Source organism: Solanum stenotomum, unplaced genomic scaffold (genome assembly GCF_019186545.1).
Source record: "Solanum stenotomum isolate F172 unplaced genomic scaffold, ASM1918654v1 scaffold25311, whole genome shotgun sequence".
Classification (NCBI taxonomy): Eukaryota; Viridiplantae; Streptophyta; class Magnoliopsida; order Solanales; family Solanaceae; genus Solanum; species Solanum stenotomum.
Genome location: NW_026028480.1, coordinates 57,978 through 130,066, shown reverse-complemented (window position 1 = coordinate 130,066; position 72,089 = coordinate 57,978). Strand labels below are relative to the sequence as shown.

Sequence of the window (72,089 nt, the reverse complement as noted above, 5' to 3'; positions counted from 1 at the left end):
CAGCCTTACCTTCTCCCCACACAAAAATAGGGCTGATCTGTCATCCTCCCCACAAATAGACAGGGTTGATGTGTGTTTATCTCAACTATTTGATGAAAATTAAAATAAGGATTTAAACCAAAATCAGTCCCATTTAATTGAAGAGCAGTCCCCTTTAGTTGAAGAAGAAGCCTCTGCCCTTAGAGTTGAAGAACATTCTGATTCTGATTCACTCTATGATATTGATGAAACTATTGATGATTTGAGTGATTTGGATAAGGAGTTGCTTCAAGCTAGACAATATAATATTCAAGAACAAGTTAAAGAGAAGACTGATAGAGTAAATCTAGAGAAGATACCATCTGGTCTGAAGACATTTATAAGGAGAAGATGGGGAGATTTAAAGGCAATTTGGGTGGGGATAACCCTTATTTTGATAGCTCAGATCCTGATAGTGACATTAGTGAAGATGAAGGGGATCCTGTTGAGAATGATGAAGTGGTATATCTAGCACCTAAGAAGGAAAGTACAAAGATCTACTTTGATCCAACTGCTAAAAAGGTTTTACTTCAACTGTAAATGGTATTTTTGAATCACATTGAGTTTAGGGAGGCACTGCAAACTTATTCTATTCAGAAGTGTGTTAATATTAAGTTGAAACTTAATGAGAAGGAAAGGATAAGGGCAAAGTGTAATAAAAAGGGTTGTCCTTGACATATTCTTGAAAGTATTGATGTTAACACTGGAAACTTCAATGTTAAAACATATTTTTTTGTCCATAAGTGTTTTAAAAGAACAAAAAACAAATTGTGTATCCCCATTTGGATTAGTAAACATTACAAGGAGAGGATTATGAGTGCCTACCATCAAACTACATCAGATTCAATCTTTGATACAAAAGCAATATGGTTTGTATGTTAGTAAGACAAGTTATAGAAAAGCAAAACTGAGAGTTATGAATGAACATATGGGAGATTTCATAGAGGAGTTTGCTAGGTTATATGATTATGCTGAGCAATTAAAGACCACAAATCCTGGAACTACTATATCTATTTGGACATCCAAGAACACAATTTCAGAAAAAGAGGTGTTTATGAACATCTATATTTGTGTTGGTTCCTTAAAAAATGGATGGAAAGAAGGGTGTAGAAGGATTATTGGTTTAGATGGTGCATTTCTTAAAAGTATATGTAAAGGTGAACTGTTATCTTGCATTTCAAAAGATGGAAATAATCGGATGTACCCTATAGCATGGGCAGTAGTTGATAAAGAAACCAAGGACACATGATCTTGGTTTCTCAAGTGCATCAAACACGATTTGGAGAGTACAGAAGGTGAAGGACTAACAGTGATGTCTGATATGCAGAAGGTATTACTATATTATTTGTTAAATTTATTTTTTCATTTTTGGAGTAATTGATATTTAATGTTTAAACGCATTAAATTGCTTTAATTGATATTAGTTCATCTTTAAGTTAAGATTATTGTTGTTCTCTCAGTCTGGAAATACTAATAGGGTATTACATAGTGCTACATTGTCAAGTTCAACTCCTACCAATATTGATCTTGGTTACAAACCCAATGAACTAAGGTGGAAGGGAAGAGCTGCAATTACTCAAAGGCAGCTACGGGATGAGAGTTACAGAAGCACTCAAGGCACACCAAGCACTCAAAGCATTCAAGGCACTTAAGGCACACATTAGATTTCACTTGATTTAGCGTAATGACTTGATCCCAACTAACTTTAATTTGATTAATGACTTGATCCCAACTGTTTTGGTTCTGCTATTAGGAAGACTTTATTTTTTTATATGAATGGCGCCTATATGAATTTGTGTTAAGTTGCTATTGGGAAAACTTTGTTTTTCTGTATGAATTTGTGTTTGAATGAAGTTGCTATTCAGATTTCTGAAGCAAATGCAGTCCATTTCATTATCAAATAACACCTAGTACAAATCAATATATCTTAAAAATAACGGCTAGAAACCAAATAACAACAATCACAATAACAATGATATCAATACTAGTGTGTGATCCTTGTCTTCCTTGCCTTTTATGCCTTCCTTGTCTTCTATGTCTTGCTTGTCTTGCTTGCCCTGAACTCGTTGATGGATTCTTAATGTTGTATTGTTCTTGGCATGTTGAATCATTTGCATCAGCCCATCGGAAGAAATCACACCCATTACCGGATGAATATTTTTGGCAACCCCAAAACATTCTTCCAGGATTAGTTGGTGTTCTTGATGTCTTTAGTTCAACATATATTCCACAATAGCAACATCGAACCGTCATCGTGAAGACCAACAAAATCAAACCAACAAAAATACAATAGAATCACACACAAAAAAAAGATGAGTAGATCGAAGGAAAAAATAAAGGCGCCAAAAATAAAAGAGAAAAAATTTGAAGAGACAAAATCGAGAAAAAGAGGAGGAAAAAGGTCAAATTTGTCCAACAATGGTGTTGAGTGAAAATAAAGAAGAAGAGATGGCCTTTAAAGGTCAAAATCTGACCGTTAGTGCCTTTTTAAGGCTTCTCACGCTCTTACTTTGTGTGTATCACACGCTCCATGTGGAGTCTTTCCACATAGGATGTCACATAAAAAAAAGTGTTTAAAATGTTGGGTTTGGATGGGTTCAGGGGTCCAGATGACAAAAGGGTAAGTAGAAGGGTTCATAATACAAACAGATACAAGTACAAGGGTCCACTAGACCATTTGGCCAAAAACTCAACCCTAATTCATTGGTGAGATTATAAATTTTTTATTGAAATCTTTTATTTTATTTTTAAAAAATCTAAAAATTGAAATAAAAACTTGATTATCTGGATTGATGATTTAATGCATTGATATGTTATTATATAAGAAAATTATAACTTTGCATATTAAAAAGATAAAAGACACAAGTATTCCTAGACTATGACCGAAATTTCAGAGACATGCATAAACTAAATTAGAGTCCTACTACCCCTAAACTATATAATATAAATTTTAATTCTATTTAATATATAGTTTTTCAAAGGGAAAAAGAACATTTTAGTCCCGATGTTATTGCTATATTCTGGTCTTGGTCCAAGTGTTATCCGACTGGACACTTTTAATCTTCAATTAAGCAATATGGATTATTTAAGATTTGTTTGCATTACTCTTGATTTTTAGTCAGTTTCAAAAAGAATGTTATTTTTTAAAAAATTTTAATCTAAACTTTTCACATGATATGTTTAATATCTCAAGAGTAAAAAATATTTTGATATATTCTAAATATCTTTAGTTTAAAACCACAAGATTCAAAGTTTTTTTTACTTTGTTAAACTTTGTGTCAATCGTCAAAACTAGACAAATTAATTGAAACAGAGGGAGTATCATTCTCTAGTACCAAGTCAATGTGTATATGACAATGTGTTAGAAGTAGACAGCATTGACCTAAAATTTATCACATATAATCGAAAGAAATCGTCTCGACACACCTACAATTTCTAGAAATTAGATAGATCGGGTAGAAATTGATTAGATTTGGGCAAAATCGTAACATGTTTTGTATAGCTCCACCTTGCGTAGAGATTTAAGTTAGCCTATGCTAATATATTTACTTTAGATTCAATAATAGTCTTATCAGAGATTTTAATACAAATAAACAATACAAAGAATTTTTAGTTTTATTTCACGAGTTTTCACTGCTTGCTATGTAACTTTCATTTCTTTTATCTATCCACGAGGTTGTAAAGTCAATTTTATATAATATTATATTAGACTAATATGATTTGAAGTTTATATAAAGATTATGAATATTGAAAAGCTATATAAAGCTAATTACAAATCAGATGTTATAAAAAGTTGATCCCGATATAGATACGTGTTTGAATCGCATATCCAAACAAAAGATGTAGGCAAATATAGATACTAAACTGAAATAAAGTGCATTATATAGCTGCCTATGATGCAAATAGCGAGCATCTTCAATTGAAATAGCCTCCAATAACATTGTATCACTTCGTCATTCGTGGTGCAATGAGTGACCTATTTATTCTCTATCATGGTAATCAAATATTATATGCTCAAATCTATGTAGAAAAATAAATGTAACTCCAAAAAACTGCACCTCAACTAGTTTTTCAAATATTACATCTAATAATAAAAATATAGTTAAACATAAAATAATAATTGAAGAATACGTCTCCCACAAGTTTTTTTTTATTCCACTCATTTTCATGAGAGCTTAAAAATATTTGAAGATATATTGTAATGGGGAGACAATTTTTTTTATTCCACTCATTTTCATCAGAGCTTAAAAATATTTGAAGATATATTGTAATGGCGAGCAACTAAAATAAAGATCAATAATTACTTATTAACTCAGCCCAATTCGACCCCCCACAAATTCAACACACTCATTCCATTTGATTTGAACTTGGGTATCAATCACCACCACATCCACCACAAGCACAAATATTTTTAAGCTCTGATGAAAATGATTGGAAAAAAAAAACTTGTGGGAGACGTAATGACCAAAATTTTTTAATAGGGAGAATAATTTTAATTCTGATCACCTTGCAAATAATAATATTCCTTATCATTCCGTTAACTCTCGTAATTGATTTCTTATTAATGTCATCACTTTTATATTGTAATGACCGGAAAATTTCTAATCCAATTTTTTTCCATTTTTGTTTGGGTGTTGAAAAAGAATGAAACTTTTTTCTTTTGAAACAAATTTTCAGACTAAAGGAACAATTTTTTAAACAAAAATCCAAAGTTTTTTTTTAATACTAGATTAAAAAGAGCAAAGCAAAAGTAGAAGATTAAATTTAAAATTAAAATATACTCTTAATTTAAAAAATCTCATAATACATTACATTGCATAATGAACACCAAAAAAGGTTGTCTACCATCAGCCTGCAACAACTTCTTTCCAAAAAAAAAAGGGGTTATCTAGGCATCAACCCGCAACAACTTCTTTCCCAAAAAAGTGGGTTATCTACACATCAACCTGCAACAATTTCTTTCTCATCATTAGCAGCAGCAGCTGCTTCTTTCCTAACACTAGCAGCTGCAACTGCTTCTTTTCCAGCACCACCAGCATTTTCTTTTCTAGGACTAGCAGCAGCCTCTGTCCAGCACCAGAAATAGCCTCTTTCCCAACACCACCATCAACAAAAAGACCTCCCTCAGCAATAATAACCTCAACACCATTGTTAACAACAACAACTTCCTTAGCAACCGGTCTCTCAGCAGCCACAATATCTCTATGCTCCAAATAAGCTCTCACATAGGCGAGGAACTATCAAAATCCAAACATAATCCAAGTTTGTTGATTGAGTTTCTGATCTCTAACCGAAACTCCGATAGAGAGGAAACATAATGCATACATTATGCCCATATCGGTAGTAACTGGCCTAATAAGCATCACGATGCAAAAGGCCGTGACTACCGCCGATATGAGTGTTCCAAACATATAGGGACCCGTGGGTACACCATAATGTTAGAGGAGCAACACAATCCAACCGAGTATCACCCCTTGATGTTTGCAAAACTTGACAGTGCCGATGAAATCGGATTTGGCAAATTTGCACCGCGAGAAATTCTTTCACGAGTGTGAATGTGCATACCCAGAGAATACTAGTTGGTGAATATAAGGAATATGATGACATTATGAATTGGTTTAGCATCTTTGGGCCAACAATGCCATCACAAATCAAGAACACCACACAAGAAATTATGTTGCTCCTATACTACAAACGAATCTCCCATGGTTCCATGCTGAATAATTTTTTTCAGAAAGGGAAGATGTAAATGGAGCTCTGTTCTTTTTGTTTTTCTCTTGTGCTGTTAATAAGTTCTTGTTCTTCTTATTATCCTCTTATTTTATTTTATAAGTGGGAGTTAAGAAGCTCCCGCATGTCAGTTTATTGTTACATAATTTCTTTTGAGGATATTTTGGTCTATTTAAGCTTACTATTGTGCAGTACCTTTTTATTCTTTCTGTTGAAATACTTTTTCTTGAATTACAATTTTCAATAAAATCAAGAGATCTCTATGTTAAAGCTTACTATTTGTGTAACTTTTGTATAATGTAATTTTGTATAATATAATTTGAATAACTGTTTAAAGTTCAGATGTTTGTGTTTGTATAAATTTGTTATTTCGTGTTTATACAAAAATAGTTCAATTATACAAATGTACCCGTGAATTATACAAACGAGACATCTTAAATTGTAGCTACAATCTATAAATATGCAAACTATAACAATGGAACATAATTAACTTTATTAGAGTGGTTATTTGCGAAAATTTCTCATTTTTTTGAACTTTAAAAGTTAAATAAGACACATGTCTTCAGAGCTTAAAAATATTTGAAGATATATTGTAATGGCAAGCAACTGAAATGAAGATCAATAATTACGTATTAACTCAGCCCAATTCGACCCCCCACAAATTCAACATACTCATTCCATTTGATTTGAATTTGGGTATCAATCACCACCACATCCACCACAAGCACAAATATTTTTAAGCTCTAATGAAAATGAGTGGAATAAAAAAAACTTGTGGAAGAGTATCATACTCATATTTAGCATCAAACTTATAAAAAAATACGAGAGATTTTACAATCTTCATAAAAAAAAGAAAATAAGTATGTTGACCATTCTTACAAAATATTACAATTTGAAAAGCAGAAAACAGCAGAGATTTTTTTATTAAATAAGTTCAAATATGAGCTATCTTTAATTTGTCTGACTTTTCTTTTATTAGCAACAAAAACAGACTACTAAATGAATATTGCCCCTTCAAAAATGCTAAAAAAAAAAGTTTCACTTCAATTGACTGAGTTTTCACTTAATTTTCTTGCTTGAGAAAGTTACAAAAACTCTTCATGACATTCTAGTTTGGTGTAATTTCCGTCTAAGTAAAAATTGAGTCAAACTAAATTATGGATACCGTAGGAAAAAAATAGCAAAAGAAGAAATCATTGAATAACTGAAAACCAAAAGTAGCAGACAAGATTAATTCCTCTAAAATTTAAAACATACAATTAATTTAAAAACATCCCATTTAAAATTGTAAGATAGACAAAAACCACTATGTTTGCATGATGGGATCACCACAGAAAGAAGGAAACAAAGTGTCACCACAACCACCACCACCACTAACCCTCACCAACATCATCGTCCTCTTCATCATCATCATTGTTTTCTCTCGTGTGTTAAAGAACTAGTTATTAAGTTTTCTCTTCCTCTTATCTTATTTATTTATATATACTCACTTTGTTCCAATTAATGAGAAGATTTTTTTGTCATGTGTCTAACATCTCATCTCAAAAATGTATTTGATATACTAGCTAGTGCTAGTACGATATACTAGAAATGCATGCATGCAAAACGAAAAACTTGCAGCAGCCTGTCTCTCAGCAGCTACAACGACTTCATTAGCAGCCACATTAGCTATATGCTCCAAATAAGTTCTCGCATAGATGAGGAAGCAGCAAAATCCGAATGTAATCCAAGTCGGCTGATTGAGGTGGTGATCTTGAACCGAAACTCCGATAGAGAGGAAACATAATATGTACATTATGCCCATATCGGTTACTACCAGCCTAAGAAGCATCACGACACAAAAGGTAATGATTACTCCCGAAATGAGTGCTCCAAACAAATAGGGACCCGCGGGTACCCTATGGTGTTGGAGGAGCAACACAATCCAGCCGAATATCACCCCTTGAGGTTTGGAAAAGTTGACAAGCGCCGGTGAAATTGGATTTGGCAAATTTGCACTGCCAGGAGTAGTTTTCTGAATGTGAATGTGCAGAGGCAAAAAAGCAAGTTGCTGAAGATAAACAATATGACCACATTATGCACGGGTTCAATATCTTCCGGGCCAAGAATGATATCAGAAACCAAGAACACAAATGCTGCACCGTAAGAGATTAAGGTGCTCCTATACCACAAACGAGCCTCCCATGGTTCCATGTTAGATGCTTTTTTTAAGAAGGGGAGATGCAAATGGAGTTGTGTTCTTTTTGTTTTTCTCTTGTTTGTTAATAACTTCTTCTTCTTCTTCTCTTATTTTATAGGCGTGGGAGTTAAAGAAGCTCCCACATGATAGTAGTAGAGGGTATTTCGGTCTATTTGAGCGCCTTAATCTCTTACGGAAATATGAGCACCTTAGTCTATTTGAGCACCATTTGAGCACCTTAACATTACAATTTTCAATAATGTTAAAGTTGTCTTATCTTCGAAAATATGGGCCCATTCTATCTACAATTTACATGTATATGACCAATTCCACACAAAACCCGAAGCAACTTTTAGTAGAAATTGCATATTTTAATGGTTGTTAAATTTTGTTTAATTGAGCAACAATGCATGCTAATAGGAAATCAATACAAGATGAAGTGTATAGAATGACATTAGCAGCAGCTCTTTATAACATATGGCAAGAGAGAAATCACAGAATTTTTCAGCAAGGGGAGAGGAGCATAGAGGAAATTATAAAGCAAATCATTCAAGAAATTCATTGTAGAAGTAGCATGAATCCTAGACTGACTAGTGCAATGCATAAACTAAATTTTTATCCTTAGTAGAAATTCTAGCATAGAGCCTGGACAAGGCAAAGGTGATGGCTTTGAGACTTGGGATTATGTCCATGTCCTAAGCTTCAAATTTGTACATATTTGAAAAGCTGGTAATACAATTACAGTTACCAAAAAAAAAACATTACAAGTTGAAATAAATCAAGGTTGTATATTGTTTTTTGTTAAAATTAAGGTTAAAAGAAGAAAACATTAGCAAAAACAAAGAAGCATGTTTAAATTTTTTTGTTGAAAATAACTTAAATCTTTTTAAACCCCAAGAAAAAAATAGAATTAGAATCAATAGATTCTTTTTCTGTACCCAGAACACGAAGATATGTAAAGATCGATGTTATTAACCTATTTCTATTTAGCTTTAATTCGGATCTTTTAAAATTAAGTTTATATTTTGATTTTTAAATATAATACTACTAACATTCTTTTTAATCATAATTAAAGAAAAAAGAAATCTCTTTCTCTAATCTCTTCATTACTTAATAATTGATTTGATTTTTGTTTAAAAATTTAATAAAGTAGATAAAAGATATGTTTTTGGCCCAGTGCTTTTGAGATTGCGGCTATCTGATATGCAGTGCGGAAAGGACTTTGAATATTCTATAAGTAGTTATTAAAGGAAAACAAAATACTTGCTATGTCTGTTTTCTTTGGTAGTTGGAATATTTGTTACAAAAAGTATTACTACAATATATGGCAATGCCTGCTTCCAACCAGGGTTATTTATGGTATTTCATGTTTCCTACGCTTTAAAATGATTTTTTGTTGGACAAAAACACGTGTTTCCTTTTTACCTCTTTAATTGCTTAATTTTGCTTTAACCGATACTTTTATATATATTAGAAGAATGGGTTGGCAAATATTTTGTCTTTAAAATTTAAGTCTAGGATAGTTTAGTCATTTCATATTTAATTTGTTCAACGTGGCCTATATTTCTACAAGACACATCATCACATTAGAGTTGTTTGCTTTAGATTACATCTTCTTTTTCTTCTTTACAAATTGGTCTTTAGGTGAAAATTATATACGTATTTTTTAAAAAAATATGCACCTATTAATAGTCTTTCCATAAAAGTGGAGTACGCCAATTACTGTTAGCCTTTATCTGAATCAATTACGGGTCCACAAAGCTTAGTCCTCGCAAAATGGCAATCCACTTCAATGTGCTTCGTACGTTCATGGAATACAGGGTTCCTTGCAATGTGAATGGCTGCTTGGCGAAGTCGCAGAGAAACTTTGAAATTTTTTTTTGAAGCTTTCTTTTACAGTTTTTCTTTTGTCCTTTACTCCATTTTTTCTGGTTATTTATGGTATTTCATGTTTCCTAAGCTTTAAAATGATTGTATATTTTTGTTTGTTGGACAAAAACACGTGTTTCCTTTGCACAGTTGCTTAACTTTGCTTTAAATGCTTTTGTCTTTAAAATTTGAGTCTAGGATACTTTAGTCATTTCATATTTAATTTGTTCAACGTGACCTATATTTCTACAAGACACATCATCACGTTAGAGTTTTCGATTTTGTTTGCTTTTTTGATCTCTCGGCCAACTTAGCCCTTTGCTTAAATCATCAAAAATCATCAATGTTCTTTACAACCAGTTTCATGATTACACGGGACTAGAGTTGTCAAAAAGGACAACCCCACCAGGTCCAAGCCTTGCGGGCCAAGGAGTTTGACGGGTTAGACTGGCCGGCCCATCATTGGAAGGGCCTGGAAATGCTCAACCCAACCCAACCTAACCCTATAAGGGCCGGGGGTCGATGCGGGCTAGTCTTTTCAAACTTATAATTTTATAACATCAAGAAAATGAGAAGATTTCAAATCAAATATGGTAAATAATGATGTTGTTTCAATAACACTAGTATAAAATCTAGTGTAATTAGCATGTATCTCGCATATCAAATACACGAGTGAGAAAAAAGACTGTCAAGCAAGATGAGAGGGAGGTGAGGGCACACGATTTGTCTATGTATCCTAGATACATGCGAATCTACTTGGATAGAGTGTATCTAGAACAAATTAACCTTATTTTAAGTCCATATATTCCGTGATACATGTATCCAGACGTACACGTACCAAAATCTAGTAAGATTATAATATTACAACCTAGCGTGTATTTAAGTAATTAGATTATATACTAGTGAGATTATTGTAAGTTACCCTTAAATAAAAAGTTTTGACCTAGCCCAGATCAAGCATCAAGGGCCAAAGGCTTATATGGGTCGGGCTCTAGTTTTAAATGGGCTTGAAAAATTCTATCACAACCCTATCCTAAAAAGGGGCAGGGTTGAGCCGACCCATGGGCTAAGCCCGTTTTGACGGATCTACATGGGACCCACTAAATTTTTTCATTTCACTCATCGATGTTTTATCAATCCAAAGACTAGACTCTTATATTGACATGGAAATTACAAATAAAATAAGATAAATTATTTTGGGATTTTATTTTTAATTTAATAAGTATTTTAATTTATTTAGCGTATTATTTTTTTTCAAAATTGTCACGCCCCGAGCCTACACCGTGGAGGTGGCCGGCACTCAGAAACCATTGCTAACCCTAAGCGAACCCTTGGCCTAGCTTACTTACTCAACAGAAGACTTAAATACAAGAGATATAACTCATGCAATAACTTAAAATATAATAACTTAGCCAAAAATGACATCTCAAGTCTTAAACGTATACAACTGAAATGAATAAGACTAAATAACTAATAATATCTGTCTATGAAGCCTCTAAAACAAAAGGGATGTCGGGACAGGACCTGATCATCCTAACAACTGAAAACTAGAAAGAAAATGATAAAAGAGTCCTCTAAAATGCAAGGAGGCTCACCAACTGACTCGGAGTGCTGAACCTAATCAACAAGGCACTGGATGCTGATCCTGGTTACCTGTGTCTGCATCATAATACGATGCAGGCCAACTGACATTAGTACATTGAATGCACGAGTATGCGAATTGGAATGTTAAACATAATATAGGCTTGAAAAGATTCTGAAAGAAACACTTACCTTGGCTCTTCTCAATTCATGAATAAACTTAACTGAACTCATTTCATTATAAAGCAGTTTAAAACAAGTTCAATATAAAGAAAACGGAAAACTGTTTAAAACATGATGTTAACTCAAAATCATAATATCATAAAAGGCATGCCATGCTCCCTCTCAAAGTCTACTTGTGCAATGCATGAATGAAGTCCCATACCCCCATTCATACTAAGCAGAACCCCTTGAGGAACCATGCAATTACTATTGTGGGAGTTTCTCTAACCGACCACCATCACTATGAGCCTAAGTGGTGATACATTATTTTTACCATCACGCTGCCAGACTGTCCTATAATTTGCTGTCATATAGAACTACTTAACTTAGTGGATCCACTAGTCTATGCTAAAAGCATCTTAAGGAGTCATCTAAAAAGTATGATCCTTTACTACCCATGATGGCTACATGGTTTATGGAGACTTGAGTTAATATGAACTCGCATCCCCATATCGGTGCTCAATACTACTCCTAAAAATATACTTAGCTCATATGTTTTAAAAATAATCTTCTTTCTTTGGGTTGAGATAATTACTCAAAACTTAGTATAAAAGCTCTCTTGGAAATGATGTTCCCTTTTCTTGCTCAAATGTGAAAACATTTATAAACTCTTTGGGAATACTTAGTTCCCTTATAGCTTTTTAAGAAATGAACTCAACTCTTTACTCTTTTCTTAACTTGAAACTTGAGCCTTAAAAAGAAGTTAAAACGTTTGTTAAAGACTCTTGAAAACTTTAAGAAACTTTGCTTCGACTTGCTTCTTAACTTCTAGACTTGACTCTTAACTTATTTGACTTTGATCCTAACTTTTCTTGAATTGAATTATGGATTCAAGGTTCATGATCTCATGTTTATGGATGGTTTCATGATGTTTGAATGTACCTTAGAGTGTTGGAATCAACTAGAAAACATAGGTACATCGCTTAGGAACAAGTACGAAAAGGTGGGGAACGAATGGGGAGAACTGGCGTCCCTGGCGCTCTGAGAGGCGCGGGGCGCCAGCCCTCAAACTTCAGAGAAGTCTGGTTGGCGTGACACCCTAGAGGCCAAACTTCAGAGAAGTTTTTGTGGCGCTCTGGCAGGCGCGGCGCCCCAGCCCTTTTGCCCAGCGACTTCCGACTTTTCTCTTTCGTTCTTCCTCTCTAAACCTCCCTAACTTCCATAGTTCCTTCCCCAAACACTTAGGATCAATTGTACCCTCAGTATACAACCAATCTAACTCGAAAAACAACTCGAAAACATGAATCAACTCACCCCCAAGCATCAACAACTCAACCAACAAGAATTCTACAATTTGTTCTTCAAGAACCTTACTTCTTCAACATGTAAACAACTCAAAACAATTGGACTGAAACAAGTTGATGTGTGGGTGAACTAACCCAACACAAAAAGATCTCACATACCTTAATAGGGATCACCCCCGACGAATTCCACGCGCAAGCTTGGATGATCTTGATGAATTCTTGCCTTTTTCTCCCTTTATTTCTTCTTTTCTCTCTTCTCCAAGCCCTAAGCGTATTTCTCAATTCTCCAAACTGACTAAGTCATGTTTTTACCCCAATAAGTCCCTAAAATCAAATTAGGAAATTAATTAGAGAAAAGACTACTTTGCCCTTCCCTAAATCCGGATTGGGACTTTCTTCAATCCAACAGCCCAACTTCTAAAAGGCATATCTCAGTCATACGATGTCGAAATCGTGCAATCTCGTTGGTGTTGGAAAGATCTCTCCAAGGGATTTCCAACCATATCAAGATCTGCTCCTAAATCCTCCCGAGCTAGGAGTTATGACCGTTTGAAAATGGCCAAAACTCACTTTTAACTTGAACAAATTTCCAGATTTCAATTCTTTCCAAAAATCACTATTTCAAATTCATAGCTTCTTCCTAGCTATTTCGAATTGCGAGATGTTACAGAAATTATGAGACCCGCCTTAGCTTTGATTTAGTTGTAACTATATTTTTTTGAATGTCGATAATATTTATGTACATTTTATAACTACTTTTAGTAAAAAAAAAAATCAATTGTTAATGAAGATACACTTTTAAAATCATTTAATGTACTACTATATTAATAATATTTATCAGGTATTTATTTTACGGGATTATTTAAAATGTAGTTTGTGAGCCATTGCACTGACCGAGATTTAAGTTTGAGTTTCCTTGTCATAATAAATAAATAAATTAATCCAAAGTTCCATGGTGTACATATATATATATTTTTCGTTTTTTTCCTAATTAAATTAAGTTATTTCTTTGAAATTAGACAGTTTGGAAGTGTGTGTATAAAAACCATATAAATATCTTAAACTTTCAAATTAACTAATAAACTAATATATTTAAATTGCAATGCTTACCTAATATATGTTGAGAGAGTGCAAGAAAATAAAATTCATTTGTGCATGTACATTTAAAATTGCTGGTGCCTTTGATTGTGCAGTAGTGCAAATAAAGGGAGCATAAAGTGGAGTTAGTGGTAAAATGGGATAGTTTAGTTTGTTTAACTTGAATTTCAAACGTAGGCATTTTAAATTTTAAATTTTTTTCTTTCAATCTTATAAAAGTTATATATCAATTATATGATATTTAGAAAATTTATATATTAAAAACTTTATTTACTAAAGTTCTTTTTAAAATATAAAAAAAAGGGGATTAAAGGCCAACACAACTACTGAGAATTGAACCCGCACTCCTACACCTTGGCTTTTCAAGGTCTCGAATCATTGGGCTACTTCCACTTGTTATTTTTAAGGGTGTTTAAAATATGAAACTTAATATACTTATAAAAATATGATATGAGTCGCTTGACCATCCTTAGTATACCATAGTTCATAGCTTCCCCCTTAAATGTAGAATTGTTAGTTAGAGCTTTAGCTTCGATTTTAGTTTATATAGATACGTAACATATTATGGTCCTGAAGTACTAGCTCATCGTAAAAAGGAGGTGGAGCGATATATTACCTTGCTAATTAGAAGGTTCTCTTTAGAGGTGTATGTATATATATACATATTGTAAATGAGTTGATCAAATGGTGCATATATAGATAAATATCCCTTGAAAATATTATCTCTATTAAAATTGAAAGCTTTGGATGCATTACCAAAGCAAAGTGATACATCTCAAGCCCATGGTTCGTCATATGGGTGTACATGACCGGATTGGTTCGGATTTTTCAAATATCAAACTAAACCATTTGTGTTGGATTTTTAAATTTATAAACCAAACCAAACCAATAAAACTCGGGTTTTTTTGGATTTTTCAATTCTTCGGGTTGTTTCGGGTTTTTCCGGTAAAGTATTCATGCAAACATATAATTTACTAGTACTTCAAATATTTCTTTAGTCCTACCAAAATACAACTATCTAAGATGTTCCTTAAAAATATAACACAATATGACATGATTAATGACACTAAAATATCCAACAATAATAATAATAATGAAATCGCACAAAACAAATATTGCAAATTAACAAGTCATAATGAAAATGATCATAATTTAAAAGTACTAAATCATGCTAAAATTATATTTAATTAGTATTAGTTACATGACTAAATATTAAAGGAAATTAAAATTAGATTATGTATTTTAATTGTCTAAACCAATGTAAAACTTAAGAACAAATATTCAATATTATTGTCATTCTTAGTGTTGAATTGATTTTCTTTTTGCATTAATATTAATTTGATTTTGATTTAAGCTTTATTATAATTACCAACATCTATGGACTATAATCTTTATTGGACCATTCATAATTCTAAGTTTCAAACTTGAAATAATATATTAAAAGATAAAAACTATGAAAAAGTATAAGAAATATTTAAAATTATATCAAAGCAAATATTTTTATGTATAAATAAAATTTTAAAATTATATATATAATGTCGGGTTGGCTTTTTTTAGTTAAAACCAAACCAACCCAAATATAGTCAGGTTTTTTTTTTTTCAAAACCAAACCACTAGTCGGTTTTTTTTCCGGGTTATCTCGATTTGCAATTTGATTCGGTTTTCAGTTCGATTTTATACATCCCTAGACTTTGTCATATCTCAATGTAGTTAACTTTATGAAAAGACAAAAATGGTGATTGATTGCAATAGAAAATAATTAGGGATGGGGCTAGAATAGTTATGTGATGTACTTCCGGAGCAGAATACATCACATATCTATAGAAACACAACACAACACCCAAGCTCAAAGCCAAAGCTATAACTAACAATTCTCCGTTTAGAAGGTAAGCAAGAACCTGCATTACTAATCCCAACAATACGTCTTTTCCTTCAATATCATACGTTGATGCATGAAGTGTGCCAGGGCCGTTCAAAATCGAACCGAAAAAAAGTTATTGGTTTAGCAGTTCAAATAACGATTTTGATTTTTTTTTTGTTATCGGGTGATCGGTTCTTAACGATTTGTGATTTTTTTTAATGGGTTAATCGATAACCCAATAGTAAATTAAATAATTATATTTATACGGCCATTTTGTATATAAAGTCCTTGACTTAGAGTTTAGTTTCCTACTTTTATTTTTGGCTATCTCATAATCTTTATTATTCTACAATGTAAAAGTGTTTGTTTTTTAGCAAGATACAACTTGTGAACTCATGTACATGATTCATTCAATTTGTCACCTTGTTTCTAAGTAATTTTTTATTAATTTATTTTTGTGTCAAATCTTAACGGTTAAATCGATAACCGAACCGATAACGATCAAGAACCGATAAGCCAATATCTTAATGGTTCTATAACGATTTTGCATCTCTACAAACTGATAATCAATAAGTCAAATCGATATACTTAAAAACCGAATCGAACCGACCGATACGGATCCCAATGGCATAGAAATATGTGGTGAAGCCTACCACTACATGGAGATACCCATAATTGAACTCCCAAAGGTGATGCAAGGCTGCCAAGTTTTTTTGCACCAAGTTTCGTTTTTTTGTTGAAAATTTGTTTCAAGAGAAAAAAAACTCATCATTCTCAAACCAATCATAATCAGCCTTCTGTTGCCAATAAATTTCCTCAAAATACAAGTACTCTTTTTTTGGCATTTTTTCCACAATCGATTTTGAAGTTGAAGATTCATTCATTCTTCGATTAAATTTATATATGAAAAAACTAAAAATAAAATAAAAAATCGATACCTCATGAAGTAAAATTATAATGTATAATATTTTTTGTATAGCTTTCAAATATATAAGTTTTAATTTTAAAATATATATCTTCATCATTTTGATACGAGGAAAATTACAACTTATAATACTTTATATGTATAACTTTCGAATATATAAATTTTAATTTAAAAATCTAAGTCAACATTTTCCAATCTTTTTAGAATATTCTCATGATTTTCTTGTTTAATTGTTCGAGTAACGTCTCCAATTTATAAACTTCCACCTCCAATTTCCGAACTCGTTAAGATTATATATTCTATCCATCCCAAAGTATTTGTCACATTTTTTTTAAAGTCAAATTATATGAACTTTTATTAATATTTTAAAATGTATTATAATATTTTTTTTTATATATCTTTTAAATATATAAATTTTAGTTTTGAAATCTAATTCAGTACTTTACAATTTTTTATCCGGAAAGAAATCCCCACGATAAGGAAAGAAAGAAATACAAAATACTTAGTTTAACCATGATTTATGAGGTGTATTTCTTAAGCAGATTTTGGCCCTTAGATTTGATTATTTACAAGTGTAATAAGATTAACACTACAGTGGACAAACTGGACACAATCAGTCTTAATTACATATTTAAATGACAGGCTTTATATTTAAAATGTAAAGGATAAGATTTTATTTTATTTAATTTAACAAAAAATTTAATCATAATTAAAAAAACCAGTTAGGAAAAAAACCCACTAACTTTTTGAGAGATATCTTGTTTCACTAATCTCCTCATTAATAAAAAGGACAGTTTTTTTACGCTTCTCATATGCTTTCAAGTTTTTGAATATAATATCGGAGCTAAAATTTTGTCGTGAGGATTCAAAATATGAAGAAAATCAAAGGGTTCATGTAATTTTTTGTCCTCAGCCCTACATAGCTATGGAGTTATTAAATGGATATATGTATTTGAGTAGATATTTTGTTCACTGGATTAAAAATGGGATATATAGGGTATACTATAAAACAATTTAAAGAGTAAACAACTCATAATTTATGAGATGCTATAAAATTAGTCCTCTACAAACACTTTCACTTCAGCAAGGCAGCCACTACTCCTTTTTACTATGCTTAGGTAGTTCAGGAGCGGAATACATCACCTATCTATAGAAACACAACACAATGCAGAAGCTCAAAGCCAAAGTTCTAACTAATAATCCCCCATTCTAAATGTAAGTAAGAACCTGCATTAATGCTAAACCCTGGGCGTGGCTAGCACTCGAAGACCATTGCTGGCCCCAAGCGAACCCTTGGCCTGGCTTACTTAACTCAGCGGAAGACAATATTCATATCTATAATGATCAATGATCTTTACTGAACTAAAAATAACATAACTGAGAATGTTTTAAAGATTAAACATTCAACTTGGCCAAAAGTGGTAACCCAAGTCTTAACAATAAGAAATGATAATGAAAAGACTCAAAGGACTAACATTTGACTGTCTATGAAGCCTCTAAAAAAACTGAGATGGATGTTGGGACAAACCCCACAACATCTTAATGAACTAAGTAGAAAGCAATGAAAATAGATCCTCCGAAATGCAAGGAGGCTCACCGACTGACTCTGAACTGCTTACTAGATCAACGATGCGCTGGAATGCCGATCCTAGTTACCTGTGTCTGCATCATAAGACGATGCAGGCCAACTGGCATCAGTACATTGAATGTACGAGTATGCGAGTTGGAATGCTAAAACAACATAGGCTTGAAAGGGAATCTGAAAGAAACACTTACATTGGCTCTTATCAACTCATGAATACTTAATTGAACTCATTTCAATATAAAACAGTTTAAATCAAGTGCAATATAAAGAAAAGTTGTTTAAAAACATGATGTCAACTCTGTGTATAAACAAGGATATAACATAACTCTGAAATGTATGTAAAAATACAATAAACTGATGTATATAAAAGTGCAATAAACTGATGTATATAAAAATACAATAACTCCTGTAAGAGTTTCTATAACTGACTACCATCACATAAGAGCTATAGTGATGATACAACAATCTACCTAACACTACCAGCGCATCCTATACCCAGCCAAAGGTATAGGACCTGAACTACTAAGTGGATCTACTAGTCTATTGTGAAAAGGGTTCATCTAAAAAGTATGACCCTTTTCTACCCATGATGGCTACATGGTTTATGGGGGCTGTGAGTTGTCTGAACTCTCCTTCATATTGGTGCTCAATAATACTCCTAAAATATATTAGATCTTTATGTTTTAAAAACATACTTCTTCTGTGATTTGAGATTAGTGCTCAAAAACTTAGCTCAAAGGCTATCTTGGAAATCTCAGTTTCCCTGCTTGCTTCATTTAGAAAGCTATTACTCTTTTCTGAAAACTAGCCCGAAGTCCCCTTTGGAAATCTCAGTTTCCGCTCTTATTTAAATGTGAAAACATTTTAAATCTCTTTGGGAATACTTAGTCCCCATATAATTTTGAAGAAATGAACTTCAACTTTACTCTTTACTGAACTCGAAACTTAAGTCTTAAAACAAAGTTAAAACGTTTGCAAAAGACTTTTGGAAATCTCTAAGAACTTCTCTTAATTTGACTCTTACTTTTCTTGACTTGACTCTTAACTTTCCTCGAATTGGATTATGGATTCAAGGTTCATGATCTCATGTTTATGGATGATTTCATGATGTTTAGATGTACCTTAGAGTGTTGGAATCAACTAGAAAACATAGGTACATTTCTAAAGAACAAGTACGAAATGGTGGGGAACGAGTGGAGAGAACTGGCGTCCCTGGCGCTCTGAGAGGCGCGGGGCGCCAGCCCTTAAAGTTCAGAGAACTTCCTGAGGCGCTTTGGCTGGTGCGACGCGCCAAAGGCCAAAGTTTAGAGGAACTTTTGTGGCTCTCTGGCAGGCGCGACGCCCCTAGCCTTTGCTCAGAAATCCCCGATTTTTCTCCTTCGTTTTTCATCTCTAAACCCTCTAAACTTCCATAGTTCTTTCCCCCAAACACTTAGGATCATTAGTACCCTAGGTACCCAATAGATTAAACTCGAAAAGCAACTTGGAAACACAAATCAAATCAACACTAGGCATTCACAATTAACCAACAAGAATTCAACAATGTTCTTTAAGAACTTCACTTTCTTAACATTCAAACAACTCCAATTTTGCTGAATTGAAACAAGTTTGGCATGTGGGTGAACTAACCCAACACTATGTGATCTCACATACCTTGTAGGGATCACCCCCGACGAATTCCACTCGTAAAGCTTGAACGTTATTGGCGATTCTTGATTTCTCTCCTCTTTTCTCTTCTTTCTTCTCCTCTCCAAGCCCTAGCCTAAATTCTAATTTTTCTAAACTGAATAAAGTCTTGTTTTACCCCAATTAATTCCTAAAAACGAAATAGGCAAATTAAGTAAGGAAAAGACTAATTTACCCTTCACAAATCCGGATTTGGACTTTTCTTAATCCAACAGCCCAACTTCCAAAGGGAATAACTTACTCATACGAACTCAGAATCGCGTAAACTCAGCAGCGTTGGAAAGATCAATCCAAGAGATTTCCAACCATATCTGGAACTACACCTAACTCATCCTGAGCTAGGAGTTATGGTCGTTTGAAGTTGACCAAAAACCCACTTTAACTTGCTTAAAATTTTCCAGATTTCCTTATACATTCCAAAAATGACTATTTCCAGATTTTAAACTTCCTTGTAGTTCTTTCTAGTTGCGAGATGTTACAAAAGCCCATGCAAAACAAGGGAATGGAACTAAAGATAATCCACCATGTAAGGTTACCCTCAATGATAGGATCTGAAGGAAACACAAGAAACAAAGAATTCAGCATCTCAAATGAAGTTACAAAAAAACATCCAATATTGAGCACACTAAGACAATGAACAAGCACAACTGGAGAGCACCACTACAAAGACTTAAAAAAAAAAAAATCATGGGCATGATCTTACTCAATTCAATAGAAACTTAACTTCTACCCATTTATTTTCTTTTCCGGCTAAATGGTTGGGACGAACTTTTTTTAGGGATTCAAACTTGCGAAATGCTTTATAATGAGTAAAATTCAATTGGCTTTTGACACAGCTGCGAAGCAAGTCTATGCAGAAAAAAGGATAGGAAAAAGCTCTATGACTTATTGGTGGAATACAAGTAAGGACTTTGTTTGCCCAAAACTAAATAATCATCGCAAAAGATATTTTGTTCTTCTTATTTTACAATTAATGAAGCTCGGAAGACTTTTCTTGATCGTCAATACAACCCAAAATCTTGAGATAAAAAAACTTACTAAAATTATTGGCAAATATAACCATGGCCTTCAAAACTGCCTAAATGTGGAGGAGCAGCCTACACGTAGAGGCACAGACAGAGAAAACTTCTTTACCCATCTGGGCTTACCTGCAGAAACAGATGTCGCTACAAAAGGATACTTCACTTCTTCAACAATATGTATTCGATGAATTTCTTAAGACAAATATAATGAACTTGTACAAAATTTACTAATTCAGATAGCCTCAATTAATAGCGGTAACATCTCCCTACACTTTATCACCCCTTTGCTTAATTTGTACTCATAAGTTCATCAAAAGGGCTAAAGTACATGTCGAAGAAGCCAATGTCCCTACACTTCTTCAACAACCTGTATTCTAGCCCTTAATTTTAAGGTACATATTTGAGAATTTCTTAAGCCAAATATTGCAGACTTGTACAAAAGTTACTAATTCAGATAGCCTTAATTAATAATAATAACATCACGATACACTTTACCCTCCTCAAACCCTATGGTAAATCTTCAAATTGAAACCAAAAAACTTCATCTTTTTAAACCCAAAAGCAATAAGAAAGAAATAAAAAGGAGTAGGATGTGCATACCTTGTACCCAAACACAAAGATTAGCTCAAATTTTATCCCAAAACTCAAATAAGTTTTATATAAAGAGGTTATTGGGTAAATACAATGTCCCCTGTTACTATTTTAATTCCGATCTTTTTAATTATAGTACTATATAGTTTATTGTCTATTAAAATTAAATACTGAGTAATTATTTAAGAAAATGTTATAAAGTAGGGAGACTCATTTACCAAATTTTAGGGATTTGATTCATCTTTATTACATATCCTCTCTATTTGCTCAATTGCATATATTTAAATGAATGATACATGTTATTTAAAATTTAAAGAATTAGATTTAATTTTATTTATTAAGCTTTTTAATCATAATTAAAGGATAAATTAGGAAAAAACTCACCAGCTAAAGAGAAATCTCTTTCACTAATCTCCTCATTAATATCATTATTTTAATTATGCTTTCTTATTTCCTTTTGATATACAAATTGATTTGATTTTAATTAAAAATTTAACCAAATAAAATCATAAATATCTTTACATAAAAAATTAAAAAATACACATTAATAACTCCAGATAATCTCTAAAACTTTCCATTATTAAGGACCCTTTGGCGCACAGGTCAGGTGTTAAACTTCAAAATTGAGAAATTTTCAGCAAAAATGGCTCCAAAAGTTCTCATGGTAAGAGTAATTATCACCTCTTTGCTTAATTTGTACTCATAAATTCATCAAAAGCTCAAAAAAATAATAATATTTGGTTCGTTAATGGTTATTGATTAAGTATTTGGGGAATTTGCAGGTTGCAGAGAAGCCTAGCATTGCTTTATCGATTGCCTCAGTACTATCTGGTGCTCAAGTATGATTCTTTCTTTCTGGGTCTTCAAAATCTTGCTTTTTTTCTTCTTCTGGTTCAGTCTGTTTCTGATGTGAATTTTTATGTGTAAAGAACTGTTTTTTAACACTTCTCATATGCTTGTAAGTTTTTGGATATAGTGTCTGTGCTAGGATTTTCACTAAGGGGTTCAAAATATAAAGAAAATGAAAGGGGGTTCAGTGTAATTTTTTGTCCTCAGCCCTACTTGGCTCCGCCCTTAGTTTGATAAGTCATAGTTGTTGATATGCTGAATGTGGGATAGTTAGTTTGAAAGAAAGGAAATACATGACTAGCTATGCAAGGAAGAAATTTTAGGGGTAGTTTAGTTTGCAAACTAGTTATACCAGGATTATAATGCGGGTTATATAGTATGGGGATTGTTAATGATGGAATTATTTAATGGATATATGTTTTTGAGTAGATATTTTGTTCATTGGATTAAAAATAGGATCTACAGAGTATAATATAAAACAATTTAAAGTTGGTCTTTTAAAGAACTATGGAGAAAGGTGTTTATGTCATTTGTTTGTTTTATCCGAGATTGGTATCCCATATTGAATGCGGTGTAAGAATAATACCGAACTTGAGGTGTAGTTGTTTCCCGGATGCTTATAAAGGAAAAAGCCATTCCAACCAATCGACCCTCATTGTTTAGTTTTTAGTTTTAAATTTAATTCAATTTAAGACCGACTGGAAGACTATACATTTTGATTGATTATTTCTTTGAAGTGAAAGATAACATTTTAAGAGGAAGCTACTGCTAGATTTTTGCCAGTCTTTTCCTCTGGGTTTTTGAATATATGCTATAAGAGAGGCTTTAGTATATCAATGGTAAGGTGTATATTTTCTGAAATTTCAGATTCGATAAATTATTGAGAATTTCGGTTTGGGGTTGGGGGGGGGGGGGGGNGGGGGGGGGGGGGGGGGGATTGGTTGTAAGTGGAATAGTCATTATTCTTGCTATCCAAAGGTTTAAGAAGAGTTAGGGGAAACACTTGTGAGGAGAAGAAGAAAGAGAGAACAGGGAAAGAGGGTGTTTGCAGCATTGGGTTAAAAGTTTCAAAATGAAATGATTTGAAAATTGAATTTAATGGTTTCCTCAGGTATCAAATACAATGTTTATTAGAGAAAGACTAATCATGATTAGAGAAAGAATTGGTAATGGTGCACGGCTCACAGTCTACTTTGACAACCAAAACTAATGCAGTTGCTGGAGTTGTGGCAGGAGTCATGCTGAGTAACTAATAGATTATAGTTTCTTAAAATGCTTTTTGGAGTATCAACAACTTTGAATTGTCTAGTGTGATTGAGTTCTATTTTAATGCACGAAGCAGGTTTATTTTCTGCGCTCTCTTGTACTGGTTACAGCTTTCAGTTCACTAGATTCCTCCCTTATTTTCATGTCGTTATTCTCTTTTGGGAAGCACCGATTTGGGGGATATGCTTCTTGAGATTTTTGTACTTCATCTAAATGTGTTGAACAGTACCTTTTAGGTAATTGTTTGATCTACTAGTTGGTTATCCTCAGTGCCTTTGATGGGCTCTTAACACTCTCAAAATAGAAGCATCTTTAAAATCTTCTAGCTTTACACCAGCAGCTTTATTATCTTGCTACTTTATTTCATAGACTTTGAGTGTTCATGCAATTTTGTTATATATTTGCCCCAGATGTCAACACGAAGAGGTAGTACAGAAGTCCATGAGTTCGATGCGATGTTTCTTGGATCACGTGCACATTATAAAGTGACTTCAGTGATTGGTCATGTTTTCAGGTTTCCTGTTATCCCAGATTATAACAAGCATTAATTTTGACGTGTTCTTTGGTTCAGTTAGTTCCTGTGGTTAAATATGTTTGTTCAATCAACATCTATAGTATTATGTTCTCCATCAATGTTTTGGTGACTTCGTTTCTATTTCTCTAGTTTGATCTGTGTTTTCTTCATTCCCTTTGAGCTCCTGCTCCAACTCAAAATATGTATGAGGCTGCTTTTTGATGGGGCAAAAATTAAATTGGCAATTGACTTTGTGGTCAATTTAGTCGGAATGAAAGCCTGAACCCTCTTTTGAGATAGGTGGAATGTAAAACTGATGAATCCTTTTGAAAATTGAATCCGTTAGGATGTGCTATCCTATGCATGAGCTGATGTCTAAGGATAGCAAATGCTTAGTTATATCTTTTCTTGATGCCACTCCCAATTGCCTCCTCAGTAGGAGTTAAATAGAAATATAGACCCATGAAGAACAGAGTGCTAGCAATTCGTCCGTTTGACTATATATTGCGCAGCCTGGTCGATATTATGTTGCCTGTGGCTTACATTCTTACTTACAGTTGTGTGAGCTGTAATAATCCATATGTAACATGTTGATTTTTCTAAATGTCAATAAGAAATCTATTTAGCATTTGGAATTACACCAAAAGACGAAGTACACATGACTTACTAAAGAAAAGGAACCATGTGGAGCCTTATCCTAGGCTTCATCCAAGTGAGATTCTTTCATGTTCTGGCTTTATCTGAGGTGGGAGTGAGATTACTTCCATCTTTTTCTTTTGAAAAGTTAAATTACTTTGTTATCTTTGAATACTGCAAACCTTTCCTTTAGTTTGTTTCCCCATAAATCAGTAAGATCTTTATTGAGGTCTATGTTTGAAAACCTTTTTTGGTCCTTGATGTTGTGATATAGTAAGAATATTGCTTGAGCTTCCAGCGATTGCTTCTTTATATTTAATCCCATAACTTATTGGTTTGTTCTGGTATACAATCTGAATTTTCCATGTCTGATAATCTAGCGTAGACTTTCCAGCAGCTTTTCAAGATTGGACAACTACAAATCCTTCAGATCTTTTCCAGGCACCGATACTTAAGAAGGAAACAAACCCCAAGGTAATATTTCTCCTTGTACCTGTTTACTAAAGTTACCAGAGATTTTTCCATTTGAATAGCTTTTATCGTACTTTTGGCTAGGGCCATCTTTATGCAGCTGGGTTGCATTTGTTTCAAGCATATAAGCTGCATCTTATACTTTTGAGCTATCTACTTTTGTTTAGATCACAGATATTACAATGATCTATATATTTATTTGTTCTGTTATTTCAATAGCAAATTCTGACTGACCTTCGTATACAAGGCTCATATTTGTAGGCATCTAAGCCAGGAAGCTCGTGGTTGTACACATTTGGTGCTATGGCTGGACTGTGATCGTGAAGGAGAAAATATATGCTTTGAAGGTACTTTTTGATTGTGACATTATTATTTCATGCAGGCAAAGACTTGTTACAATGGTCTTAGATGAATAGGCTTGGATAAATGTGTCAAGCTCCATGCCACATGGAGAGCATTTAATGGTTTGGTGTTGGTTTCAAGTACTTAAGATTTTTTGTTGATATGGTAAGAATAAGAGAAGTTAAAAACCATGATAATAAAATTCTGTTTTTTGGTGGTGGTTTTTAAATAGTACCTTAGAATCAGAGTTCTTGTAACTTCTTTACTATCGAAGGTTAAAGGGGTGGGAGAACAATGGATGATCAATCTAAAGAAATTTTGGAATTCTAGATTTTCTGTTTGGATTGAAGAAATCATAAGACAGTAGGAAAAAGTACAGAAGCTCAAGGGATCATGCGTGATCCCGTTGACGTCACTCTTGTGAAATGACATGTCATTTTTAGTGGTTGATTTCACTGTTTTGGAAGCATCAACATGTGATTTATAAAGCTCACACCTATTTCAGAATATGTCTTTTCTACAAATCAATGAATCTATTGATTTGAGATCTGAACCTAGGCTTTTGAATCAAACTATCCCAAAGTGAAAAAAAATAAAAGATCTATACCCTGAATTGACAGATAAAAGGAGCTAACATGAGGTCCTGAAAGGGTCAAAACAAATTCAGGATTCAATCAGCACATAAAACCACCAAATATTCTACAATGTGTATATATGTCTATTTATAGACAAATTGATGAACTGCACCAACATCACTTGATAGAACTTCATATCGCCCACTTTTTGAACCTTTATTTGGTTGCTTTTGTTCTGCTTTTTGGAATATTTCTTGGTCATAATTCTTTATTCTTGTTTTATCTTATTGGTTCAGTTATAGAGTGCACTGGATTTCACACAAGCGATGGTAGAAGAATTTACCGTGCTCGATTCTCTTCTGTTACTGAAAAAGATATTCTGAAGGCAATGAATAACCTAGTTGAACCCAACAGAGATGAAGCACTGTCTGTAGATGCACGCCAAGAGATTGATTTGAAAGTTGGAGTTGCATTTACACGTTTCCAGACTAGTTATTTCAATGGGAAATATGGCAATCTTGATGCAAGGGTTATCTCGTTGGTTCTCTCCACTCTTTTCCGTTTGCCCATCACACAATACCTTCTTCTTCTTTTTTCTGAACTTCTTATGTGCCATTTGGAAGAATTGCCTAACAATAATGACATTCATAAATTCTCTTCCTATCGTCATAGCTGCTGCTGCTTCTACTCTGTGCTGATTGTGCTGTCTTGAACGTGTTATGTCCTTACAGACCTTGTTCTGGCGGAGTTTAATTTCAAATGACATGCTTTCTGCCATGTGTCACAGAAGAGCTCCCACATCATATTTTTTTGGTTTATTTGTTGATTGTTTGGTAAAGCATGTTTGTCTGGCTTTTGTATTTTTTCTCTTTGTTTCCTGCTGTTGCTTGCACTCTCTGTGTAGTCTTCAATTGTACTTGAATCATGTCTAATGGTAGATACATTCTATTTAAAAGAAACCTTTGTTTGTATGAGTTATGACTTGCTATTATATAGCCACAAGTCTCTGTGAGTTTCACCTTTCGTAATAATATCAACCATCAAGAAATAATCGCTTTTACATGTCAATTACTTCGTGTTACTCCTTTCTTCTACAAATTACTCGTCACCATTATATTATCAAAATTATCACAAGTCTAAATGGAACACACTACTACTTGTAATTTCAGCTATGGGCCATGTCAAACTCCTACGCTTGGGTTCTGTGTGGATCGTTACCTGCAAATCACTATGTTCAAGCCAGAAAAGTTTTGGATGCTGCATCCATACATTATGTACAAGGGGTATGAACTCAAGTTAGAATGGGAACGTAGCAGGTTGTTTGATGCTGATGTGAGTTCCTCCTAGTTTGACCTTTCAAGAGGTTTTGTCCCAAAATATCGAGTTCATGCCTCTGTTGCTAATAGCTTTTTAATTGATAGGTTTCTGCAATGTTTCGGAACAGAATAATAGAGGATGGGATTATGAAAGTTGTTCGTGTATCTGAAAAACTGGAATCCAAAGCTCGTCCTTCTGGTCTAAACACAGTAAATCTTCTGAAGGTTGGTAATATAGGCTTGCTACCTATTTTTATTATTGATGTATTTTATTCTATGCTGCTCGGATCTTTCCAAAAGTAATGCATATTTGAAGGATCCGACATGGGTGCGGAGGCATCATTAATACACACTATTAACAAGGTAGGAGGCGTTTACATGATTCCACACTGGTTATAGCTGTTTTAACTTTTCTGAAAGTGAAGTGCGTGTGGTAACTTTTATTTGTTGTTCCTTCCACATTTGGCACCTGCCACGTGTTATCTCACCCGCTATCATTAGCTACATTGTGGCTTACTGTGACCAAAGAGATTCTTTTATAGATTTTGTGATTCCATATTTGTTAAAATACTAGAAATAAAATTGCACAAAGAAGCCAATGTGGCAAGGGTGTGGATTGTAAGTGCCCACTGCTCATATTTAATGTTTTTATGAGTGTTGACCTGTCAAAACTCATATCTTAAGTAGCATCTCGATCACTTCCTGCTAATTAATCATCTATGCATTACTAACAAGGAAATATTAATTGTCTATACATTTGAAGTTTGTCTACATCTGTAACTTAAAAGGCTTGTCTGATTAACATGTAACTCCCAGGTGAAAGTAGAAATTTTTTCTTTTAACACAATTCTAGAGCATGTGTCATCTTAAACTGTTTCTGCCTGGATTCATTGTTCGTGATGTTGCCTTCTTCTCTGCTTTAGACTTTCAAGTAACTAGATGCCCTTTATGTGTTGAAGAAATGAAGTTCCATCTTTTGTATTTTCATGTATATGGGTCAATATTTTGTAATCTTTCTAAGACCTCGTACTCAGAAGTCCATAGATCTGAACCCTTGAGACTTTACATGTTTCTTTAATGATTTAAATGTATTTTCCTTCCACTTACTTTGGATCAAATCTTCTGGTTCTGATTTTCAAAATTTTCAGGTAGCATCAAGTGCACTGGGCTTTGGTCCCCAGTTAACTATGCAGTTGGCTGAGCGTCTGTATACTCAAGGTTTTATCAGGTTTTCCTCTGTTCTTTGACTATAGTGTTCTTCTCTCACATATCCGCACTTCTGTCTTTAATATTTTCACTCAATTTTCTTGCTTGAGAAAGTTTTAAAAACTTGTACTATTTTTTTTCTTCTGAATACTAGAAAATATACATATGAGATTGCTTGCTCAGTAAACTTCGCTTATGTTGTATTAGTACTGTGTGATTGAGTTCCGTAATGCACTAATGTCAGTTTAAAGTTCTACACTGCACTAAAAGTATATAGTATCTTTGCTGCATCATAAGTGTACCTATGGAACTGATGAAAATAGCTATGTTCTCATCTTAGTTCTCATCTTAGTATTATTCTTATTGTTTCCCTTACTTTTAGATTTCTATCGCTACCTGTTGTTTCTTTAGCCTCGGTATCTTATTATCTTGTTTTTGTTTCTGCTTGTTGCTCCTACCTTTTTTTCACACTGTTCATTCAGTTGAGGGTCTATTGGATACAACCTCTCTACCTTCTCAAAGGTTAGGCTAAGGTTAGAATGATGTTTGATTGGTAAGATAAAATTCATTAGAACTCACCAAGGGATGCAATCCTTTGTAGAGAGAATTAAAAATTAGCAATCAGACAGATACACTGATTTTATACAATCAAAAGCTTTATCTATAAAAAAATTAACTTGCATTTTTATGAATTGTATGCTAAAAAAAGGATCACATTGAACAAGTATGACAAGCACGTTTGGATGAAAGGACACCTTATTTTGTTTTAGGTCATAGTGAAGGTAATGGATAGACTTCTTAAAAGAGAGCCAAGGATTTTGAGATTCCAAGTTGGGGAGTGCTCATTTATGTTTAATTTTTACAACAAAATTGTTCAAATTCTTAATTGGAAATTCAAATTTTCAATTTCCTTTCAGTGAATTCTTGTAGGACTTTGCATGTAGTTCATGTATGAGTTTGCCATTATGAAAAATTGTACTTCCTGAAACTTCCAATGCATTTTACAGGTCATCCCTTTTCTTTTTGGCTTATTTTTTCTTTTCCGTTCCTTCAGCTATCCACGTACAGAAAGCACAGCATATCCTTCTTCTTTTGACTTCAAAGGAACACTAGGGGCGTTGGTGCATAATCCTGTATTTGGTGCTTATGCGCAAAAGCTTTTTACTGAAAGTTATAATAAGCCACGGGCAGGAACTGATGCAGGCGATCATCCTCCAATAACTCCGATGCGTTCTGCTAGTGAGGATAGTTTGGGGAATGATGCATGGAAACTGTACCAGTACATCTGCCAGCATTTTTTGGGAACTCTCTCTCCAGATTGCAAATATAGAAGGTTGAGCTTTATTTCTTGATTAACGTCTTAGTAACTCCTCTTGCTTTGAGCTTATTTACATATCTTTTAAACTAACCAACAACTTGGATAACTCTAATACTGATTTCTTCCTAGAACATGTCAAACAGCTCTTTTATGTATTCATATTATAGATCCAATTCAGATCCTGCTTTTAGTGCTTTTTCTTTTCTTGTAACTAGCACAGTACGTGCCAAGTATAGAGGACTGTAACAAGTTCAAATCTTGGCACTATTAATCTACTTGTCTTTCAAGATTCTTAGTTTCTGGCAGAGAAGTTTAAGTCATGTAAATTGGGTATTTTCTCAGGATAAAAGTTGAATTTGAAAGTGGTGGAGAGCAATTTCAGTGCGTTGGGCAGCTTGCCACAGTCAAAGGATTCACCTCTATTATGCCATGGCTGGCTATTAGTGAGAAGAATCTTCCTGAGTTTGCTGTAGGAGAGAAAATCGAGATTTCTAAGGCTGAACTAGATGAGGTATCACATGATCTGTTCAATTGAACTTCTCATTTGTTGTTCAGCTCTGGAGTAAAGTGATAGTCTTTGCACTTCAGTAGTATTTATTGGTCCATTAATTAATTCTTTTGATTTAGGGTAGCCACTATGCCTCAATCTCAAGTTAGTTGGGGTCGGCTACATGAATCCTCAGTATCCATCATTTTACCTGACACTTTGTTCTTTCTTTTGCTATGAAATGACTTGAAACACCTGCAGCTTACCGAGTAGATGACCCTATATAGAAACATATGGAGGTCAAGGATTAGGGTAGAAGATTAGTAGGTAGTCATATGCAGCCTAGTTTCCTTTATCAGTGGTATCTGTACTTTTTTTTCTCGTACTTTCTTATACTTCAATTTCATTATTGCCTGATGTCTCCTTTGCTTCGTTTATCGTAGTATTTGTTGGTGCTACTGGTATTCTATATTCATTACTATTCGCAGAAATCTTTTTACTTAGTTTTTCTTTGAAACTTGTAGGGGAACACTTCGCCTCCGGATTATCTCACCGAAAGTGAGCTGATCTCTTTGATGGAGAAACATGGTATTGGAACAGATGCGTCAATCTCTGTGCATATTAACAACATATGCGAACGCAATTATGTCCAGGTTTTGCTATATTCATTGATTTCCAATTCTAGCTGCTGTAGACTGTCCTCTCTATTGCTTTCTGTTATGGTTATTTTGACGTGAAACAATCTTCTACTAGAAATTAGACTTCTGAGTTTGGCTGAGTCAAATTGCAGGTACAAGCTGGGCGGCGATTGGCTCCAACTCCCCTGGGTATCAGCTTGATAAGAGGGTATCAATGCATAGATTCTGATCTCTGTTTGCCTGACATACGAAGTTTCATTGAGCATCAGATCACTTTGGTAGCTAAAGGTCAAGCAGATCATTCAATGGTTGTGCAGCATGTACTAGAACAATTCAGAAGGAAGTTCAGTTATTTTGTTAAGCAGGTATAAGATATTAAGCTCTTATGTGATGGTTGATGGCGCTTTGCTGCTTTCTTTTTTTCCAAATTAGAAACAAGCCGATGTTCACAAATAGACGACTGATGATGCTTTTTTTCTTAACTGAATCTGTAACATGCTGATGCTCACTGATAAAAACTTTAATGAGCTTCCAAATACATCTCTTAAGAACTAGTCATGCAAACATCACCTTGCAGTTGTGGATCTGCCCTGCTGGTTTCCGTTACTGTTTTTCCTGAAAAGTTACTGGACATAAAATAATATCAGACTGATCCTTAGAGATGAGTATTTTTGGTATAAGAAACAACTACAACAACATACCTAGTGTACTCCCTCAAAGTAGGATCTGGGGAGGGTAGAGTGTACGGAGACCTTACCCTACATCAGATAGATCCTCGGCTCAAGGGAAAAGTCCAAAGCTGCCTGAAAAAGTAAAACTTTATAGTCTAAACAAAAATTCGGGATAAATTACTGCTATTGACACTAGAACCTAGCTTAGAATTGAGGGTAAAAAAGTTCTGAAGCATGTTCTGCACTTTATCCCACTTTTCTCTCATTTTTGGCCCATAAATTCTTTAACTTGTATTATCTAATGCTAATTATTCACTGAATCTCGTGTCTGGCATGTAGATTGATAACATGGACGCATTATTTGAAGCCCAATTTTCTCCACTCTCCGACTCTGGACGTCTCCTCAGTAAATGTGGCAAATGCTTGCGATATATGAAATACATATCTACTCAACCAGCTCGACTGTACTGTGGTACCTGTGAGGAAGTCTATTACGTACCTCAGAAGGGTACAGTCAAGGTAAGTGTTTTATTGTTATAAAGTTACTTCCGACCCTTATGAATTAGAACGGAGAGAACTACTATATATGCCCTTTTATGTTGCAGGTTGAGAAGTTGGTAGTTTCTCTTTCAATTAGCACCTTATTGTATGATCTCACCCAAATTTACCGACTACATGTTGAACTTCTTTTACTTTTTTTCAGCTATACAAGGAGCTTACTTGCCCCCTTGATAATTTCGAGCTGTTACTATGTAGCATGCCCGGTCCAGAAGGCAAGTCGTTCCCTCTCTGTCCTTATTGCTTCAACTGTCCCCCGTTTGAAGGCATTGATACATTTTTTGGTGCTCCTAAAACTGGTGATTCAACCAAGTTGGGAAAGGGAGTCGGAATGCCTTGCTTCCTCTGTCCTCACACCACATGTCCACATTCTGTGATCGCACAAGGCGTTTGTGCCTGCCCAGAATGCAGTGGTACACTTGTTCTTGATCCAGTCAGCGCTCCAAAATGGAGGCTCTACTGCAACATGTGCAATTGTCTTGTTTCCTTGCCCGAAGGAGCTCATCGGATTTCTACAACTCAAGATAAGTGTCCTGAATGTGATTCAACTATCATAGAAGTCGATTTCAACAAGAAAACAACGCCCTTAAAAGATGGAGCTACACTCCATAAGGGATGTATTCTTTGCGACGAGCTGCTGCATTCACTTGTGGAAATGAAACATGGAAGATCGTTTTCTAGACATGGCAGGAGAGGACGAGGTAGAGGAAGAGGAAGAGGAAGAGGAGGATATCGCGGAAGAGGACGGGGCAGCAACAAACAAGAAGACCCAAAAATGAGTTTCCGAGATTTCTGAAGTTCGATAATCTTACTTGAAATTTGCATTATGATTTAGTTTTTCTCATTAAATTTGTTAATTAGAGATCATTATGTCGAGCCAACACGTTACTTTTTTGGGACTGAGATGCAGTTGTTGGAGGTCATTTTGTAGAACTAGGAACATATGTATGCTGGTTTATTTAGAGAAAAGAAAAAAGATAAGACAGTTGCACTTTTAAATCTATTTTAATGAATATTCTATCAACAATGGGATATTAATACCCTAAAATTTCCATAAATCTTTCTGCATGTGATCTTATTTCAAGCTTTATATATTCTATACAACAAACAACTTATCATCAAGATTTGTATTAGCATGGATATGAGTCCTCTATTCTAATCAGATATTCTAGGTTTTGAGCGTAGGAGTTGAGTATGGAAAAAAACATGCGATTAAGAAAGCGCTTTTCTTATTAATGGTCTTACACAACACAATCCGGATTAATTGGGGTCTTAATGTGGATATCGATCATATAGTGATTTTTATATATATAAAAAAAAAGAAGATACAAAAAACAAGTTGACTAATTTCTTTCTTTCTCAATTCCATTTTCTTTGGAAAGATATTGAAGTGGGGGTGGGTAGATGGGGGACCTGTTATTGTGGTCCAATTTTGAGACAAGAAATTATGTTACGTTACATAGCATGGGAATCTTATTATTATGTCAACAATTGGAAAAAAGAAAAAAAGTTGTTGGGTGAAGAGAAATGATAATATTAAATACATAAAAAGAATAATAAAAAGGGATAGTAATATAAAATAGTATATAAAAATGTAACTCATAACTTAAAAATCCAATTTTAATACCATAACACTTCCTTTCAATTCTTAAAGCAAGAAAAAAAGACAAAAAGGAAAAAAGAATCTAATCATGTCACCTCATACAAAGGACCCTACTCTACCTTATGAATATACCAGTTTCGTTGTTTATATCAAATTAATAAATGTGTATCACGTATTTGTATATACACTTTTGACACTTAACAATGATTAATTACTATGCATTCACATCTCGTTAAATCACTCAACTATTGTAAATTTTATAAAATTTGATATAAACATCAGATACGTATACGTATTTATAAGTGTCACACTCCAAAAGCCCATTTGCTAATACATATAAGGCTACAAAATGCCTTTATGTCTAGTTGCTATAATCCTTAACTTATTCCATCCCAACATTATATCTCTCACTAGTTGTAGTTGGTGACCACAAGTTCTCATTTTCCCAAATAAGATTGAAATTTTAACAATTTCAAGATTCCAAATATTTCAAGAACATTAGACATGGGATTGTATGAATCATGTTGTGTTATAGTCCTATGTTTTATGTTCTTACTTTTGAATCCTCAATTTTCATATTCCATGTCATGTACATCACAAAAGTTCACCAACAACAAATTGTATGAACATTGCAATGACTTGCCACATTTGAATTGTTACATTCATTGGACTTACAATCCAAAAATTTCTTCTTTAAATTTAGCCTTTGTAGCTACTCCTACCAAGCCTGATGGATGGATTTCTTGGGGAATCAATCCAATTGGGACAGGAATGGTTGGTACACAATCGTTGATCGCGTTTAAAAATCTCAACGATACTATAGTTGTGAAAACCTTCAAGTTGAACTCGTATAAATCTATCGTACCAGGGGAACTTGAGTATCGCGTTTCGAATATGGAAGCAATGTATAGTAATGAGATGATGGTAATTTTTGCTAGTGTAGAATTACCTAAAGGAATGAGAGAGTTGAATCAAGTATGGCAAGTTGGAAATTTAGTGTTAAATGGGAAATTTCCAGGAATTCATGATTTTCAACTTGAGAATTTGAATTCCAAAGGAAAACTTGATTTGATGAAAGGAAAAAATGTTAATAATGGTCTTGAGGATACTATGGTCAAGAATAGAAATGTAAGTTTTTCAATTAACACCCCTATTTTAGTCTTCATTTTTTTAAAAAAATAATAATAATGGTGTTCGGATCAGTTTACGTCGCACCTTGACTATTTTGTCAGATATACATGTTACTTCTCATCAGCAAGGTATCGAGAGTCCTAAAAAATGTTTTGACAAATGAGAAGAAATCATCTTGTCAGTTTTGACAAATGAGAACAATTTGAGCTATACGGTCTCTAATGATTTTCATCTCACTTCAACGACCTATTTCATTTCTTTTATAACGATGATGTACATATTAATTTATGTGTTATATCACTTATTTCATTATCCATGAGCACTTATATTAAGTAACTTTGAAAAAGCATAATTTTATTTCTGTTAGAATTTGAACTCTGATCTTTGATGACAATTATCCCACTTCAACAATCACTACTTCATTTGATGCAAAGAGAAATACCTATTTCATTTTTTAGTTTTTTTTTTTTTTTTCTAATATTTGATTTTTGGTGGAACAGATTCATGGAATTTTGAATATTGTGAGTTGGGGAATTTTATTTCCAATTGGAATTATGATTGCAAGGTATCTAAGAACATTTGTGGATCCAATATGGTTTTATGTTCATGTGACTTGTCAAATATCATCTTATATTATTGGAGTTTCTGGTTGGGCAACTGGTCTAAAACTTGGAAGCCAATCCAAAGGAATTATGTACAATTCCCATAGAGATTTTGGTATTGCCTTGTTTTGTCTTGCAACTCTACAGGTATATTCCTAAATCCCAATTATTATTTTTCAGAGTTTAAGTTATATGCATCGTCAATAAAGATTATTTTTTTTTACATCAGGTCACTCAAAAGATATATCTACAGGTAATTAAGACTACATAAAAAGTGAACAAATATATCATAATCTTAAAAGTAAGTTGCTAAGGTGGTAAATACCATCTATCATTATTGGAAGGGAGCAAAAAAAAAGGTCGGAGTTGCTATGTAGTTAAAGAAAGAAAGAGGCAAATCACTATGATATATACAACAGGTAAAGATGACCTGATAGTGTAAGAAAATTATAAATTAACGGTGTATATAACCAACTATTACACTAACACCAAGACAAGGTAATTATGCTCGTCAACGTCTAAATAAATGAGAAAAAATCATCTAGCTCTGTTGTCTTTATTGGATTCATATATAATCATGATCTTACATACTTTTCGTTCACTTTATTGATTGTTAGGTCATATATCGTCATGTGCTTGATGTTTGTATTCTACAAATTTGATGCCAATTTTTTTTCCAAAATTATGAAAATGTAGGTATTTGCACTATTTCTGAGGCCAAAGAAGGAACACAAATACAGATTTTATTGGAATATGTATCATCATGGAATTGGATATGGTGTACTTGTTCTAGGCATCATTAATGTATTTAAAGGTCTTGAAATTTTGCAACCAGGAAGCAAATGGAAATTGGCTTATATTATTTTCCTTTCAATTATTGGAGGAATTGCTCTTATTTTAGAAGCAATTACTTGGACAATTGTTCTTAAAAAGAAGCCTGGAAAATCAAATATTAACAAACTTTATGATGGACAAAATGGAAGTCAACAACCTCTCACTTGATTTTTATTTATTTTTCATATATATATTTGTTTTTTCTATGGTTGGGTTAGGTACTATTTTATTTTATTTTATTTTTTTGGTTGGGACTGAATTTATTTTAATATTTTCTTCTTGTGCAGAACTCATACTGTATGAGAGTATTGTTGTTGTATTGGTTAATTTTAATATTTATATAGTAAGAAATATAAATATTGTTGCTTTTCAAACAACAAATTATTTTTTGTCCTTTCAAGATAATTACGTATTTATTGAAGTGTTGTCCAACATTCTTGGCTATCAAATGCATTACATGCAGGTTCTTATTATTCTACGCCTAAAAAATACTAACCAACTTCGAATCACGAAAATTTAAAATGGTGACCGATAAATAAACCTGAAAACAAATATTCCACCACAACCCCATGATAATTGCCTAAACCTTTTAGCATTTTAGTTTAGTCTTCTATTCTTGATGTACAACTTTAACGTATGACAAAATGAATAAATTATGGACAATAATCATAACTTCAATTTTTTTTAAAAGTAAAGTAAGTGTTAGGTTAAAATAAAGTCTATTTTAACCTAACAAGAAAGCTATGTGTACTCATGAGAATTATGGTTTTAATTACTTTTCACTTCCTTGATAGTAGGAGACAATGCTTACTTGTCAAGTTATTACTCTAAGAACCTTAATTAAATAGAAATTATTAGGTATAATTAAAGTAAAAGAAATAATTATTGTCCCTTGCATTGCATAACAAGCAATGATTTCAGAAGCATTAGTAATAGTAATAGGCAAACCATGCATATTCAGTTATAGGCGGAGCCAAAAATTAAAATTTATAAATTTGAAATTCTAATTCTCTAAATACAAAAATTCAAACTAAAGTTACGTATTAAATTCAATTGAACATACAACTTAACTTAGACTTTGAAGAAGTGTAATTTTTGGATCAAATTTCCGAAACGAAAAAATATTTTATAGCCAAATAACAAAAAGGCCAATTTTATTTATTGACGAATTAACAATAGGTTATCATATGCTACAAAAGGAGTGTTACGCTAAAATAATTTTTCATTTAGAAAAAGTGTAATGCAGAAAGATTTGGTCACGACAAAATATTTGTGGACCCATCCATTATTATCAACATAAATATATACTACAAGATATCACAAGGTTAATAAGTGAAATTAATTAACTTAATTATTCGAATCATTTCAAATTAAAGTGGAATTAGTGACCACATGTGAATGTTAAAAGTACTTTTCCTAACTATAGATATACTAGTCACGGGAAAATATTTGATTAAAACAAGTAATTACAAATTAAGATATGAATTTAATCAGCACAAACACTAAATGTTAGTTGTAACGGCTCAGATCTAACTATTAATGTATTGTTCGCTTTGATATAGCTTTTTGTAATTTCAAGATTATGTCCTTTTGGGCTTTAACTCAAAAGACACATTCATTTGATTTCTTGAATCCGTCTTATGGTCCTTAATTTCCCTCTTTGTGTTAGGCAAGTTGAAAAAACTAATAAAAATTTTCATCAATCAATTTGGTTTATATACTTCATTCAAATTATCGTTAATTTTAGATGAATTGAATTTGACGAATTCAAATAAACTAAATTAATAAATAAATAAATTATAAATCTCTCGTGACTATAGTTAAACTTGACACCTATCTACATACAACAAATTATAAATGGGACCCAATTTGCTTAATGATTTAATGGAACTCATAATTATGTGTAGGTAAAGGACCCAATAGCTTAATGATTAATCTTTTTTTTTTCTCTTTGGTCTTTTGTTAGTAAAAGCATTAATTTGAAAAAGGATGGCTTTGGTTTTGTAATTTATATTATGTTTTCTTGTGTGCATGAGTCATTTGCATTTTTGCCCCTCATCTGTGTTGGTTTTTAATTTTTATCTTTCATAATAAATATTTTTTTTGTGAAATGTAAGTTTATATTTTGTATAATAATATCCCATAAGTTATATATAGGCATAGCTCCAGTTTAAAAAAAAATGTCCCACTAGATATAAGTTCGATTGTTAAATAATAAAAATTAAAGATCAAATCATTTAAAGGAAAAAGTACAATTTCATGTTGTAGCTTTATGAAGTCAAATATTGGTTGATAAAATGAACTTAACTGCACAATTCAGACATGTAAACAGCTTTCAAATAAAATACTTGAGATACATGTAGTCTGCTAGCATTAAATATGTGTCCCCATAAAAAATATTTCCTCGTACCTGATGTTTACATCGAATCAAACAATTTATCCTTTAAGAGTAATAAAATTTAAAAGTGAGAATACATATGCTCAAACAGAATTAAGAGAGATTTATACAATTCACTGTGTTAGTGAATTGAATAAATACTGAAAAATCTCTTAATCTTGAGCCAACAATAACAAAATGTATAACCAGTTAAGACATGGTTTATCTTGAGCAACAATTGCTCCAAGATCGTTTTGATCCTTCTCCGTCGTCTTTTACAAGGTTTACCCTGTTAATAGATAACTCTGCCTTGTAGGAATCCGAATTCAAGACCTTTCGGCTGACATTGCTATAGATTTCACGGATAACAATCTCAAAAGCCTTATTAACGTTTGTAGAATCCAACGCGGATGTCTCCATGAAGAACAATCCTTCTGCTTCTGCAAGCTTCGCCCCTTCTTCAATACTAACGTCTCTAATGTTGTCCAAATCACATTTGTTTCCTACCAGCATCTTTGCGACTGTTGTATCACAATGAGCTGCAAGGTTCATCAGATTCAAAAAGTTTAGTAATTCTGCTGCCTCAGACACATACATTATTATGTGAAATAGAAAAACGAAAATCACGAGACAGAAAGTTTCAACCGAAGTAGAGAATAGAAAATTCACTTGTCAGTTAGTAATGACTACATTCCCTTGTATATACAGTTCGTGACATCTTCAATCGCGCATCAAATTAATCACAAATTAAAAGTAGAGGAGTAAGCATATGGACAATCATAGTTTCTAATTGTACCAGCTGAGTATGTCTGCCCGAACCGATAGCAAATTAACTTCTCTTTCTAAATGTCTCTTTATGGATTAGATTAAATTCATAATGAAACTTCAATCTCCCTAATATCTTCTTTTTACTTACACAGCAGCACACTACAAATAAGTTGCTAGCACTTTCCTACTAGAATCAAAGGAACGGTTAATTTGGACAGTCTGAAGTACATGTTTCAACACATTCGAGAAAGACTGTCCATCTTTAGCTACGTGCATTCAGGCTCAATACTGATATCCATATCCCTTTTACTTCTTATTCTACCAAAAGGTCCCAAGAATTTTGCCACATGTCCATATCTAAGACAATTAACTAGCAAAACCATCAGTTCAAATGTTCAATGCATAATCACCAAATATGCAAGCGATTAGACATTTTCCATCAGGCGAAATAAAGAACAGTCTATTTTTACCCCAAAATTCGAAAAAAATGAACATCTACATGTATCCAGGGAACAAAAATTGGAGAGTAACAGGCAAATAAAACACACTCCTACTAAAGCACCAAATGTTATGCCCATATTAGAAGAACTTATGGATCAACGATAGTTGTGACAGAATAATTTGCAGTGGAGTTCTTAAATTAGGTGAGCAACAATTCTAGCCTCATCTAACATGACACAAAATATGCTTGAAAACTAGATCCTAGTTGCTCGGAGATGAAGACCCTCATGAAATTTTAGGTATTTACCAAGTGAACATTGACTAATTACAGAACAATAAACAATCTTTCACATGAAAACCCAATATTAAGAAAATTCATAATAAGTAGAATAGACACACATTTGCATTCTCACCCGTCTCATTTCCAAAAGGTACAATTGAATACCACATGCTCAATCGAAGTCAAATTTCTCTATAACGACGTCGTTTGGTCGGACATATTTTGGCTGCTATAGTGAGATGTTGTTATAGTCTTCTAGTTATAGAGAACATATAATATAACATACTATGAAATCAGATCTATAGAAAGCTTGGCCATTTCGGCAAAGTATTATTACAGAGGTTGACAATTATAGAGAATTAGAGATGTCAATATGAATGATCAAAACTAGAAGCAAATTCATTTATCGTAATCTCTTAACAAAAATATTATATATTTTCACCAATCTGTTACATTTCCAAGTCTCTTATTTCCCATGTATAGCAGCAATGTAAAACTTTAGAACGAAAAATGAAAGCAACTTTTTTACCATGTGATACTGCTAAATTCTGTTATTAAAAAAATATGACACAAAAAAATCCCTTCTGTTTTCACCCACTGATTCTTCTATATACACAAAAAATTCCTTGTTTAAGCCCACTGGTTCTTCTATATACACACAAATTCTTCCTGTTTTTGCCCACTGGTTCTTCTCTATACACAAAAAAAACAAATATTCCTCCCGTTTTCCAGATGACGCAGAAGAAAGACAGCGGTTCTCTCAGATGAGGTGCGATATAGGGGTGTGAGGAAGATGTCATGGGAAAAGTGCACGGCTGAGGTCAGAGATCCAGTCAGAGGAGAAGCCACTAGCTTGGAACCTTTGATACACTAGAGAAAGCAGCAAGGGCTTACGATGCGGTGGCAAGGTTGTTTTGAGGCTAGAAGGCCGTCCCTAATTTTCATGAGGATAACCACCATAACACCAAAGATTTTCTCAGATTTGAGAGGATATGATTGGAATAACTATTATTATCACTGACATTCTTAAGATTAAGCTTCTTGAGAAACTCGTTGGTATTTTGGAGGTTATCCTCAGGAAATTAGTTGATGACCTTGTAGCCATGAAACAGCCTCACCTCCGCATCGTAAGCCTTAGCAGTTTTCTCTGGCATATCGAAAGTCTCAAGCCAGCGGATACACCTCTGGCTGGGATCTCTGATCTCAGCCGTGTACTTTCACCATAACATCTTCCTCACCCCCTATAACGCACCTCATTTCGAAAGGACCACCGCTTTTCTTCCACATCAACTGCAATGGAAGGATTTTTTTGTATTTTTGTGTGTATAGAAGAATCAGTGAGCAAAAACAGAAGGAGGGTGGTTTATATAGCTGCCTCTCAAGGGGAATTTGTGTGGTCCACTTAATTACATGAAAATATAGTAGATTCTTTTAAATCCTGAAAATGACTAACATTCCAACTTCAATATTTATTAGATTAGATATACATATTAAAGTAAGATTTTTTTTATTTATGTTACAGAATCTGAATAATAATGTAAATAGATAACATAAGATTTATTTATTTATGTTACAAAATTTGAACAATAATGTATATCGATAATATAAGATTTTTAATTTATGTAACAGAATCTGATAAATAGTAATGTATATAGATAATATAGCTGATTTTTAGGAATTTGAATATTTAGTTACCATAATCTTATTCTCTTCATGTATTTATATCATTATACTCTTTAAGTAATATACAAGTTATTCTTCATACCTTATGAATTGCATGGTATAAGAGCCAGGTCAATCCCCGATTGGGCTCCTAGTCCACAATCTAGTTTGGTCTGGGCATGAATGGGTGTTAAGAGTGGATAAAGTCCGACATTGGTTGGGGAATGGATTGGCAGACAATTTATATGGACTTGGCAATCTTTACAATTTACTTACCAAACATTAGAGTAATAAATGAAGTTATTTTCTAAAAAAAAATGTTTTCTTTACTATATCAATGACACTCTTAGTTAGTTAGCGGCATATTCAACGTTTTACTTTGAGACGTGGGGAATGGTACATACACATTTGTACCTTCCATTACCTGACTGTTGTTATCTAACTGCATGCCCTATTGTCTTCTTCTATTTTACAACTATACGGTGGTACATTACTAATGTTCTCCTCCCAGAGTTGAGATACAATTAATTTGACATGTCATCTATGCATCCATGTTAGCAATTGACAAATATACAACACTGCTGAAACAATTTTAACCTTAATGATAGCAGTTCAGGTGAACCAATCTGAAATATAAGGATTATTCCTATCTTTTTGTAACTTGTGCGTTTTTCAATACATTTTGAAAAGAAAAAAAAGATCTTGCAATCTAAAATTTGGTGAATTCGGGATCACCATTGATATCATATCAGTTTTACTTCTTCCATAAAGTTCAAAGGGCTTTGACACACGTGTGCAGATGAAATGCAGATCTAGTACATTGAACTACCAATGCTACAGAATGTATAGTTAGCATGAGTAGCTAAGCACTCTATAATTTCAGCCAGACGAACGAAGAACATGTTCCATTGAATACAAAAATAATGAACAAGACATACTAGTAAAACGCCATTTTCACCAGAACTTATGGATCCACAACAATTGTGGAACGATTTCTCATAGAGTTCATAAATTAGGTGAGCAACAATTCTAGCCCTCATCTAACAAAATGGACATGACACCAACATATGCTCGAAACCCAGATCCTAGCTGCACAGAAATGAAGACCTTGCTAAAAAAATGATATTTTGAAAGACACCATAGCAAATGATATAATTAAACACAGCCTTTCTCATGGAATCCCTTTACTAAGAACATCCAAAAATAGCAGAATCAGACCTACATTTTACTATCACCCCAGTCTCATTTCCAGTCTAAAAGGTACACCTAAGTCCCCCATTTCCAAATAGATGCCAATATCAATCAAAACAACAAGCAATAAGCAAATCCATTTATCATAATCATTTGAAAAAAGAACTAAGTATGTTTTATTTTACCATGGGATACTTCTAAATTCTGTTATTTTATTATATTTTTTATCTAAGGACTCTGAGATGTATGTCAGTATCTTGTCATATAAAGAAAATTTCACACAGGCACATGCCCAACTTTCCCTTCATAAACACAAAGACAAAGATCACAACCAAAAAGAAAAATCAAATTTTAATAAAGTACAGCTGATTTACTTGGGTCTGAGACTTATCAGCTAAGAACAGACCAAAAGAACACACACCCAAGATACTCTTTTACAGGGAGAACATAGGTAGTTACTTCAATTCTATTTTACAGGACACTTTTTTCAATCCAAAGATTGAAACTTTTCTATAATTAGAAGCTACCTAAATTTAATTAACAACATATTCTTTAAGTAACATGACAAAGACCACAAGATTATAAGAATCCTTTTTATGTATCAAAAAGTTGCTATCTTTCCTAGCATCCAAGGGTATGACCTAGTACTAAATGAACTAGATTGAGAATCATGAGGTCTCATGTTCAAATTCCAGCAAAAGAAAAAATACTACGCGATTTCTTTTCATTTGTTCAAGCCTCTGTGTATAGTACAGAGAACCCGGTACTTGAGTTAGTTAGAGGTAGCGAGTACCTAGAAGAGTCAATGAGGTGCATAGCAAGCCTAGTGCTCGATGAACTTGTACATACAACATACCCGGTGCAATCCCACAAGTGATGTCAGGAAGTGTTCAATGAACTAGATTGAGAAATAATAGGTGATTTCTTCTTATGCCTCGGCGGACAAAGTCACCCGATAACTATGCTATGTTGTTGGGAGATAGCAGATACCTAGAAGAGTTAATCGAGGTGCATAACAGGCTAGCGTTAACATCAAGGTTATAAAAAAAGTTTCTGTGATTTCCTCTCATGTCTAGGCGGACATAGTTACCCTATAGCTATGCTAGGTTGTCGGGAGATAGCAGATACCTAGAAAGAGTTAATCGAGGTGCATAACAAGCTAGCATGAACATCACCGTTATAAGAAAAAAAAAGCTGCTATCTTTCCTAACACTTAACGATAAGACCTAGTGCTCAAAGAACTAGTAGATAGAATACACACCATATCCAGTGTCATCCCACACATGAGGTCTACAAGTGCTCAATGAACTAGATTGATAAGTAATAGGTGATTTCTTCTCATGCCTCGGCAGACAAAGTTACCCTGTAGCTACACTATACTGGTGGGAGGTACCATATATCTCGTGAAATTAATCAAGAAGCACAAGCAAACTAACTCAAACACCACGGTTATAAAAAGAGTGAAGGGTCAAAAACACACCTAAAGTATCCCGATTGTTTGAGTTTCATACCTGAACTAAGCACACCTCAACTATCCGCTATCCCCATTTACTACCTAAACCATAGTGATGTTTGTGTTTTGATAAACAGTCAATGATAGTACAGCTAAAAAACTAGCAAAAAGTAAAAAAGTTTCAATCTTTCTTATGAAAATGAAAAGAGGGGGTGGGGTGTATGAGAAATAACTTACTATTGAGCTCATCAAGCCACCTAGTAACACTTTCAAAAGTACTCCTCCGACTTATATCATACACAAGGAGTGCACCAAAAGCACCACGATAATAAGCAGAAGTAACAGCTCTAAACCTTTCTTGTCCAGCAGTATCCCAAATCTGAGCTTTAACTTCTTTCCCATTAATTTCAAGAACTTGGGTCTGAAATTCAACTCCAATAGTAGCTTTAGAATGCAAATTAAACTCATCCCTTGCATATCTTGACAACAAATTTGATTTCCCAACTGCTGAATCCCCTATTATTACAATCTTGAAAAGATACTCTTCAACATCATCATCTGATGAATCCATTTCAGGTCAAACTTTTTTTTAGTAGATTTTTTTTTTTTGTTTTTTTGGGGATGTTGGGAGAAAATGGAAGATGGGTTGTGGGAGAAAATTGAAAAAAGGAGAATGATAATGAGTGGACCTTGGGCTATGGCATGTGTTGTTGTTGTAGTAATAAATTTTATGACATTGTGCCGGGAAATGCGCCACTTTCTCCTCTTTTCTATGTTTTCCTTTTACATTGAAATGGGTTTGATTTCACCGACAAAATTATTATTCTTCCTTTGATTTTATATTCATACCTCAACAACAATATACCTTTGATTGTTTCGATAAATGTGATCAAAAGAGGATAGAGCGTATGTTAATTTATTTTTATGCAAGGAGGTGAATAGAAAAGATGTTGATAGACTTTTGACTCAAGAAAAACTAATCTAAAGAATGCATGATAAACAAATTTAGGAGGGAAAAGAGTAACTATAGAAAATAGTATAATAGTCGAAGTTCATGAGATATAGTAATGAAAATCGAAGGACAAGATATTACAGGAAAAATACTATAATTGGTAGTAAAGAATGATAACCAAGACAACATTTTACTTCCTACAATCCTTCTATAGTTGGTGTCCTTCACAACCTTTTATTTAAGGTTAGGTTCTCAATATATTTTATAATTGTGTCATGCGCTAACTAATCATCATTTTGTATCCAAGGCTTCTTCACTCTACTTTTATTTCTCCTGAAATCTTTCATAGTCAACCTCTCATATTTTCACATTGAGTGTTAGTGGCATCTCATCTTGAAATGCATAAACCATCATAATTTTACTTTCCACATCGTGTACTTCATTGATATGAATGATATATTTTTATTTCTAATTTTAACTTTCTTTGTGTACCATGCACATTCATCTAATATCTTTATTTCTTCCACTTTCACATTCTAAACATGCAAGTTTTAAATTGTTATTTATTTATTTAAAAAATAAAGTTTTTCTTCAAGATTGTGCCATAAATAAGCCATATGAATTTATGGGAGGTTTATCAGGATATAGAGTTTTAAGAAATGAAATTATTTAAACTTTCCACACAATCAAGGCTCACGATTGTCAATAATTTTCGTTGTTTTGTTGGTGTGATAATAATAATAATTTCAAAATATAACGTGAGAATATATTTTTTATGATTTTTCGTGTAAATTAATTAGGTAAATCTTGAATGCTAGTAAATAAAATAATTATAGAAAATATAACAACATAATTATGTTGCTACATTTATACCGGAGTATATAAACAATCAACTACTCCCTTGGTTCAATTTGTGTGTCATGCGAATTCTTTCTTAAAAAAAACATCATACTTCAATATATAGAGCCAATTAATTTATATTTTCTTATGGTTAATAATGACCATATAGATATATGGTTATTTTAGTCTTTTCTCAATTTTTGTGTTCAGTTAAAATCTTATCACATCATTTGAGATGAAGAAAACAATACAACATAAAAATAAAATAGCCTTACAAAATACACTCGATTTATACAAAAGACAAGATTGTATTTGTGCCTTACTTTCTAATTCTTAAAGAACTACCGCATGAATGTCGTAAAGGTAAAAAAAAAAAGTAATTTTTCAAGCAGTTTCAGTTTGTAAACAAAATTCTTAATAAGAAAAAGTGAAGGTCGAAAATTAAGCTAGATAATTAATAAGTAGTCGTATGTTACCATATTTTCTGTGAGCGAGAGATAGCCTTATCTACCTTTCTCCTTGTATTATTTAGTAATCGCATTATTCCTTTTTTCATGTGTACCATTACATATTATTCACTTACTTTATATCTTATTATTTGACATTTGTCATATTTCTTTGATATCATGCTTCGAGTTCCTTCTGTATATTATCCTCTTTCGATCTTACTTATACATGATTTTTAAAAAAAAAATCCTTTAATATCTCACTCACTTAATAGTTAATATTTAATGTTTGTATTGAAGCTCCGACTTATACATGAAATTACACTAATATGTTTGTATAGAGTATATAGTTGGACATTTTTCAACAAGTGATTGATAATAAATTATCCAAAAGATAGATTATGGGCCCACAAATGGGACCTACAGGATGACACATGGATGATCCAAAACATCTCATAGCAAATGTGTTCTTCTTCTTCACACGTCAGTTCATACCCAAATCCACACAACCCAAATTCCAAAAACCATGAAAAAAGCTTCCAATTTGCAAAACTAACTCCACCCCATTTCTCAAAATTCAATCTTTTTTCACTATCTGCCCAATTCTTGATTCTTAGATCAGTACTGATAATGTCTGTTGCAGCAATGGGCATAGTTTCAGGAGGCAATGGGTTTCTTTCACAGTTTTTTACAAGTGATTCAGCTGCTTCTACTCATCAGTTTTGTTGTTTTTCAGTGAATTCAAGCCCATTGCATATGAATTTTTCAAGGAGTGGTTGTTTGGTGAAAAGGGGTTCTTTGTTAAGCCCTAGAGTTTCAGTTTCTACTACTGGTAATGCTAAGATTGATGGAGTTGATGATCAGTTATCTTTGTCACCTGATGAGATCAAACCAGCTCGGGTGAGACCCTTTATTCGTATTTGCATTGTGAAAAATAGATAGATTTTTGACGTTGAAACTTGAAACTTGGAAATTTGAGTTTTTGAAGTTACGATTTTTGGAATTTGAAGTTGTGTTTTAACATGCATTTTACTTGAAATAAGTTTGAAACTTGAAGTTTCGTCCGAAAAATAGTGAAAATATTTGAAGCTCAGATATTCAAAATCGATCAAATTTCATTGCCAAATAGATATTTGAAGATAAATTTTTGAAAGCTACTCCCAAAATATGTGGCCAAATGCTAGTTAACTTAAGTCTTTGTTGAGTTCCCACATTGCTTGTGGCATGGGTATTTGGTTTCGTTATATGATCTTGGGCAACTCTCAAGCTAGTCTATAGTAGAGTATTAAGTTAAACACAAGGTGCATTCTCTTATCATGGTATTTGAGTCAGGCGCGTCCCGGTTCTCTTGGTTTCCTGCATCGGTTTTGGGGGATGGATAATATATGATCTTGGGCAATCCTCAACTCATGGGTTAACAATCTCATTTTAGTGATTAATTTGTTAAAAGGACAGTCCATTGATAAATGCAATTGTTTTCTCCACAATGATGATATCATGAGAAACATCATTTTCATCTTCCTGAAGGAGTGGTTAATCATGGTTTGAGGAGTTAACAGTTTACTTTGTTGATAAATGTATCTAATGAATCAAGAGGTAGAAGAATCACAGACATCTCTGAATGGAGAAAATAGATTGACTTGGACCGATAAGTTGAGTTAGAGTTGAGAGGACTTCGAGTTAACTAGTTAAAAGTCTCAGCATTTTGAATCCAAGGAATTTTTTAAAAAATAATCATGGTTCAGAACTAAAGATAAATTTGAAAAAAGGATTTTTTTTTTGTTGTTGGTTATGTGGTAGATGTATTGAAAGTGTTATTTTAGACGTGATTATGGCCGCACTACCGTATTACTTTTGCGAATATGTCCTTGGAAAATTCAGCTAGATCACATGACATCCCAATACATGTCATGTATCTTTGGAGTTCTGAGCTGAAAGATCATTGGTCTCCGCTTTAGTGATGAGTATAAACTATTTGAATTGTATTTCTTTTCATTTTGCTGATTCAGTACTATAGATTACCTTGTTCTATACTTCCCTTAGATTATTGTGGTTTGAAGCGTATGTAATATAGTACTCCTTTACTACAAAGAATTAGAAGTCTGCTGATTGGAAAGCAGCAAGGACATACAGTGAGAGGGGACTGATATTTGAGGGCAAGGTTGAAGGCTTCAATGGTGGTGGTTTGCTGATTCGATTTTATTCTCTCGTGGGTTTTCTGCCCTTCCCACAGATGAGCCCTTATCACTCTTGTAAAGGTACTAAGTTCACCTTTACAGCTTATTTTTCATTTCGAATCACTATTTTGTGCTGATCCTTGATATTTCTAAGCTTCATAGGTTGATTAATGTATCACATGTTTCCACATAGAAGTTATGGTGATATCTGCATACTTACCGAGGTTTTGTCTGTCATTCTTATTACCCTTATTTTCTTTTAGAACCACAAAAGACAATTCAAGAGATTGCGAGAGACTTGACCGGTTCTGTCCTCTCTGTGAAGGTACTGATCCTCGCTTCTACTTTTCTTGAACTTTTTCTCATCTAAAGTACGAACATTCCCCTATCATTGTAGAATAAGATGCCACATTATAATATCTAGTGCTTATGGGTTGCAAAATGTTGTAAAGTTTCAAGAAAGTACAATTACATTGTTGTAAATCTCAAATGATATAGCTACTTCTAACTTGCAGAGCAATCACAGGTTCTCTCATTATTTAAAAAAAAAAACGTATCTCGTCTTTACAGTAATTTTTTTTTGCCCACTAACCAACTTCGATTTCAATTACCAATTTCTTCCCCCCAATAGATCGTAGATATATAAGAAATGTTTAGTGTTACTGGAGTTAATTGTGTTCTTCCTCTACTTTCCTTTATGATTCCAACATCAGTTAACCTTCGAGGCTACTGTCAGGTAATCCAAGCTGATGAGGACAGACGACGATTGATATTCTCTGAAAAGGAAGCTAGCTGGTTGAAGTTTTCTAATAAAATAAATGTAGGTGATATTTATCAAGCAAAGGTCGGTTCAGTTGAGGATTATGGTGCTTTTGTTCATCTGCGTTTCCCAGATGGTACTTTCTTAAGAGACAGACTTGCCTGTTGGGTCGTGTTTTAAGCCTGACTACTCGGGTTACTCATTTCAATCTTCGTGTCAACTAATTTCTATTTTACCATGTGATACAGGATCTTATCACCTCACTGGGCTTGTCCATGTCTCAGAAGTGTCTTGGGATTTAGTTCATGATGTCAGAGACATCCTCACAGAAGGAGACGATGTGAGGGTTAAAATCATAAATATTGACAGGTAATTTTCAAATAATCGTGCTTATATGGACGTGTCTACTAATACCGTTAGCAGACATTTTCTTTAAAGTTCAAACAGATCACCTGTTGGCATAGAAAGATGGTTGGCCATTTTTTATCATGTATATGGAGAACTTCTTAGCCATAAGATGATCTGCAATACTCACTCTCTACCTTTGTGATTCGTCGAAATAACTTTTTCTATTACTATGGTGAATCGAACCACAATATATTTGAAGAAAATTCTGCAATGTAATGAACAATAAGGCAGTGATTGTTTTGTTTATTTATTTTTGTACTTTCACCAGTCACTTCCCGTAATAAGTGAGAACACATTACAGGGAAAAATCTAGGATTACCTTGTCAATTAAACAATTGGAGGAAGATCCTCTGCTGGAAACTCTGGATAAAGTAATTCATAAGGTAAGCTATGCAAATGATCCAATTTCGCGTTTGCCTCCTTCATGAAACCTAAATTTTGCTTAAGCTGCATAATACTGCTACTGACGAATGCCACACTGTGCAGGATGCATCCGTCCATACTGATTCCTTGGATTCGAATGGCAGCTCGATTATTGAGCCTCTTCCTGGGCTTGAAACAATAATCGAGGAACTACTGCAAGAAGACGGGTATGATTGAAGTTTAATTTTTGACATAACGTAAGATTTTATTAGACCTAATGATTGCAGTCTTTCATTATGCTATTATGTTTACGGGACAATTGTATGTACTATTATCTACACAAATACATGGAAATGTTTTGGTTAATTCACATGATTATTGAAGCATACCTAATAAGTTATGTTCTTTTGTTCAATAGCATATATGATATAATAATCAGTCGACAAGGATTTGAAAAACGAGTCGTTTCACAGGACTTACAGCTTTGGTTGTCAAATGTAAGTTGTGTCAAACATAAACCATATATGATTCATCAGTATTCATGCACAATAGATTTCCAATCTTTTCTGTTATGTCATCTAATAGGCACCAGCTACTGGGGATCAGTTTACTCTACTTGCTCGGGCTGGAAGACAGGTATCATCTTTTACCTCGTACGTTCCCCTTTCTACAATCCCCCACTCTTGTGAATCTGAAACGATTGTTAATGATCAGGTGCAAGAAATACAACTGACAACATCGCTTGATCAAGAAGGAATAAAAAGGGCTCTACAACGAGTCCTAGAACGTGTACCATGAGTAAAAATGCACGTACAACCCCAATCTAAAGTTTACGGAGAAGTTCAGATGGATCGTTATTTCAAGTTGTGCAGGCATTGTACAGACGTCTATAACTACTTCAAAAAAATGTATAAAGAAACATGTTTAGAAACACATTTCTTCAGATATAGTTCCCAGAAGCTAAAAGACATTAGAGCTGCACCCAGCGAATCGTCTTAATAGACATGATAACATGAACTCATGCAATTTCTTGGTACATTGCTACCCATGTTAAACTTGATCAGTTATTTTTTCGCGTTTCTCCTTCTCTGTTTCCAGAATTTGCAACTGCCTTCTTGTTAAATTTGCTCAAGGTTGAGGTCCTCTTATTATGCAAGTAGTATAGATATTGATTTTGACTAACTGTACTTTTTATTACTATCAAACATGAGCACTGTACATGAGCTGCTAAGTTCATACAGCATACAAGAAAACATAAACAAGTTGTTCACTTGTTTTACTCTTTCCATTTTCTACACGTCCAATTACCGCTCTGAACTAGCCGGGAATGGACTTATTACACTGTATTTGCTGACATGGTATAGAGAGTGATTACACTCTTACAACACCATGAGAGACTGTAAAAAAGCACTCTCTTGGCCGATTACTGGTAAATGCCAGCCATTCTAAGTTCCGGGGCTTGGTCAATTAGGCTGATTGGATCTAACTGTAGCTTCGAGTTCAGGTGCAGTACAGGAAAGGAGGGAGACAGCTAACCTCCTGCCAAGATGCCAAGGTTGCTTGCTAACTCTCAATGCAGCTTCACCAAGATCGATTCCACAAATATCTGAAAGTCTGACAAGATGAAGAGAAATTCAGTTGTCAACCAAATCTTGAATAACCCAAAGAACACATTTAGAGTTCAGATTTTTAAGAGGCACACTTCAATAAGATCATATATTAACAATCTGGAACTCTTCCTTTTCTCTACATTGCAATCTATTGTTTTAAAACAACCATTAGTGTGTGCATCAGGGTATACCATCTATATCACACCTTTGGGATGCAACCCTTTCTCGGACCCTGCTAATGCAGGATGATTTGTGCACTGGGCTATCCCTTTTATTGTTTTGTTATCTATTGTTTTATAACTACTCCTAATGTTTCTCATCCATAGAAAATGCAAACGAAGCCACACATATAGAGATGCAGAAGACCATTAAAGTTGCAAACCAATGAGGAAAAACCGCTATATTATTATTATTCCCGATAAGAGCTACCACTGCTGTCTGTAATATACATATTGAGATGCCACCATCTAAGAAAAGCATTCTCCAAACAAACCTATCGAACTTAAATCCAAAGACCGAAATAAGTTGCAACCACGTTGATCAACAGTAACATAATCAACTCCTCCAATATTCTTTTTGCAATTGTGTAGCCTCCTTTTACCTCTCCCATATTGATCAACCAACTAGGATTGTCCGCAGGGAGTATGGACAAAAGATGGATGGCTAGTACTAATCTTGTCAGTTCCATAGTGCACCACAAATAAGCATGCCAGTCTGGCCATTGGCAGCAGCACTAGTGACGGCACCGAAATAGGTAGGAGTGTCAAATAGGCGGGTAAGGGTCATCAGCTAACTGTTTTCAGCCCATTTTGACCCGCTCAAATTCAGGTAACCTGTTAATTTGACAACCCTAGTAAACCTACTGTTTTTGCTTTTTGTAGTAATACTGAGGGACTAACTGCGTTATGTTCTCAAAATTAGGTATCTTCAGTTTCAATATTTGATGTGAAAATTTGACTCCTCCCTAAAGATCATTTCGAAGAAAATTGGATGATTGATATGTTCTACTTAAACTTGGAACTGAATGATAGATATGACAAGAATATATAGGCCTTACATATTCCAAGTTCTTTAGACCACAGAGCTAAATACTTTGGAAACAAGAACAGCGGATTTATATTCGGTGCTAATTCAGAACATAGAGGATGTGGACGAGCCTGAGCAGGTTGATCTCATGATGTTAGGCAGTATTATACAGGAACCAAATGTGTCACATAGCCAGCGTACAAGAAATTCCACAAAAAATTATAAAATTAAAGGGATTGTAGAAAAATTGCATGCTGCTGCAAGATGAAATTCTGTAACAAATGAAAACTGAAAAGCATATGAATAAGGATGAGAAATGTACCTCGGAAAAGGATCTTCCAAAAGAATGCTACATAGATGTATGTTCGGGTAGAAATTAGAGGAAGAATCCAGATTTCAAGCCAGCGAATCCATATACGACTTAATGTTCATAATATCTACTCTGGACTTTGGATTATTTTGTGGTTTGAAAAGCTTCCACATCCCCACTGGATGTTGACTTCTTGCTTCGGTATCTCTTGAAAATCTTCCATACATTGATTCACACTCTGGATAAGGCTTTACATATAGATTATAAAATTTCATTCTACTAGGTTTAATCAACTCTCTCAACCCCACCTCATCACCAAGTCCTCCTATTGATCTTAAATGGTCAATTACCTTGAATCTTGGTAGAATATGTTTCTCGAAATTCACCCCAAGGTACTCAGGAACTCCAACAAGACACTGAATATCAACTTTCATCACGTGCAACAAAAACTCAATCTTCCTCTCAACATCGTCTAAGTTATAAAGTATCACTCTCGGCTCTTTCCATAACACAGAATAAGCATCCCTTAAGGTTATCCCGTGATTGCGTAAGCAATCAACCCTTAGTTTCACCTCATATCCAGCCTTAAAAGCCCCATCATGAAAAATATCCTTCTTAATAGCTTCCCTACATTTCAAACTCTTAAGCAGCTCCAAACACCGTGATAACTCCCCAACTTCCAATGCAAGAATTCTAGGATCTCTCAGAAGCTGTTTCTTAACCACCTCCATGTTAAAACCCAGAACTCTAAATTCATCAAGCAATCGTTTCAACTTATTTTGGATCCCATAGACCAAAACAGCCGGATAGATACGGAGAATGCGATCAAATTCAACATTGCCAATCCCAAAGGTATCAACGACGAATTCAAAACTGTCACGAACCTTGCCCGCACACATCGTAGTTACCATGGGATGTGTCTCCAAAACCTTATTTAGAGTAATATCACTAACCCCTAAATCCTTCAGACATTTCAAAGACCCCAAAACACAATCATAATCTAGTTCAAACTTCACCGAGACCTCCAGAGTGTTCCGAATAGCCAAGGAGGATAAATTGGACCCTTCTTCTAATCCTCGGATGCCTCCTCCCCATTTCTTTATAGCATCATATTCTAGAACCCTGGGACAACTACTTATCATGGACACAAGGAATTCTTGAGATGGTTTCAAGGATAATAGAATCTTAAGGGAATTTTCAATTTTGGCGGGGTCTAGATTTAGTAAACGACGATTCTTCTCGAGAAAATTGGTAAGTTCTAGAGCTGGAAAACCATATTTTTTCAGAAGACATGACACTGCAATGAGATTTCTTTGGGGGGATTTTTCTTGGAATTGTAGAGGATATTGAACTTGAGATTTTCTTTTTACAGCTGTTGTGTTAGTGCAAAAACAGCGGAGACTTGGATTTTGAATTAGAGTAGAGGGATTAGAAAATGACATGAAAAAGAATCTGACGCTCCTACTGGTCATGGTTTCAGCTGGTTAGTAAGTTTTAAAAGGTGTCTGATCAACTATCCACATTCAAACATTGCATTGATGGCCTAATGGACAACCCTCAAAATCTGAAAAAATTGATTAAACACATTAGCATAACTATGGTGCTAGTAAACTTCGTAAAGAAACAATTAACAGTCTCTCTGTGTGTAAAAATATAAACTGCACATTTAGCTACCCTGGAACACGTTTAAATTGTATCTTTCCACCCAGTTCTACAGTTTAGTCACATATTGACTCAACACCACCCGCAACTAGATATAGACAATATTGCACTCAACTCACATGTAAGAATTGAATAAGTCGAAATATTCAATACTGTTATCTTGAAAGGCTTACTACCTCTTTAATTAGTGGCAAATAAGTGAAAAGGTTTCTTCTTTTCCTTCTCTCTTGCATATAAACATATCTCGACTACAACTTACATTAAGGGGTGTCAAATTAACGAGGTTGAGCTGAAACTATGTCAGTTAAATGGGCTAAATCAACAAATGGGCGTGTCGTAACCCAAAAAGTTCCTCTTAGCAGATTAGTACTAGGTAACATAACCACAACACAACATTAGATGAGCACAACACACAAAAGATACTTCCAGTAAAACACGACAATACGGCCACAGAATAACCAAATTAGTTCAGATTACACTAGCTTGCAGTCGAGCATTTTCAAATTCTATCTGCAGTATGTAACAATCATATAACCTATAGATAAACTAGCAGCATAACCTTCAGAAAGCTAAATCCATTAAAATATACAAGGGGAAGGAAATTGAAGGATTAAAATACAGGACCCATTGCCACAAAGTTTGAATCCTTACAAATTCAAGTGACTCAGCAGAACTTCAGAAAGCTAAATCCACAAATATCAACAAGGCTAAGGAAGATAAAGAAACAAATTACAAGACCCATTGCCACAAAGTTTGATTCTTTAGTAATTCAAGTGACTCAGCATAACCTTCAGAAAGCTAAATGCACAAAAATCAAGAGATAAATTACAAAACCCATTGCCACAAAGTTTGAATCTTTACTAATTCAAGTGACTCAGCATAACCTCAAGAAAGCTAAATCCACAAAAATCAACTAGGGGCAGAAAAATCAAGAAACAAAGTGTAATACCCATTGCCAAAAAGTTTGAATCTTTACAAATTCAAGTAATTCAGCATAACCTCAAGAAATCTAATTCCACAAAAATCAACAAGGGGAGGAAACTAAAGACATAAATTGCAAGACCATTGCCACAAAGTTTGAGTCTTTACTATCTCAAGTGACTTAAAACAAGTTGCTAAAACCATGACACAAAGATTTTGAGGATTGTTTATAAGAATTACCTGAAATCAGAAGAATTTTAAGAGAATGGCGATTACACTGTTAGGGCTTTTTACCATTAGAGAGTAGTGAGTACCATGAACCTTTGAACGCATTTTGATTAAGGCATAAAACGCACAAGGAACACTGTTGGGGATTTTTACCTGGACTTCTTTTTCTAAAGGTTTGATTAAGGCATAAAACGTATTTTGTCAAATTATGAACAAATATTTAGATTGTTAAAGTTAAATTATTATAATATTCATAACTAAAGTATTACTTTAACTTAAATGTTAAATAACTATATTATTTATAACTTAAAACACTCAATTATATCTATTTGAATAGCATAGTTCCTTGAAGAGTTGGGCCTTTATCGAAAGATTTTGATTTTTTTGATGAGTTGTGATTTTTTCGGAGGATCGTGATTTTTAAATAAGACACAATAAATACACGTTTTTGCATTTTAAAATTCTTGTATAATTTACAAAGTATAATGGAATTTGCCCCTTTTACTCCCCTTCCCCTAGTGGCTCGATTTCATAATTTTCGAGTTGGAAGTCAGGAGTGCTTCAACTCCCTCTTGTCTCCTATTGTTGAGTGAGTTCGAATTCTAGCAAAAAATTATTGATGTTTTATCTCATATAAAAACTTAACAAGAAGAATTATTTAAATGTCCTTTTTAATAACCTAATCACCCTTTATATATATATATATATATATAATGGTCTATTATCTTTTTGGTTTTTTAAGGATTTGAGACTTTGCATTATGTGAGAAAGTATATCTTGTATAAGGAAATACTAGGCGAACTGTGATTCATTATATGTATCTCATAAAATTAAAATAAGTAATAGATGTTATATGTATCTTATTAAAATTTATTTATATCATTTTTAAAAGTTTAGACGATATCTAATAATCTTGACCTCAAAAAAAAATCATCACATGACAATCAATATTAAATTGTTCACAACAATTTGCGCTTATAACTATTTATCTAAAATGTCATTTTAACAAATTAACGCGATATATACATATACAACACACGTGTTGTGAGACGACTAGTAGCTCAACATCCTTAACCCAAATTTGATATTCAAAAAAGCAAGTGGTCCTACAAAAAAGTATTGGAGGGGTCAGTTTAATTCTCCAAGAAATCTCCTTTTAGCATTGGATTTTTAATCAAACACTTTCTAAAGAGATTTTGACACACGTTTTATAGGATTTATTTTACCTCTTCAGCTCTAACAACCTTCGGGTCGGAAGTGACAGATGTTTACTATTCGAGCAACTTTCTCTAGTCCGTTTTGTAGGATGACGTATGCCAAGTGCCACAATTAAAAGTTTGAAATTTGAGCGTGAATTCGGACTTATACACTTATTTGAAAATCATTAACAGACTTAAAAAATCAATTGACTCTCGAAATTTTAACCGTATCATATAAATTAGGCCGAGGAGAGTATTTTGCATGCATGTAGGGTAGGGTTGGTACATAGTGCAACTTTGTCCACTGTGTTGTTTTTTTTGTTTTTTATTTTTGTTTTATAAACACAAAGTGGGGTATTTTTCATTGTGCTTTACGATTTCCGGCTATTCTTGGTGATTTTTTTGTTGTATAAACTTTGTGGGAAAGCTTGTGATTTTCCTTACTCCAAATACTAAAAACAAAAACTCCATTTCTGTATCCTTGTTTTTTTCTTTATTGGCAAAAACTACTCTATTATTTAGGCTTTTCAAGAATTTTTTTGCTTTTCAAGTTGAAAATACTAGATAAAACTATTTTCTTAGACAATGTTTTGAGATTTGCATATAATAATAGTTATCTATAGTTGTATTGCATTCGATTTCTCAGTATTTCAAATCGTACATTCTCTTATTTTGGCTAGACTTGCCAAACACACGAGTGAGTCAAGAATCTATCGATTCCATTGGTGAGATTACACTTAGTATGTTACTCCCTCCGTCCTTATTTAGTTGTCCACTTTAGAAATAACACACATATTAAGGCAACAATGATTAACATAGTGAAGTTACAATTTTGCCCTTATTAATTATGATTCCAAAATAAATTTATTCAAGATAACTAATCAATGTTGGGGGAAGTTTAAATTTTCAAGAAGTTTAAATAAGGGTATAATAGGAAAAAAAAATTTGTCCTTTCTTGATTTGTCAAAATGAACAAGTAAATAGGGACATCTAAAAGAGGAAATATGGACAAGTAAATAGGAACGGAGGGAGTAGTTATTGTTGCCAAAACATATTTTTTAAAAAGGCCATTGAGTCATTACTAGCCTCACACAATGCCAATTTTGGCATATGCTTTAAGTGACACAATGCCAATTTTGGATTTTCTCTAAAGTGATGAAAACCTTCCACAAAACAACAGAAGCGGTCCAACTTATTCATCTGCACAGTATCTCACCAAATCAACCCATTCAGTCACGCAAATTGGTTTGCCACACAATTTGTTTCACATAGAAACAAGTCACCCATCTCTTTACAGTAACAAACAAAATAAAAAACAGGAGGAAAAATCAAGCAAGTAAGAAAACATGTTAGTAGAGAGCTTTACTTGCACTCGATGTTTACATCAATACTATAGTGATGACCAGGGGCGGAGCCACCTTGTACGAAGGAGGTTCATCCGAACCCCATTCGATGGAAAATTATATTATTTATACATGGTTAAAATAATTTTATATGTATATATAGTAAATGTCGAACCCCCTTTGGCTACTTCATGTGTCTGTTTCTATAGATTTTAAACCCCCTTATTGAAAATTCTGGCTCCGTCTCTGGTGATGACATACACATTACTTAACCATAGTACATTTCTTTAATTTATATGTGAGGCGTATGAGTACAAATAATAACATATTTTGTGTAATTTCACACAATAGAGTTTGAAAAAAGCAGTATCTAAGCAAACGCTACCTACCTCTACCTAAAAAGTGATGTAAAAAGATTGTTTCAGATTGACAAATGAGGTATGAGTTAAATCAGAAATGAACATAACATTCAGCCCACCACCCTAGATGGTGCTCATGCAAGACAACCACTGAGACTGTTCACCAATTTACCATTTCTCAACAACAATCTTTAGAACTTCTATTCTCTCCATCTTCATTTTCATTTTAATTTGTTTGTCTTAATTTCTTTTCTAATCCATTTCAAAAAGAACGTTGTTCTAACTTTTCACATAACATGTTCTTGACAACGAGATTAAACCACATTTTAATACATTCCACATATTTTAGTTTATGACCATGCATGTAGACTATAAAATCTTCTTTACTTCTTAAACTCCTTGATAAATCAAAACCATACAAACAAATTGAAATGGTGTAGTATTATACTCTACATAAATCTCAACACATTTGTCTTGAGTTTCTACAGTTTTAACCAGTAGGCAAAGAGGATATGGATAAAGCAAAAAACCAAACAATCCAGAAAAAGGAAGAAATTAGTTGACTTGATACATGTTACTTCAAGTCAACACTATATGTCTGTACATCCCCTTTTAACACAAAAACTATTAGATGTCATAGCAAGTCTAAGAAACTATAAATAGACCCTACTAAATCAAAGAAAGATCATTCACCATCATTAATCACACCATTTTCACTGGTGGAGGTGGTGGTTGTTGTTGTACTTTTGCTCAAAAGAGTAAGCTTTTTTGATGAACCTTTGCAAAGGTTAACAGGGTATTTAATGGCATTAAGCTCCAGTTTTCTGAGTACAGCATTACCTAGATCAATGCCACAAATATCTGAAAGCCTGACAAGATAAAGCAATACATCTGATAGCTCTTCACCTAAATGCTGCTTCTCTTTTTCTTCCCAATCTGGTAGACCTCTTGGGACCTCACCTTTCCACTGAAATATTTCAGACAATTCTCCCACTTCACCCACCTGATATTCAAAATAAAGTTAGAATCGATTGTATGAATCTTCATTGACCATATAAACTCATTTTTTGCCAATATTGTGCAAACACACTATGTTGCTTGGACTCTCCAAAAATATTGTCCTGACACACACTGGCCGACATTTTTGAAGAGTCCGAACAACATCACACATACATATACAAAGCATTAGAAGTGTGAATCAAAATAAGCAATACCACAATCTTCTTAATCATCACCAAGTTATTTATCCAATAATATATCTATACAACTGACACTATATATGGTTTTTACACTACTAGGAGTAGTATTATTTACTCTCTCTCCGTCCACTTTTACTTTGCATGCCCATTATAAAATGAAGTTGAATGATATGAGCCTTTTATTATAATGTCCATTTTTTAGTATTAGTGCAAGTGTTGCACTAGTTTCCATGTAATGTCTGCAAAGCTAAAATTACATAATGGGGAACATAAAATCATATGAAAGATTATTAGCACTATGCCTTTCTTTGGTGGGAAACAAAAGAAAGCTTTTTAAATTGGGGTTTCCACAAAATTGAAAATCCAAATACTCCACAATGAACAAAAACTGGCAAACATTTCTAGTTTCTATGAAACAAACAGAGAACTCTTTGTTCCATGGTTTTGTCTAAGGAAAATTAGAGTAGATTAATTGGATTTTTACCTTTCAAAACTCCAACACTTTAACTACCACCTCAACTTAGTTTCAAGTGACAACTAAACACTCGAACTGAACTCGTCCATATTGTGTGTCATGAACACTTGATACATAAATTTTAGAGGTATCTAGATAATCATTTTGAAATTGGGAATGTTCAAACGACACAATAAAGACGAGTTGAGGTATCTAAACGTGCACTATCAATATAAGAGTGCTTATTCAACAACTGCATCCAAGTTTGAGTGTATGTGTATGTCTTGCTAATTCCACAGAAAAACACTTTTATCCTTTGAAATCAACCAAGAGATAAACAAAAGTAGCAATCTTGAAAAACAAAACAAACAAAAAAAACAATCAAAACTAGCATAAAGACTGAGCCATTGAGCAGAATAATTAAAACACTAGCTTTTCCTAAAAAATCATCCAGAAAACACAACAAAATCACCAAGAACAGCAGAAAATCATAAAACACAGAGAAAAGGACACCATTTTTATGGCTCAAAACATGATACACAACAAAACCCATAAATGTAGACAACAGAAAGAGCCCACAGAATACAAAGTTGCACTATGTACCAACCCAAACACCAACCCCACATACTTGAAAACCAAAAAAGACTTCATTTTTACAAAAGGGGTGTCAAAAAAACTAACAAAAAAATGTTAAAAAAGGGTATATACAAACCATAGCTAAAAGGAGATTTCTGGGAGTATGAAACTGATCCCACTCTCTTTCTTTAGCAAAATCAGCCATTTTTTTCTTTAGCTCTTCAAGACTCACAACCCCTTTTGCTCCTTCTTCTTCATTCTCTGTTTTTCCCTTCATCTTCTTCTTCTTCTGTGATTTACATAAAATTTTGAAACTGCGCCGACTGTTTTTTTTCTTCTTATTTGAGCTTTTTTCTAATGGTGGTTTTTCAGGTTTTTAAAAGGGGAATTGGTGACCTAGAAACTGGTCATTGCCGGTTTGCTCAAACTGACACCTATCGTATCTGCCTGTTAACTTTTTTTTTTAGGACCACTTTGCTTTAATGGTTAAGGTTTTTAATTCGGACCACAACATGAGTTGTGGTAAAGTGGTGGGTCTCAAGATTTGAGTCCACGGAGAAAATTATGTGAATCTAATCGGTAATTGGGGATTAAATGTGGGCTCCAAACCAAAAAAAAAGTTTTCATTTTGAGATTTTTACACAAATTTAAATTAATTGGATCATAAGATAGATATTGAATTGAAAATCAAAGAAAAAATTAAGTTATAAAGTATTTTGGTACTTGAATTATACTAATGTTTCAATTAAACACATTATAATATTCTTGTTATAATTTGTTGCAGTTAAGTTATCTGACTTATAAATCATAGTTTCTTAGCATAAAATCAGCTTCTAATTAACTTGTATGACTTATAAATCATAGATTTTTAGCATAAAATCAGTCACTAATTAACTTTTTATATTAGAATACACTGCTTACATTAAACTTTTATGGGTCGTTTGGTACAAAACTTAATAGCGCATGCAGGGGCGGCTCAAATCCGTTGGTGGCCTAAGGTCAAAATTAAACTAGATGCCTTAAAAAAAGATAATCATAAAATTAAAAATATTTTTATTTTAAATCTATTTTTCTAACTTTTTGAGATGCAAAGTTGTTAATAATTTTTGTGTAGTCAAACTTTCTAATAATTCTTTTTCAATCGATAATATAGCTAAACCACTTCTAAAATTTATCAAGAGCACCTTTTTGAGATTTTATCAAGTTATCGACTTTTCTTTTTCTTTTAAGTTTTGAATGACCGGATTCATATTTTCTCATTGATATATTAAAATCTAACAAATATTTTAAACACTATTTACAATATCAAATAAAAAGTATAATAAACATAAGACACAAAACAAAAATAATATTAGAAATTAGAATGATATTACCGAATTCAAGAACTATGAAGACTTGATTTTTGAAAATGAATTGGACTGCTGCAATATATTTTTCTCCAAATTTAAAATATAAATTATCAATAAAACAAGTAAATTCTTAAGCTTTAAATAAGAGAGATATCTAAGATTAGAAACAATAAAGACAAGAAGAAATAGAAGAGAGGAAGAGAGGAGAATAAAATATATAAAAAATAAAATTAAAAAAAGAATAAGGTAAAAAAAAAAAAACTTGTACATTAACAAAAATGTACACAACTTTTTATTGAAAAGGGAAAAAATAATTGTCATATCTATCACTTCATTCATTAATGTCATTTGCATTTGTTGTCTTAGTTCTATTGTTTAACCCTACCTAATTAACTAAAAAATGGGCCCCCCAATTTATTGGGGCCTAAGGCCAAAGACATTTTTTTATACCTTCCCAGCCGCCTCTGAGCGCATGGATTAGTAATATAGGGATTAACAATGCATGAATTAATAATGTAGGGATTAGCAATGCTGAGATTATTTTTTATCCTGTGTTTGGTTAATTGCTTCCTATCTAATCTAGTGTTTGTTTTAAAACTCTACAAAAAACTTCTTTCCAATTATATTCTTGAATTATTATGAGATTTTTTATTTCATGTAATTGGTTCAAGGTACATAACTACCGACCAATATTATTTTTTTGTGGCCTTCGAACTAGCTAGAATAAGCACAATTTTGTCTCCATGTTTGCTATTTTCTCACTTGAATTATTTGAAGATAAATAATTATCATCTTAATAAATTTATCTCACAAAACATCAATTTCCATTTTTTTTAAATAAATAATTTACTATTAAAACCGAAAAAACAATAAATGATAGTAAAATCAAGTAAACCGTCTACATTTACACATAAAAATTGCAAATTATAATTTTAATATGTATACAGTTTTATAAATTATTGAAAATACGAAATCAATTTCAATAAAAATTAGAATAGTTGTATCTTTATACCTTTAATCCAACCAAAAGCACACTCTTATTCTTTGACATATATATAGTAACATATGCCAACGAATATATGTTGTTCTGCCATCCTATAAACGTATACACACACTCTTATCTATTCATATGTTGCTACGATAGGTCTCAAATATGTGTTCTATATATCTAGTAGATTATGAAAGAAAATATAGAAATGATCGATGCATATATTTAAGGTCTTTTAAGTGAGTTAATACAAATATCATATAGTGATATATTTATTTTTTTAATTAGTAAATATTAAATAATTCATATTTCAAATATTGTATGGACTTATATTGGATTTTTTTTACTTGTATTAGATTTGTTTAGCAACAAACAACTCTCTCTAAATAATAAAATTTGTTAGCTAATTTATTTAAATAAATTTATTAGTACAAATATAAAATATAAAATAAAAAAAATGATTAAAAGGATTTGAGGAATATTTTTATCTTTACATAAACTAATTCTATGCATTGCTAATACCTCCTAATAGAAGGTATTAGTTATACATCCTACAATACCATGTAGGGTGTATAACTAATCCATGGATTAGTTACACATAGGCTCAAAATTCCTACCAAACATATTATTAAATAATATCATACCTAATCTATAAATTAATTATGTAGAGGCCCAAAACACCTAACACATGGATTAGAATCTTGTGTGAATATAAAACGTCTACATATAGCGATGTTTTTTTTTTCAGGTCAAAATGCATACAAACTAGGTGACCTGTCACATCAACTTTGTAGCTCAAGCGATTAAGAAGATCTCTCAAATCCATTTAGGATTAGGTTCTAGTCATGATTATATAATAAAATATTACTAAAGAATCGATTTACTGTGTTACTTGCCAACTTTAATAATAGCACTAATTAGTACTCCCTCCGTCCCTTTTTAGTTGTCCACTTTAGAAATGACACACAGATTAAGACAACAATGATTAGCACAGTGAAGTTACAATTTTACCCTTATGACAACTTTTCACTTCAAAATTACAACCACTTATTTGAATTAAAGTGAAATAAATTGGAGGGAAACAACATACACTTTTACAATTTTCAAGAAGTGTAAATAAGGGTATAATAGGAAAAAATTTGTTGTCCTTTCTTGATTTGTCAAAATGGACAACTAAATAGGGACAACCAAAAAAGGAAATATGGACAAGTAAATAGGGACGGAGGGAGTATATACTATTATTTTTGCAATGTTTCCCTTATATAATGAGATGAATGTATTTATTGTTGTAATGACTATCATTTAAATGTAAAAAAAAAAAAAGCATTGAAGAACTTCTGTTGTTAAATAGTATAAATTATGGCTAATTTTATTTAATTTGATAATGGAATATCAAAAAGTCTATTAATTAGAGGCTATATAGCAATAAATTAACAATGAATTTTGTGGCTAATTCATATTCGTTTCGTTATGAAATTTTAATGTTAAAAGTTTTAGTTTACTCCCATCTCACAAACACACGATTTTGACTTTTACAAAAATAAAATAAATGAATTAGAACATCAAACCTTTCTCCAACTCATTTTTTTTTAAACAAAACTAATAGGAACATACAAACAAATTAATAAAAACAGTGTCATATAAATTGTATGATTGGAAGAAAAAAAAATTGGTTTATTCATACACCTTAAATATTAGTTTTTGGCATGTTAGAAAAGCTCAAACATAATATTATATGAGCGTCTTGAATGGAAATTTTTTTAAAAATAATTCACACACACAAAAAAATAAAATTAATACACTATAGTAAAAAGTGCAAAACAATTTATATGAAAAAAAATCAAATTTTATTTCATGATAAATCAAATCAAACAATACTCCTATGAATAGAAATTAAACTACTTGAAAGTTACAAATCAAACAATATTCCTACGAATAAAAATTAAACTACTTGAAAATTAATAGAAACTAAATCATCAATAAGATATTGATCGATTCATCAATAATATTCTTTAATTCTTAGGTGGAGACGGTTTTGGTGGATGCATGAATGGCCATGGAAACTTAGGATGAAAACCACCAGAAGGCATTGGAGGATGAACAAATGGCCAATGTGGACGTGGATGTGGATGTGGACGTGGACGTGGACGTAGCCATGGACGTGGACGTAACCATGGACGTGGACGTAACCATGGACGTGGATGATACCATGGATGCCAATAATCTAGTCCAATATTAATTTGTGTATTAGTAACACCACTTTCATCATTTGATGATGAATCAAGTTTCTCACTTGCAAAACATAAGTTAACAAATAGAAATATGCAAACGAGAAAAGTAACTAGGCAATTTTTCTTTGCCATAGTTAATAGTGAATTTTTTTTTTTTTTTAGATGAAATATGAATGTTGGTGTTGTGGGGATTTTATAGGGTTGTAAAGCAAGAGATTTATTTAGCTTAGGAGAGTTTTTATGTTAATCATAAGTGAAGTTTGTGTACAAATAGAATTCTTAATTATAACAATGAATATCAATAGAGATTATTAATTTTAAATGAAACTAAATATTTGTTTGGGACGTGAAATTGCAAGAATATTAAGAGTCATACGTACAAATATTATATCAAAGAGTATAATAAAATTTTATAACCATAAAGAATTAATTTTGCTTTCTCTTATGTGTAAATGTAAATAAATAATTCCAACTTTGATTTATGTATCATAAAAACTTCGTATTAATGTTAAAAGATAAAATTTACCATTGAATTCCTTTTACAAATACAAAAATGTCATTCTTATATGAATAGACCTAATAAAAAAAAAATAGCGTCACATAAATCAAAATGAATAATAAGAATTGTTACACTTTAAAGATTTTTTTTTTGGCATGATTTGGAGGATACAAAAAGTCATAAAATAATAACAACTAATAATTATTTTAAAAAAAAAAAAAATAGCGTACAAAACTAATTCTCCCCTTTCACTTTCTAGAGAGAGTCTAATTTTGACTTGAAGGATAGTGTTTAATTTATTATCCTTTTGTTATAATGATTTTTCTTGTTGTATTGTTCGTTGGCTTTAGATGTGTCTGGATGCAGGTTTGCCCCAAAAGAACAACACTAAAAATAAATGAGATTGTTGAGTTTGAGGATAGTAACAAATTGTTTCTGGTCTACTCTCAGTTAAACGAGAATATTATTGAGTTTGAGGATATAACAATGTATCATAACAATGTATTTTTATTTGTGAACGAAATTGTTGAATTTGACTTACTCCTATTTTGTGAAAATAGAAAGATTGTTATGATAGAAAAGTCGATTCAAACAGCCAAGAGCCTACCAATTCTAAAAGCCAAAGCATATAAAAACATTAAAATTTAAACTTATTCCTAAGCCTTAAAAAAAGTACTTAATTTTTATTGCCATTTTTAACTTTTCTCAAGGCAATTTTGGAGTTTCTCAACAGTGAAAGCCTACAAGCTACAACAAAAGAAGCAGCCAAACATATACTAATAGTGTATCTTACTATATATCAATAGGACTTCAATTTGTTACACTATACAAAGAGTACATAAATTGAGGCATACCATCCAAGATGGTACTCATGCAAGACAACCACTCAACAGTCACAAGTAACAACCAATTTCCCAAACTTCAGCTCCGTCTATCTCAATTTATGTGACATTCTTTCCTTTATAATTTATCTAAAAAGACACATTTTCTTTAGTATAGACACATGTACACTCTTAATGAAGTACTCCCTCCGTCCCTATTTACTTGTCCATATTTCCTTTTTTGGTTGTCCCTATTTAGTTGTCCATTTTGACAAATCAAGAAAGGACAACAAATTTTTTCCTATTATACCCTTATTTACACTTCTTGAAAATTGTAAAAGTGTATGTTGTTTCCCTCCAATTTATTTCACTTTAATTCAAATAAGTGGTTGTAATTTTGAAGTGAAAAGTTGTCATAAGGGTAAAATTGTAACTTCACTGTGCTAATCATTGTTGCCTTAATCTGTGTGCCATTTCTAAAGTGGACAACTAAAAAGGGACGGAGGGAGTAATTTATAGTAACAAAAATATTCAAGATATCATCTTTCTAGGCTAGTGCAATACTTGTTTTGGTCTATATTTTCCTTGAGTCAAGGGTTCATCAGAACACTCTCTCTACCTCTAAGATAATAGTAAACTTTGCGTAAATTTTACCCTCTCCAAACCTCATTTTTGTGGGATCACACTGAGTATGTTATTTTTGCTTCTAGATCACAATTTTTAAAAATCTTTTTTTTCTTAAAATTTTTTATCAAATCAAATAGTGCCACGTAAAATCGAAGAATGAAGTATTATACACTAGACAAATCTCAACACATTTGTGTGAAATAGCATAAACCAGTAGGCAAAAAGGGGGGACATGGATAGGACATAATCCAAATAATCCAGAAAAAGGCAGAAAGTGATTGACTTGGTATATGTTACTACATCAAATCAACACTACATCTACTTTAGCATAAAAACTAGACAAACAGGAAGGAAAAAGGCAATGACAATCAATGAAGATCATGTACCATCATCAATCACACCATTTTCACAGTGATATTGGTTGAGGTTGTTGTTGTAATTTTGTCCAAAAGAGTAAGCTTTTTAGATGAACCTGTGCAAATTTAATGACATTTACCTCTAGTTTTCTGAGTGCAGCATTACCAATATCAAGCAACACCTTTTTTTTTCTTATGAGCGAGTCTAGATCAGTTTTTACGCATTTCGATTAATTCAATAAAATACCTACTACACCTTTTACCAGTAGCAAGAACTAGATAACTCTCTCCACCATGACGGCAAATAAAGCATTATATTTTTTTATGAATGATGATGTCCAGATAAGCTTATATACATCTCGACTAATTAAACACAATACCTACTATATATTCCACCAACAACAAGAATCAAATAACTTTGTCCGCAAAGACTATACATAGATAAAACGATACATTTTTTTAAAAATAAATATGATATTCAAATCAGTTATTGTGCACCTTGACTAATTCGATAGAATACTTGCTACCTTCTATTAACAACAAGTATCAGATAACTCTGTCCCGATAAATAAAGCAATACTACATTTGAGGGCTGTTCACCTAAATGCTGCTCTTCCCAATTTGGTAGACCTCTTGGGACCTCACCTTTCCACTGAAATATGTCAGACAACTCTCCCACTTCAACCACCTGGTGTTAAAACACAAACAGGCATCAGAATTCAGAATGACCAATACCAAATCTTTATTATTCAAAAACTAGTATTTAAGATTTATTTTTTATACAATGAAAATGTATGAAAGTAAGTTGATTATCTTGTTTTTCATGTTACAAGTTGATATACGATTATCTTGTTTTTCATGTTACAAGTTGATACACCTACCTTAATAAACTAAATGGCTATCTTTAAGAATTCTGTACATTGCCGATCAACGTATAAAAGTTACAACTCATTTAATACGTGGAATAAGAAGAATAATCCTGAAACAATATTTGAGAGATAATCCCATTAGATATCTTTGCTTATCCCATCCCGTGTTATAGAAAAAAGACCCCTTAAAGTGTTGCATTACAATAACATTATGAGGGACATAAAATCATATAAAGATTATCAAATACTACTCCATATGCCTTGTTTGGTTACCAAAAAAAAAAACTGAGGGAAAAAGAAAGATCTTTTCTGGCTTTCAAGACAATTGAAAACCTCAATAATGACATGACCCAAAACCCACATACAGTACAATTTTAGCAAACAAAAAAGATGACTTTTTGCTTCAGACAATTTTTGTAATCAAATTTGATCTTTATTGACTCCAACTTTCCCTCTTATACATTAGTAAGTCCACTGAAAAACACAATTTTCCTTTCAATCAAACTAAATATATGCAAAACTAATCATCTAAACACAAAGGAAACTTTTTTTACTGCATTTTCTTCAAAGTTCATCCAAAAAACAATATCTCAAAATCTATGACTTACTTCCCTGTTTAGTCAGTCCAAAAAAGAACGATACATTTTCGTATCAAGTAACAATTTAACTTTAAAATATCCATATTTATCTCTAATGAAATAATTTATAATCACACAAATATTAATCACTTACTTTAGACTATAAATTTTGAAAGTTTTTCTTTCTTCCTTAAATTCAGTGTCAAGTCAAATTAGCTCATATAAAATGAGACATAGAGAGAGTATTAATCAATAAATCACAAAGAACAACAACAACATACCTAGCAGTGACGAAGCTAAGAATTTTATTAAGGATGTCCAAAACTTTAGTATATATCTCCCAGAAGTTGTTTTTGACATATATGCTCAATATTATTTTCTATATGCCCAATATGATTTTTTGATAAATGGTGTTCGAATAATCACACATGAGTCAATACAGCTAGGCCACCAATTTAGTATAATCCTACAAATAAAATTTAATAAAAAAAAATATAGTATACAAAACCTTAACTATATCATATAGATCTAGAAATTGCAAAGACCATATAAGAAAAAAAAAATGCTTATAAACAAGATGGGACAAAAATCCATCAATTTGTACAACAGAAGAAAAAAAAATAGAGAGACAAAAACACACAGAGGACCAACCCAACCTCACATACTTGAAAAAGCTTTCTTTTTGGGTATTCAAATGTTTCCTTTCTTTTCCACAACTCTTCAATTTTATTTTTTTTATGTGACATATTTAATTAAGATTTTTTATTTATTTTTGTATATTTAACATATTCTTAATTTATAGTCATCAAATTCAATTATTTTTAAAAAATAATTTGTCGAATCAAAATAGAATTGAAATTGGAATGGGCGGAGTATATAAAGGATAACTTCACGAATAATTCGATTAAATCTAGATTTATTATAAGAAAGTTTCCGAGGAAACTATAAGGTATATAGTATTATTTAATGGAAATTACTCCGTTTGACTATAATTCATGTTAGCTCCTTCTATTTGTTTTTTTTTCTTTCGCCGGTTGAGTTATTATTATTATTTAACTACAATACATTCGGTTTGGCTTACACTTTGGGGCTATTTGGTTGGATAAACGAATTAAGCGGATTTTTTTCGATATAAATTTAAAATTAAATCTATCCCATATTTGATTAAGAATATTAATTAAAATTAGCTCATAGTGTATATTAGAATTGGAACTTACATACTAATTCAGATTTGCATAAAATTACAAATACGATGTGATATTCAAAATTCGAATGAACATACTAATTAATATTTGTACCAAGTTATAAAAGCAATCTCATATCCAGAATTCAAATGTGAATACTAATTCAAATTTGTAGTTTCAAAAACAATTTCATATTCAAAATTCGAACATTACATACTAATTCAGAATTACACAAAGTTACAAACTAGATTTCATATCCAGAATTCAAATAAACATACTAATTCAAATTAATACAAAGTTACAAAAGCAATTTCATATTGAGGATTCGAACTTTACATAGTAATTCAGATGTGTACAAAGTTACAAAAACAATTTCATATCCAGGATTTGAACTTACATACTAATTCAAATTTACACAAAGTTACAAAAGCAGTTTTATATCCACCATTCAAACGTTCCATACTAATTCAAATTTGTACAAAGTTACAAAAATGATTCCATATTTGAGATTCAAAGTTCAAACATACACATTAATCAGATTTGGCACAAAACTATAAAAGTTAATTTCATATCCAAGATTCGAACGAACAAACTAATTCATTCAAATTCACACAAAGTTACATAAATAATTTCATATCCAAGATTCAAACGTACACACTAATTCAAATTTACAAAAACAATTTCGTATTCATAATTCGAACTTTCGTAATGAAAGTCAACACTCAACCACAACGTTGGTGGTTTGTCTCTTGTCAATCCCTCACCTCAGGGGCGGACCAACGTGGTATTCAATGGGTTCACCCAAACCCCCTCGACAAAAAATTACACGATATATAAGGTAATTTTTTTGTATTTTTGTAGATATATAAATTTTGAATCCCCTCACTTACAAAGAGAAATTGATGGCGTAGTGACAAGTACCCCTAAAATTAAGCTATATGTCACTGGTTTGAA

General features: G+C 32.9%; 6 protein-coding genes across 8 annotated transcripts; 3 read left to right on the top strand and 3 right to left on the bottom strand.

Annotated features, from left to right (window-relative positions):
* The first annotated feature begins 22,154 nt into the window (after window positions 1–22,154).
* On the top strand, window positions 22,155–33,432 carry LOC125851369 (DNA topoisomerase 3-beta). Of its 2 annotated transcripts, none has more exons than XM_049531159.1 (15): window positions 22,155–22,275; window positions 22,394–22,450; window positions 24,137–24,240; window positions 25,257–25,350; window positions 25,595–25,694; window positions 26,561–26,801; window positions 27,434–27,596; window positions 27,686–27,805; window positions 28,729–28,808; window positions 29,841–30,119; window positions 30,447–30,615; window positions 31,116–31,244; window positions 31,382–31,594; window positions 32,240–32,419; window positions 32,604–33,432. In XM_049531159.1, the coding sequence occupies exons 1-15, from the start codon at window positions 22,255–22,257 to the stop codon at window positions 33,252–33,254; spliced, it is 2,601 nt and encodes an 866-aa protein (XP_049387116.1). In that variant the 5' UTR covers window positions 22,155–22,254; the 3' UTR covers window positions 33,255–33,432. The 2 variants fall into 2 exon arrangements, with proteins under 2 accessions (XP_049387116.1, XP_049387117.1); XM_049531160.1 differs by having other exon boundaries at window positions 22,253–22,275; window positions 25,262–25,350.
* A 1,040-nt stretch (window positions 33,433–34,472) lies between these two features.
* LOC125851409 (cytochrome b561 and DOMON domain-containing protein At3g25290-like) lies at window positions 34,473–36,811 on the top strand. The gene is made up of 3 exons (XM_049531210.1): window positions 34,473–35,189; window positions 35,693–35,941; window positions 36,491–36,811. Exons 1-3 carry the CDS (start codon window positions 34,566–34,568, stop codon window positions 36,794–36,796), a joined length of 1,179 nt encoding a protein of 392 aa, XP_049387167.1. The 5' UTR covers window positions 34,473–34,565; the 3' UTR covers window positions 36,797–36,811.
* A 2,196-nt stretch (window positions 36,812–39,007) lies between these two features.
* LOC125851408 (ras-related protein RABA5b-like) lies at window positions 39,008–45,494 on the bottom strand. The gene is made up of 2 exons (XM_049531209.1): window positions 45,038–45,494; window positions 39,008–39,544 (listed from the first exon to the last, which is right to left on the bottom strand). Exons 1-2 carry the CDS (start codon window positions 45,369–45,371, stop codon window positions 39,228–39,230), a joined length of 651 nt encoding a protein of 216 aa, XP_049387166.1. The 5' UTR covers window positions 45,372–45,494; the 3' UTR covers window positions 39,008–39,227.
* A 2,044-nt stretch (window positions 45,495–47,538) lies between these two features.
* On the top strand, window positions 47,539–51,819 carry LOC125851371 (uncharacterized). The gene is made up of 10 exons (XM_049531164.1): window positions 47,539–47,938; window positions 49,137–49,296; window positions 49,479–49,540; window positions 49,952–50,111; window positions 50,224–50,344; window positions 50,685–50,766; window positions 50,870–50,973; window positions 51,165–51,243; window positions 51,332–51,382; window positions 51,461–51,819. The coding sequence occupies exons 1-10, from the start codon at window positions 47,669–47,671 to the stop codon at window positions 51,542–51,544; spliced, it is 1,173 nt and encodes a 390-aa protein (XP_049387121.1). The 5' UTR covers window positions 47,539–47,668; the 3' UTR covers window positions 51,545–51,819.
* Window positions 51,820–52,072: 253 nt separating this feature from the next.
* Window positions 52,073–56,648, bottom strand: LOC125851370 (transcription termination factor MTERF15, mitochondrial). Of its 2 annotated transcripts, XM_049531161.1 has the most exons (3): window positions 56,516–56,648; window positions 53,705–55,256; window positions 52,073–52,360 (listed from the first exon to the last, which is right to left on the bottom strand). In XM_049531161.1, the coding sequence occupies exon 2, from the start codon at window positions 55,162–55,164 to the stop codon at window positions 53,779–53,781; it is 1,386 nt and encodes a 461-aa protein (XP_049387118.1). In that variant the 5' UTR covers window positions 55,165–55,256; window positions 56,516–56,648; the 3' UTR covers window positions 52,073–52,360; window positions 53,705–53,778. The 2 variants fall into 2 exon arrangements, with proteins under 2 accessions (XP_049387118.1, XP_049387119.1); XM_049531162.1 differs by lacking the exon at window positions 56,516–56,648 and having other exon boundaries at window positions 52,073–52,352; window positions 53,705–55,423.
* Window positions 56,649–59,833: 3,185 nt separating this feature from the next.
* Window positions 59,834–61,966, bottom strand: LOC125851381 (uncharacterized). Its single transcript, XM_049531180.1, has 2 exons — window positions 61,770–61,966; window positions 59,834–60,407 (listed from the first exon to the last, which is right to left on the bottom strand). Exons 1-2 carry the CDS (start codon window positions 61,908–61,910, stop codon window positions 60,090–60,092), a joined length of 459 nt encoding a protein of 152 aa, XP_049387137.1. The 5' UTR covers window positions 61,911–61,966; the 3' UTR covers window positions 59,834–60,089.
* Between the last annotated feature and the right edge of the window lie 10,123 nt (window positions 61,967–72,089).

Excerpts from the sequence above, each read along its gene's own strand:
- LOC125851381 (XM_049531180.1), bottom strand. The coding sequence starts at position 61,910 with ATGAAGGGAAAAACAGAGAATGAAGAAGAAGGAGCAAAAGGGGTTGTG. Across the intron at positions 60,408-61,769 it reads GAAATCTCCTTTTAGCTATG|GTGGGTGAAGTGGGAGAATT; the intron begins GTTTGTATATAC and ends TTTGAATATCAG.
- LOC125851408 (XM_049531209.1), bottom strand. The coding sequence starts at position 45,371 with ATGGATTCATCAGATGATGATGTTGAAGAGTATCTTTTCAAGATTGTA. Across the intron at positions 39,545-45,037 it reads GTGGCTTGATGAGCTCAATA|CTCATTGTGATACAACAGTC; the intron begins GTAAGTTATTTC and ends TGAACCTTGCAG.
- LOC125851370 (XM_049531161.1), bottom strand. The coding sequence starts at position 55,164 with ATGACCAGTAGGAGCGTCAGATTCTTTTTCATGTCATTTTCTAATCCC.
- LOC125851409 (XM_049531210.1), top strand. The coding sequence starts at position 34,566 with ATGGGATTGTATGAATCATGTTGTGTTATAGTCCTATGTTTTATGTTC. Across the intron at positions 35,190-35,692 it reads CTATGGTCAAGAATAGAAAT|ATTCATGGAATTTTGAATAT; the intron begins GTAAGTTTTTCA and ends TTGGTGGAACAG. Across the intron at positions 35,942-36,490 it reads TTTGTCTTGCAACTCTACAG|GTATTTGCACTATTTCTGAG; the intron begins GTATATTCCTAA and ends ATGAAAATGTAG.
- LOC125851371 (XM_049531164.1), top strand. The coding sequence starts at position 47,669 with ATGTCTGTTGCAGCAATGGGCATAGTTTCAGGAGGCAATGGGTTTCTT. Across the intron at positions 50,767-50,869 it reads TGGATAAAGTAATTCATAAG|GATGCATCCGTCCATACTGA; the intron begins GTAAGCTATGCA and ends CACACTGTGCAG. Across the intron at positions 50,974-51,164 it reads GAACTACTGCAAGAAGACGG|CATATATGATATAATAATCA; the intron begins GTATGATTGAAG and ends TTTGTTCAATAG.
- LOC125851369 (XM_049531159.1), top strand. The coding sequence starts at position 22,255 with ATGGCTCCAAAAGTTCTCATG. Across the intron at positions 31,245-31,381 it reads GCGAACGCAATTATGTCCAG|GTACAAGCTGGGCGGCGATT; the intron begins GTTTTGCTATAT and ends GTCAAATTGCAG. Across the intron at positions 32,420-32,603 it reads CTCAGAAGGGTACAGTCAAG|CTATACAAGGAGCTTACTTG; the intron begins GTAAGTGTTTTA and ends ACTTTTTTTCAG.